The 72,089-nt window shown below is 43.1% G+C and overlaps 1 protein-coding gene across 2 annotated transcripts; it reads left to right on the top strand.

The window, feature by feature from the left end:
• Positions 1 to 34,423: 34,423 nt before the first annotated feature.
• On the top strand, positions 34,424 to 71,261 carry fam20ca (FAM20C golgi associated secretory pathway kinase a; the record flags this gene model as incomplete). Of its 2 annotated transcripts, none has more annotated exons than XM_079747175.1 (10): positions 34,424 to 35,001; positions 35,921 to 36,114; positions 40,056 to 40,134; positions 65,043 to 65,135; positions 68,018 to 68,133; positions 68,946 to 69,126; positions 69,746 to 69,855; positions 70,089 to 70,170; positions 70,440 to 70,499; positions 70,783 to 71,261. In XM_079747175.1, the coding sequence occupies 10 exons, from the start codon at positions 34,424 to 34,426 to the stop codon at positions 71,039 to 71,041; spliced, it is 1,752 nt and encodes a 583-aa protein (XP_079603301.1). In that variant the 3' UTR covers positions 71,042 to 71,261. The 2 variants fall into 2 exon arrangements, with proteins under 2 accessions (XP_079603301.1, XP_079603302.1); XM_079747176.1 differs by having other exon boundaries at positions 34,433 to 34,998.
• Between the last annotated feature and the right edge of the window lie 828 nt (positions 71,262 to 72,089).

The following is a 72,089-nucleotide window of genomic DNA, read 5'->3' as shown; positions in this document are numbered from 1 at the left end:
GCATTATGGCTTCACCTACAAAGTATCAATCTTTTTTAATGCTGATGTAAGTAATAAATACATATCTCAGTGTAATGGTGAGGCAGCATGGGGCATCAAAGGCCTACCACGTGGACACATTTGCAGGGCCGCTGCTGGCCGTTTCGGTGCCCTACGCGAGCGGGGGGGGGGGGGGAAGGGGCCTCTTTTTATATATTAGGTAAAAACATATAATTGCCGAAATTGAGTGATAGAAAAAACAACGGTGGGCCTCTTCATAACTAATTTATATATTTTTTTAATTCAATAATGTAGTAATTATTTTTTTAAAATTTTTTTTACAAACCATAATTTTTGGTGCCCCCCCAGGTACTTGGTGCCCTACGCACTCTGCGTATAGGGAGCGGCGGGCCTGCACATTTGCCCTGACAGCCATGTGGCAGAAAAGAAATCCAAAACTGAAGCTGTGCTGAAACATGGTGGTGCTGGCCACGGCTCTGAGATTGAAAGCAGAGGGTTTATTTGTTCGGTCTGCTCCAAAGTGAAGGCTGCAACCTTGCTAGAACACTTCCTTGCTTCTCACGTCCTATGAGGCTTGAGAACGGCACATGAGGAGGAAGAGGCGGAGAGTGAGATGGAACGGTACTTGAGGGAAATCTCCCCATCCCTTGAAAATAATCCCCTTCACTGGTGGAAAGAACACAAGAAAAGAATCCTGAGGCTCGCTATCCTAGCAAGGCACTATCTTGCCATCCCCGGGACATCGGTGCCCTCAGAGCGGGTGTTCTCCGCTGCAGGCCTCATGGTCAACAGAGTACGAACCAGACTAACCCAAGAGCATGTGGATATGTTGATCTTCCTCAACAAAAGTCTTTAGTTTGAATCAAAATGTTATTTTTTCTTTAAGATTAGGTGCAGTTGTAGGATACTTAATTTAAAGCAGCTCTTAAAAATCTGTTCCTTGTCCACATTAAATAAGATAATTCAAAAGTGTTGTGTTACATGCTGCAAAGTGATGTGCCAATTGCCAAATCAAAATGATAAATAATGTTGTTTAGATGAAGTGCAGTTGTACTTTTAATAAAGCTCTTAAAAATCAATTCCTTGTCCGCATTAACAGATACAAAAACAACACCTCCAATCCCCCCCAAGATCCTTTGTGCTGACAACTCCGAACTGGAGTTTGTCAAGTCCTATAAATATCTAAGGCTTTGGCTGGACTCTTCCCTTTCATTCCCCACCCATATTAATAATATTCAGATTAAAGTGAAAGCCAGATTGGCCTCTCATCCTTGACACGCTCTGCTAAATTTACACTTGTAAAAATGACCATCCTGCCCATCTTTGACTATGGTGATACAATCTGTAAAATAGCTCCAAAAACAGCGCTACACAAACTTGTAGTCTTCACCATTCAGCTATCCGCTTTGCCACCAATGCTCCCTTTAATACACACCACTGTGAACTTCTCAAACTGGTGGACTGGCCCTCCCTCCAAACCCGCCGACTCCGACATTGGCTCCAGTTCATTTATAAGACACTCCTGGGCAGGACTCCATCTTACCTTTCCTCCCTTCTCCATCTCTCTAGAAGCACTTACCGCACAAGATCATCTGAGATTATCAAACTCATCAACCCACTCACCAGGACTACCTTTGGCCGAAACGCTGTTAATTTTGCAGCAGCTTTTGACTGGAAAAACATTCAAGACATCCTCAAACTTACAGCTTTCATATCACAGTCTGCCTTCAAGCAGAAACTTAACTATGCCTTAGTAGACCCCCCCTGCTCCTGTTGATTCCACCGTTTCTCACTTGCATACACCCTTCACACACAATATAACATTGACACATCTTGGTTATTATTTATTTATTTTTCACCCAGACACACGCATCTGCTTGGATACACACACACACACACACACGCACGCATGCTCGCACAAGCACACGCTCGCACATGCACACACACACACACACACACACACACACACACACACACACACACACACACACAATGACGGATTACCGCATGGGCAAAGTGGGCACATGTCCAGGGCCCTGGCCAATGAGGAGGCCCTTGATATATATATATTTTTTATGATAAAAAAAAAAATCAAATGGCCAAGACTTTGGTCATAAAAGGATTAGAATGTTTTTGATTTGCAAAAATACATCACATTTAAAAAAATAAATAACGTGACGTGACGTCAATGTCGTAGTGCTTTGTCAACGGTCAATTTCACAGTGAAAATGGAGAAACGTGCAGCAGGTCTGCATAGCGTAAACGAAAGAAAGAAAAATACACTAAAGATACTGCCCTGGTACAACAAATACTGTCCATTTTTTCCAACTTGTTAAAGGAAGTCATTAGGTGCTTTTAAAGTCATGATATTAACCTGAAAGATTCCATGTTCTGCCGTTAAGACGAGCGGCTGGCACTATGCATGCCCGCAGCCGCGGGGTTAGATAATCTCTCTCTCTCTCTCTCTCTCTCTCTCTCTCTCTCTCTCTCTCTCTCTCTCTCTCTCTCTCTCTCTCTCTCTCTCTCTCTCTCTCTCTCTCTCTCTCTCTCTCTCTCTCTCTCTCTCTCTCTCTCCTGGCTGCGTGCTGCATTATAATGTGTGTGATTGTGGATTGCATGAGTTATAATATACGACCAAATTCGGTGTGCTAGTGTGTGTATTTGCGTGTTGGTAGGGGTCCATGGCTGGTGTGTGTCGAGGGCCCGTGGTCATGTTAATCCGTCCTTGCGCACACACACACACACACACTTTCATTTTTATGTTGTCTCTTATTTATTACACCCTGTCCAGACCTTTACGCCCGTCCCCTGACTACTTTTAGTGCATTTGTGTTTTTGTTACGTATTTTAAGCACATGGGCTACCATACATAGCCACTAGGAAGTAGGATCGAACACATAAGCTGTAATTACCATACATAGCCACTAGGAAGTAGGATCGAACACATAAATTGTAATTACCATACATGGCCACTAGGAAGTAGGATCAAACTAAACAAAAGTAGGATCTGCTGTTTGTCGCTCACACGCGTGTCCATACAATTCCCCTCCCTTTGCTTCATGTTACCATACCGAAATACTTTAACAAATAAAGTGAGTTCAAAGCGATCCTGATTAGACTACTTTCTTCAAGAACGCAACATTTTCTATTTTCTTTCTGTACATAGGCTGTGTATTTGTATGTCCGTTTTATATTTGTCATGCCTGTGTATTTGTTATTTGTACCTTTATTCCTGGTGGGGCCTCTTGGATCAGATCAATATTGTAAATAAGAAACTGTTCTTAATGTTTTATTTGGAAAAATAAAGGTTAAAAAAAATGGTCCTTGGTTAATTTTTTGCATATTATTTAACGAAATGACAATTCTATAGTTAATTTATAATTTATTTATTGACCTTTATTTTATCAGGTGGAATCAGCAACAAATTCTCTTTTGCAACAATGACCTGATCAGAATGTGGCAATAAACTTCAGTAAAGACAACCGAAAATAAAATAAAAGGCAAGACATCTACAACGAGAAACATCAAAATGTCTCAACCTCTAAATAGACAGCCCTTCGAAATGCAGCGCGAAAGCTCATTGAGTCAATGGGACTGTGAAAAGCGAGTGTCGCATTTCCCCAGATCCTACCATTTAGCCCCGTTTACCTGTGCATACATACATAGCACCACACTACAAACAACCACACAACACAATTTAATCCACTTCCATTTATTTACATGATACATAATTCACACAGTTAACCATACATAAATTTGTCTGTCACAACACAACTCTCACAATTCAACTACCCTTTTTCCTGTCCGTCCGGCAAACTGGTCTATGGGGAACGCGTGCCGCATGGGAACCAGGGCTTTATTTTTTGTTCCGTTCATTTGGCTTGCTAATGGCGGGGGTGGCGAGGTAGCGTTCGTGCGATTTATTTATCAAAGACTGTGTTGTGTGTGTGTGTATATACAGTGGGGCAAAAAAGTATTTAGTCAGCCACCAATTGTGCAAGTTCTCCCGCTTAAAAAGTTGAGAGAGGCCTGTAATTTTCATCATAGGTATAACTCAGCTGAGAGACAAAATGAAAAAAAAAAAAATCTAGAAAATCACATTGTCTGATTTTTAAAGAATTTATTTGCCAATTATGGTGGAAAATAAGTATTTGGTCAATAACAAAAGGTCATCTCAATACTTTGTTACATGCCCTTTGTTGGCAATGACAGAGGTCAAACGTTTTCTGTAAGTCTTTACAAGGTTTTCACACACTGCTGCTGGTATTTTGGCCCATTCCTCCATGCAGATCTCCTCTAGAGCAGTGATGTTTTTGGGCCACACAGACTTTCAACTCCCTCCAAAGATTTTCTATGGGGTTGAGATCTGGAGACTGGCTAGGCCACTCCAGGACCTTGAAATGCTTCTTACGAAGCCACTCCTTCGTTGCCCGGGCGGTGTGTTTGGGGTCATTGTCATGCTGAAAGACCCAGCCACGTTTCATCTTCAGTGCCCTTGCTGATGGAAGGAGGTTTTCACTCAAAATCTCACGATACATGGCCCCATTCATTCTTTCCGTCATACGGATCAGACGTCCTGGTCCCTTGGCAGAAAAACAGCCCCAAAGCATGATGTTTCCACCCCCATGCTTCACTGTAGGTATGGTGTTCTTTGGATGCAACTCAGCATTCTTTCTCCTCCAAACACGACGAGTTGAGTTTTTACCAAAAAGTTATATTTTGGTTTCATCTAACCATATGACATTCTCCCAATCCTGTTCTGGATCATCCAAATGCTCTCTAGCAAACTTCAAACGGGCCCGGACATGCACTGGCTTTAGCAGGGGGACACGTCTGGCACTGCAGGATTTGAGTCCCTGGCGGCGTAGTGTGTTAGTGATGGTAGCCTTTGTTACTTTGGTCCCAGCTCTCTGGAGGTCATTCACTAGGTCCCCCCGTGTGGTTCTGGGATTTTTGTTCACCGTTCTTGTGATCATTTTGACCCCACAGGGTGAGATCTTGCGTGGAGCCCCAGATCGAGGGAGATTATCAGTGGTCTTGTATGTATTCCATTTCCTAATAATTGCTCCCACAGTTGATTTCTTCACACCAAGCTGTTTACCTATTGCAGATTCAGACTTTCCAGCCTGGTGCAGGTCTACAATTGTGTTTCTGGTGTCCTTTGACAGCTCTTTGGTCTTGGCCATAGTGGAGTTTGGAGTGTGACTGTTTGAGGTTGTGGACAGGTGCCTTTTATACTGATAAGGAGTTCAAACAGGTGCCATTAATACAGGTAACGAGTGGAGGACAGAGGAGCCTCTTAAAGAAGAAGTTACAGGTCTGTGACAGCCAGAAATCTTGCTGGTTTGTAGGTGACCAAATACTTATTTTCCACCATAATTTGCAAATAAATTCTTAAAAAATCAAACAATGAGATTTTCTGGATTTGTTTTTTTCATTTTGTCTCTCATAGCTGAGGTTTACCTATGATGAAAATTACACGCCTCTCTCGTCTTTTTAAGTAGGAGAACTTGCACAATTGGTGGCTGACTAAATACTTTTTTGCCCCACTGTATATTTGTGTGCATCATTTAATGAATATATAGTGTTTGGGCTATTGTTCTGTGGCGTTTGATTGATCATGGGTGCATTGATTTCTCACATATCCCAGTGGGCTCTCCCAATCGGACTCTGATCGGTAGGCCTATTTAATGGGGAGACATGGTGTGAGTTGGGGGCGGGCATTTGAGATGCAACAGCTTGAAGCTGCTGGCACCCCACCCCACCCTGCGGCAACTCGCCGCCTCCATTCATTTCAATGAGGGAAGGGCGGCAGAGGGGAGGCGGTTACAAAAGCGGCTGTAAACCAGGAAGCGGTTGCCGCCCACGTGAACGCACACAGATCTTGCCCTACCGCTCAGCTCTCCCCGTGTTGAAACTTTCGGCGGCAGCAGGGGCAGCAGCAGCAACAGCCGCTTTTGAAAGCGCCTGGCCCTTCACACCGCCGCGCAGAACCCTCCGGCAGCGAGGTTGGTTATAAGGGCGGTTGCCGCGCGGCGGTGTGCAAGCACCTTGAGGAGAGGCTGTATTCTTTTGTTTGCCTTTTGCACGTTTTTGGAAGTATAATTAAACCGACAGCATTTTTCTTAAACTCTCAGCCTCCTCCTGTTTTTCTAAAAGTTCACTCCTTGGGTGCGTCCCATCCCGCATGTGAGTTGGGGGTTCAATACCTCTTTCTCACAGGGATGTTAAACTAAAAGTAAAGCGCTACTTTCTTGTATTTCACATCATTTTGTGTTTTTTCTGAAAAATGTACCGTTAGTTAGCGGTTAATGGGTGTCGGTCTATCAAAAGCAAAATGAACCAAAACTGACATCCCTAGTTTTGTGTATGTGACCCCAACATCCTGCACTTTGCCGGTCTGCCCTGTACTATAACTTGAGAAGTCAAATATGGTAGGAATTGCCTCAGGTTTCAGCCTGTTGGACAGCCCTAACCAGTGACCCTGTTGTACTGAAAGTAAAGGTCTCTTCATAGTCTGTAGCGTAGGAGCAGGTTGCCTTGCCAGTGACGTAGCTGATTGTTGAAATCCAACAACACTTTCACCGTACAAATTTTCTTTTTTTTCTTTTAACAAGTTCAGCCATTTTTTGTTATTGTACCAATGAGAAGGCAGACATACATCTGTTAGATCAACTAGACTTCAAATTTCAGTTCAGTTCATCTTTAAGTCTGTGGTAACCAAAAGCTGCAGCACAACACATTTCTTCCAACAGCTTATACCGAGGCACGCAGCAGAGCGGGAGATGTGTGTTATTTATTTTGCTTTCCTTCATTTATAAAAAATTAAAAAAATAAAATCAATATCTGGGTTTGGTTTGAAAAAATCGGAGATTTTATTTTTGGGCCAAATCGCCCAGCCCTAGTTTTAGCAGGTTTCTGGAGGAGCTAAAACAAGGGCCTCGCGAGCCGAGAGAAGTCTTGGATGAAGGAGAGAGGATACCCAAGAAATCCTAACAGGGATTGTTGCAATGTGTCTTCTTTCAGGACTAAGACAGCTTCCAAGTCCTGTGTGCTCAAGGTTGGCTCCTTCTGCAGACGCCAGACAGCCAAGATAGCGAAATTCCCTCTTAAATAACTTGCACTTCGCTGGTCGGAGTTTGATGCCGTTGTTTTTCATGTGGCAGAGCACTTGCCTGAAATGTTTCAGGTGGTCTTCAAATGTTATCAAATAACAGAGCACATCGTCAAGGTAAGGTACGCAGCATTCATCTCTGATGTCTTCTAGAACGCCCTCCATACATCGGTAGGCGGAGTATAGTCGGGTGTCACTGGTTGTGTTGCTTGATTGCTGGTGAGAACCGAGTTGTATTGGCTTGCTGTCAATTATTGTCTCTATACAGCCTAAGACAGATCTCTAAGGCACAACCCTTAATCACCATTACAGTCTCAAAGGGCTTAACAGGCCAAATATTTATGACACCCCCCTTTACCCAAGCCCCCACAAGGGCAAGAAAAAACTCCCTTGAAATTAGCAAGGAAGAAATCTTGAGAAGAAACGCATAGTAGGGGATCCCTTCTTCCAGGGATGGTCAGGAGTGCAATGGGTGCCATAATTGACATACAGGTAAATACATGCACATCATATTAAATTGGTGATGTGGTGCTGGCTGGTTAACCATGAGGAGAGTCCAGGCATCCAGTCAGGTCACCGCAACCCGCTAGAACAGACAGAATAATGAATTAGAAGACCGGAGGGACCGAGAAGGACTATAAGGAATGATCAGGTCCTTCTGGTAGGATGGAGATAATCCATGCAAGGCTTTAGAGGTTAGCAGTAGCACCTTAAAGTCCGATCTGAAGTTATTGGTAGCCAGTGCAAAGAGGCGAGAATAGGTCTGATGTGATCAAACCTTCTTGTTCTGGTCAGCAGTCTAGCTGCAGCATTCTGTTCAAGCTGTAGACTTTTCGTGGTAGAGTTTGGTAGTCCTGAGAAAAGCACATTACAATAATCCAGTCTTGATGAAACAAATGCATGAATCAGTGTCTCTGCATCCACTACAGATAACATTGGTCTGATTCATGCAATGTTTCTCAGATGGAAAAAGGCAATTCTAGTTATACTTCTAACATGTTGGTCAAAGCACAGTTGAGGGTCGAACAGGACACCAAGATTTTTGACAGATGCACTCTGTGGGATGGCGAGGCCATCCAACCACAGTGAGACATCCTCAAATTCTCTCTAGTCCCGCTTTGAGCCGATAATTATCAGCTCTGTCTTCCCAGTGTTAAGCTGTAGGAAGTTTTGTGACATCCAGCTCTTCACCGCAGCCAGACAGGACTCAACCCTCTGGATTTGGGCCGAGTCCCCTGAATCTACAGGAATGAAGAGCTGGGTGTCATCTGCGTAGCAGTGGAAACTAATTCCGAAGCTGCGGATAATGTCGCCCAAGGGAAGCATGTAGATTGCAAAAAATAATGGATCAAGGACCGACCCTTGTGGTACACCAAAGCGTAGTTTGAAGTGCTTCGATTCTGAACCCTTATGGAGCACAAATTGTGTTCTATCTGTGAGGTACAATTCAAGCCAACCAAGAGCCGTACCCCCGAAACCAACATAGTGCTCAAGACAGTGAAGAAGAGTGCTGCGGTCGATCGTGTCTAACGCAGCACTCAGGTCCAGCAGCACAAGCATTGAGCTTGTATTTTTATCCAAAGCAAGAAGGATATCATTATCCTTCTTGCTTTGGATAAAATATCATACAACTCAATAACAATAACAGCAGTATCAGTTGAGTGGAAATTCCTGAACCCCGACTGGAAAGGTTTGAAGAGATTGTTCCTTGTCAGATAATCGACGATTTGCTTTACTACAATCCTTTCCTGTACCTTTGACAGGAAGGGCAGGTTCGATACAGGCCGATAGTTCCTGACTAATTCAGGATCTAGGCCAGGCTTTTTGAGTAGCGGTTTTATCACCGCATTCTTGAAATTGGAGGGAACAATTCCTGTGGAGAGCGAGAGATTCATAAGTGAGAGGATTGCAGGCCCCACCGTGGGAAGAAGTTCTTTGAGAACCTTGGAAGGGAGAGGATCCAACATACAAGTTGTTGGTTTCGATGCCTTTATCACCCTTTCAAGTTCAACCAAAGGAATTGCCTTGAACTCCAGGAGAGTTGAATCAGAGTTCCCCATCCTACTGGGCAGGACACCATCCTGCCCCGCAGGATGTGTAGGACAAGTTGCACGGCAAGCAGCATGGCACACCTTCACCGTGTCAAAAAGAAACTTGGGATTGTTTCTATTCAAGTTGATGATACTGGAAAAGTAGGCGTTCCTGGCAGTAGTCAGCGCACCCTTATAGCTGAGCAGACTGTTGTGTCATGCAAGATGAAAGACCTCAAGTTTAGTCGAGCGCCATTTGCTTTCAAGGATTCTGCAGCTTCGCTTCAGGGTGCGCGTTTCTGCATTACACCAGGGAGTTGGTTTTTTCAATGATCGTTTTTTTTAATTACGAGCGGAGCAACTGAATCAATGGCAGCAGACAATGCAATGTTGAGGTCATCAGTAAGGCACTCCACAGAACCCCTATAGTTACAAAAAGGAGCAAGTGAACGGGGTAACTTATCTGCCATAGCTGTAATGGTTGCAGGGGTGATGCGGTGACAGATGAAAGTAGCCTGCTGATCGTCGCCGGGGCAAGATACCACCACCTGGAAAGTGAGAAAAAAATGGTCTGATAAAGCTGAGGTGTAGGGAGAGACCACTAGCTGTGAAATGTCTACACCGCGGGTTAAAACGAGGTCCAGCGTGTTTCCACCGATGTGGGTTGTGTGCTGGACGAGCTTTTATAAGCCAAGCGTATCTGTAATGGACAGAAAAGCCCAGATCAGATGGGTTATTCACATGAATGTTGAAATCCCCAATAAGCAAAACATTGTCTGAATATGTAGCCAGATCAGCTGCAAAATCAGAAAACTCATCAACAAAAAGTGAATACGGTCCGGGGGATGGTATACTACAGCTAAAACGAAAGAGTCTGGAACTCGTTTCGCTTGTAAGGGAGCTGAGGAGCAGAACGCGAGCACCTAAAAGGATCTGAATATATATCTATTATTTGGCTTTAAATTAAGCTTAGAATTAGATATCAGGGCTACTCCACCACCTTTCTTTACTTCTCTAGATACTTGGGCGCTAACGTTATTGGGGGGGAGTAGCTTCGTTTAGGGCTAGAAACTCATCTGGTTTTAACCAGGTTTCACAAAGGCCCAGTATGTCAATCTTATTATCAACAATTAGATCCTGGACCAAGAGTGCTTTAGATGAAAGCGACCTTATATTCATGAACCCTATTCTGAGTGCTTCCATTTTATTATTTTCGGAGGGAGTTCGGTTAACACTCAGGTCTGAAGGGGTCAAGGGGATGGCACGTTTTCGACATTCTGGTCGCGGCCTCCGCCTGCAGGTTTTACACCTTGAGACAGCGCGAGGCCGCACCACCGGTTCTGAATAAGTTGTTAACATGCGATTTGACATGCGGTTTAACATGCGGTTTGTCATGCGATTTGACATGCGATTTTTCATGCGATTTGACATGCAATTTTGCACCACCGTACATATAGGCACAGCGTTAATTTTAGGAGGGAGTCTGGTTAACACTGAGCTCTGAAAGGGTTGGTGCAATAGATACATCATCCTGATAAACTGGTTCAGCTAACCCCCCTTCTGTTCTAGACTCTGCAGCATAAACTATCATCTTGCTAGCTGGTTTGCTAAAGTCCTGCAACCCAGCGTGCTGTGAGTCGATGAGTCACGCCTGGCTAAGACATCTATCTATGTTGGACATAATTGAGGAGCGTAACCCATTAGGGGGAAGGCCGTCTCTCATGAGCACACCAGGGCGACCCCACAAGGAGGGCCAGTTATCTATGAAACCAAAGCCCTGCTCTGAACTATATCATGCCAGCCAGCGATTTAGAGACAATAATCTGCTATAACGCTCATCATTAGCCTTATCAGGTAGAGGGCCAGAGAGAATTAATCGATGCTGACACATCTTTCTGGCGAAGTCACAAAGCCTAGCTATGTTGCTTTTTGTGACCTCAGTTTGTCTCGTCCTAGCATCGTTGGTGCCGACATGAACTACAATGTTGTCGAAACTAGTGTCGATGTTTGATGCATCTAATCTAACTTCGTATGTGGTCTGACCGCATGCCAGAACCCTAATATTAGCTTCAATGTCGGGAGCCCTGGCCCCGGGTAGGCAAAAAACTTTCGCTGGCGAGTGTAGTCTAACTTCACGTGTAACAGAGTCGCCTATGATGCTGCCGACAGGATTGCCTTGACGGAGTCACTGCTAACGATAGCGTTAGCTCTACGAGTCCGCCTGGCGGGTCTCTTCTCTATACTTTCTGGAGTGTCTGTTTTCTTCATGCTCGCTACCCTTTCATCCTCCAACTGACATATATGTCTCCGAGACGTATGTGTCAGAGCTATCTTATCTATGAGAAAGGCGGAACAAGAGCAACCGGAGTCCATGCTTACCGTGGTTGATGCAGACGGAGCTCCAACGAGGAAACAGCGAATACAATATAGAGTATTCAGAACAGGTCGCAGATATACATAACGGAAAAATAGATACAAATCGAGATAGCAGGTCGACGCTAAGCGTCCTGCTAACCAAACCAAACAAACCCGGCCGGCTATCCGGAAATTGCGTCCGCCGCGTCCCACGGCAGCCTCGGGTCAGCCTGTGGAGAGAGAGCACAGGTTACACAGCACACACTGTATATTGTACTCAAATGTGAACCTCTGTTAGCTCTCCCAAAAACGAAACTAGCTGCCTAAACTATTAATAAAACTAGTCTAGTTGTAGCTCATTTGACGACTCGTCGTCTAACAACAGACAGGGTTAATCCAAAACTGATGACAAATCTTAGTCAATATTAAATTTAAATATGTAAGGCTTAATACTACTTATGCATTCAAAAGATCTGCGATTTTATTGCCAGGCAGCTTCCCTGTTTTTATTAATGGTTATGGTGTTCCCAACCCAGTTCAGCCAGCAATGCGTGGCTGAACTGGGTTGATGGAATGGCTTTAGCCTCAAGTGGAAGTTGGCGTTAGTTCTAACCGGGCTTAATCAACTGAGCAATGCTTTCGTTAGCGGCTTTGATGGAATACCCCCCAGGTTCTTGGAGGATAGTATAGCTAGTTAGCTTTAGACTAACCTAGTAATTGAAGATGGATGCACTTGTGGCTCTTCGATTTTTACCTGCAGTTCTCTTTGTTTGGGAAAGAGGGCCTAGGATTGGGTTGTTTTGGGTTTTTGCTGGGGTTTTTTTCACGTTTTACTTTTTTTGTAGCCCCTGGCTACTACTTTCATGGTTGTTTGCCCACAATTATTTTTTTTACCGCACTCCTTCCATGCCAGCCCACTCAGCTACGACCTAAATTATGACCACTATTAACTCTGGTAGTGTAAGGGACCACCCAGTAAGAATTATTTCATAGAAATAATTCTGTCAATTCTGTGATGTCAAATCTGTGAATGGTCAAGGGTTTTTACTCGCCTTAAGAATTTGAACGCTGATATTATGTTTTTACAGGAAACACACTTAAAAACAGCGGACCATGTAAGGCTACACAAACCTTGGATCAGTCAGGTGTTTAATTCTAATTTTAACGTTAGAGCCCGAGGGGTAGCAATACTGGTGAACAAAAGGATCAAGTTTACAGCATCAAACATTATTGCTGATTAAAATGGCAGATATATAATTGTCACAGGTACGTTATACCAGACCCCAGTTCTTTTAGTTAATGTTTATGCACCCAATTGGGACAATGTCAATTTCATGGACACACTCTTCTCCTCCCTCCCAAACTTGAATGCGCGTCGTCTTATTTTCGGTGGTGACCTAAACTGTGTTTTGAACCCTGCTCTAGACCGCTCTAGACCCAAATCTTTATCTCTTTCTAAAACGTCCACTTCCGTCTACTTCATGACTGAGAATGGGTGTGTGGACCCTTGGAGAAGCTTAAACCTAGTTTCAAAATCAATCATTATTTTTTTATTGACAGAACTATTATGCTATGGATACTATTACTATTATATATATATATATATATATATTATACTGAATGGACTATTAGTCCATTCAGTCGACTATTTGGCTAAAGTGATCATGTCTGAAATACTGGAGAAATGTCTAGCCTTATTAGTTATTTTTGAAAGAGGGATTTTAGTTCCGTTTTTGTGCTCAGATCTCTAAATGTTTCCCCACAGCTGCTCGATGTGGTTGAGGTGCTTTCAGTGAGACTTGCGCTTGGTGATCTTATACACTTTGCTCAACAGTTGGTGTGAGGGTTTGTTTTGGTGTTAGGTTAATGACTATTTACTATTGTATTTTATTCATTCAACCTAGATGAACTCAGAGAAATGTCTTTAGAGAGAATGTAGGAGGCCGGTGCCCTATGCCTACAGGGCGACTGAGGACATTGGGTATCAAACCCAGTCACTTTCCGCTGGGAGTTCCATCTTTACAAATGTTGTCCATCATAATGAGTAAAATTCACATTTTGTCACTTCTGCCTACACAGCAAACACTTCCAAAGGTCGATTGGTTTTATTAAAATGGAGAAAGATGTTTGAAATGCCGTGGCGCCATATTCTCTATGGAGAGATGAGGTTTACTATTCCCTACCATAAAAGCCATGTTTGTTTAGTGTTATTATCATCATACTACAGTTATGAAATGTTAAATATGTAAACAGAGGCTGTATATCACGATTGGGTACATGTATACATGCATATGTATTTTCCATTCTTGTGATTATACGATCAAATCATGAGCTTTTGAAGGTTGCCCACTCCTGAGTCTCCTGGCAACCTTCTTGAATGTTTGCCAGGGTTAAATACATTTTCTCTGCGTAGAGCAGTTACACATTTCTAGAAGATTTAGAAATTAAAATTTCTCCAACATATTTTCTCCAATAAAATGATGCTGAACAGGCGTTTCGTTAGACCTGGCCATTCGAGGCTATAGCCCCGGATCTTTTGGGAATAGCCCCGGATCGCTGTGCCGTCAAAAAAAACCTATACATCTTTGTGGTTGAATTAGCAGCAGCCACAAATGCAACATTGTAGCTAGTGAAAACCGCAAAATTCTGTCCATACATGGGCAGATTTAGAATAATTTGTTGCAAAATGTTGCAAATTCAACGTCGGTATTCTTTCTTCTCTATGCATAGCGCATCTCATCGATATTGCTGTTTGGTGCTGCTAGCCTTTTACTGAGATCGGAGAGTGTTGAGAAGGACAGTAATAAAATATCTTTGGTAAGATGGATATAAGAAGAGAGACCCGCAGTGAATTCAACCCGGTCCACTTGACATCGGGTAGGTGCATGACAGTGGTACCGTAAAACTTCAATAGTCCGGGCTTTTAATTGTTTCTATCACTGAACTTTCGAACAAAACTCTTGCTCAGCAACGATGGGAAATACTATCAAATGCATTATTTAAACCAGTAGGAATATTACCGTACATGTTTACCAGGCAATCGAATATCGCCTGCACACACACACACACACACACACACACACACACACACACACACACACACACACACACACACACAGGTAATCGGGAGAGTTGGGAGAATTCCCTGTGGGCCGTTAACGTTTCGGGGCCGCCGGGTCATGCTGTTGAGAGCTTAAATAAATGGACTATATAAATTGACTATGAACAATTATTGAAGTTTAACATTTTGTTCAGCAAATTTGACAACTGACAGATGCAATATTGTAGCCAGTGAAAACCACAAATTCTGACTTGTACATTTATGGGCAAATTTAGAATAATTTGTTGCAAAATATTGCAAATTTGATTCTCTATACATAGCGCATTACGTCGATATTGCTGTTTAGTGCTGCTCTAGTTTGCACAGATTCAGGAGACCTGCAGAGTGAATTCAACCCGGTCCACTAGACTTCGGGTAGGCGCATGACAGCGTTTATTTGGCTACAGGCTTTTCTAATGTCTCATTTTGGCTGCTGGTGTATGTGGTGCACTTTCCTATCCTTAACGTAAACATTAACCTACTGCCCAGACGTGAGTCTGACATGATGATTTGTCTTTCCTTTATTTCTCAAACTACGTTACAATTGCATGTTCATCAGCCCGATTTTCTAATTTTCTCCCCCGAACCCCCGTTTTAAAACTTCTTGGCTACAGCCCCGAATGTTTTAAATTGCTAGCGACGCTCCTGATCCTGAAGACTGAACTGTCAAAGGTTCTGCATTTATATATGCAATGTGTGGTTCTGGGAGTGTCAATGGTACGATCATTTTAGACAAAGAGAGAGGTACGTGCTCGCCATTTTTTATTTATATCAGTTCTAAGATGTGATATTTTTGCTCACATTATTAAAATCACGATTGACAAATTATATTGGTAATGGATGTTTTTGTGAAGCCAGGAGGGACATTTACTATGGTTGGATTCCCCAGACTAGTGTTTACACGTGCCATTCTGGATGTTTGCAGTGTGTTGAATAAACAATGATATGTTGGTCACCTGAGGTGAGATTTGCAAGCTGAAGTCAAGATCAGTATAACGGCTGTATTAATTTCCATGCTACTTTTTATTTATGGAGAATGAATTATATATGCAGATTAAAGTGGGGACAACTGAGAGAATAGCTACAGCACTTTACTATTGAGAAAAGACTGGTTGCTATTATATAAAAGATAACTGTGTAGGCCTGACCAAGAAAAGAAATGCATATAAGGGATGAAAAACAGATACTAATATGACTTTCAGCAGAATTGTAAATTAAAAGCCCTCACCCTATTGACCCCAGAAGGAACTCAAGAAGGTAACATAGAATAAATTATCAAGCATTATAAGTTTTAATAAGGAGAAGCTAGAGTCATTAGCACTCAGTTATGTCAGAAAGGTTCTGAATAATGTAGGGGATTGAATGTTGTCTTCTCAGTCTTATCTGAGAAGCATAAGACTACCACATATATGGTACATCCGACTACCTGCCAAAAGGTTCTGGGTTTGATTCCTAATACCAGGCATTCCAGGGCAAGTGCCTACGGCCTCCCATTTATTCGCTGTAAGTTGCCGTGGGTTAAGCGCCTAAAGACATATTCATCTTCCACTAAACAAATCACTATTCCTTATTTGATTCCTTTCTGTTATCTTTCATACTTCCACCTCCATCTCTTCTCTGCCAATAGAAAAACATTTAGCTGTCCAATAATTCGGAGCTGAGTTGTAACCCTATCAGAAAAATATAAGAAATCTGATTTTTTGGTGTTTGGTTTCATTTGATGTGTGATGCCGGGGAAAGAGCCCAGACCTTGTCATGGGATTGGACAGTTAGAGATGTGTTCGGTCCAGTGCAATTTCATGCGCATTAATATGCTAATTACATACATTGTGCAGCTAGACTCTACGCCTGGGCCCCACTTCACTGAGGACAGATGTGAAAAGACGCAATCATGGCCAACCACTGGCACACTGGACCCAATCCAAGCCTAGCAAGGGTTAGCATGGTATCTAATGAATAAGCCCATTTGTAGGATACATTTTCTACCAGTTAGCTTTTTAGCTTTTTTAGTCTGTGTCTGTGTATGTTTCACTACAATAATTTCATTAAAATATGTAGTTATCTCATGGTTATATATATATTTTTTTTTCAATGCAAGTAGTGCTCCATTCATTAAGGAATCGGGTCAGGTCACGGAAAAAGTGTCTCTATGCCGTCCGTCCTGACACTGGTGCAGCAGAAAACAACTGCAAGTCAGAGGTGTGTGTATGTGTGCGTTAGTGTCTGTGTCACTTATCATCCTTTGAGCCTAACTGCTGCTGCTATCAGCTGGCCCTGTACCACAGCAACCCTAACGTTAATAAATAACTCCTGACCTGGTGTGTGTTCTTGTGTGTGTGTGTGTGTACCTGCTGCTGCCATGACCAATGCTCTGGCACATAGCAGGGTGTTTGTTGTTTGTGTCAAACCCGAACATTGCACAGCAAGGGATCATGGGAACTCCTTCTGACATCCCAAATGTCAGAAGGAGGACATTTCACAGTTTCTGCCCAGTTCTTTTTTTTTTTACTTTCATGAAACATCACAGAGCGGTGAATGGTGGGTTATTTGAAAGCACACACACGCACGCAGACGCACGCAGGCACACATACACACACACACGCGCATACCAATGTGCATACACAGATGCAAACCCACACACACACACACACGCTCGCTCGCTCGCTCGCTCCCACACACACACACACACACACACACACACACACACACACACACACACACACACACACACACTGTGGGAGTGCTCAAAAACTCAACTAGTTGCACAGAAAGACAACCGCTATAATATAATATTCATGGAGGAATATCCTCAATGAATCTAGACATCAAAGTGAGAAGTTTTATGTTGATGTCAAAGGGAAAATGCTTGTTCTCAAAGTGATCTGAGAAGCACAGGCAGTGATTTAGCGACGGAGCTTTTCTGTAATTGCCTTTCCAACAGGATGCAAATATAACCTCTGAAAACTTTGTAAGTGCATTCACTCTCGCAGCTCATGACTCTGTCATCGGCTTCAAAATGAAGAAGGTGAAACTGTAAAGGGGTCCCTGGGTTTACATGCTATAGGGGACAGAGAGGGACTGGGGACTGCTGCAGGGCCCTCTGGAAGCAGCCTGGCTGGGAGGCCCTGTCACACAGCACCACGCACGGCAGTCGCTGTGGGCCGGGCGGGGGGATGGAGCAAGTGAACACTTGTAGCCCTTACAACTCGCATGCTGCACAAACAGCTCTGAGGCGTTTTAGTGTTGTTCGCGTCCAACAATAGATGCTTGTCCCGTAGAAGGGCATATTTGTGTGTGCTTTGGAATAATTTGTATGAAGGTATATAATTTTCTTTGTTTTTTTTATCATATCACATTATGTCTGTTCCAGATAGGGGTGTCCTCAATTACTGGGATGTTTTGATTGCATTATTTCTGTTTTCATGTGAACCCATTATGCTAATGACCCTATCCAAATTCCTGATGTTGGCACATGTCGTGGTTAAGCCGATTAGATCAACACCGATCTGTTTTCCTCACGTTAATTTGATGATATCAGGCTGATTTGGTCTGTTTGCATTGTGTTGCATGTGTGTTTGGAGAGAGCAGACGCTTTAACATCATCATGTTTCCCAAGGCACAATAATGGATGTCAGCTGGAAGGCCGAATGATGCTGTTGATGAGCTATGACTTATTTGTGCTGATGCCATCATAACCGATGACTACACCAATCTGTCACACATACAGATATACATAACAGACCAAATATACACATATAGACCTGACAATAAGACACATACAGAAGGTTGTCTCAAGTTTAATTATTCTTCCTGAATGTTTGAGTGCTGTTGGCGTTATCCAAACTTTCCTGACTTGAAGGCATGTTCCCACAACAAAAACACACACAAACACAAACACACAAACCCCCACACATACAAAAAGAAATACAAACATACAGAGACCAACATACTCCCTAAGCTGTCCTTCGTGTTCGATGAGGACGCTTGATACAGGGAAGGGATGGGGGGGGGGGGGGGTTGTTCAGCGATGTTGCCGCTGGTGCAACATCTCAAGGGCGTAGAGTCCGATCCTTGAGAAGCACACTCGTCCGCAGATAGAGCAAGGGGGGTACCAGCCGCTCGCTGGTGTCTCTGGATGGGCCTCTCGGATCTTCTGTCTTGGTTGGTTTGGTGTATTTGAGAAACTGCATTGGTACAAGTTATCTTGCCAGGCTGATATGTTGAGTGCCAGAGTTTAGAGCTGTGTGAGTGGGATTTTCACTCAATTTAGGAGTTCCTTGGTGTAGTCCTTAAATTGTGCATCTTGACAAAGCAAAAAGTTATGCCAGGGCTCTTTTTCTTGATTTTTCACCTGCGTTAACACCATTCAGCTAGCCATACTTATGTCTAAAATGATTAAGTTTTAGATTAACCCCTATCTTACTCACTGGTATCTTTCCTTTCTCACAGAAAGGGTTCAGCTAATCAAGGTAAGTGACACACTATCCTCTCCAAATACCACCATTGTTGTAGTACCCCAGGGCTGTATTAGCTCCCCTGTGCTGCTTACCCTGTACACTTCAGAGTGCACCACTAGGTTGCCAAATCAATATTTTTTTAAATACTCTGACGAATCCACTCTAGTGGCCATATTCAACCAATCCGAGGACCTTACACTGTACCAGGGAAATGTGGATTGGTTAGTCAAATGGTGTGATAAAAGAGCGGAGACTATGATCCTTTGGAGAAAGTAGCCAAATCATTTATTTTTTCTTTACTTTACTACAGTGATTCAGAGTGTAATGCTGTAGTGTAGTGCAGTAGCCTTTCAGTCAAAGATGAGGCAAAATTTTATCATCAAATTAAAAATTGTTCCAAGAACATTGGACTACCTGTAGCACACCTCTTCCAGGAAGCCAACAATATGAGCATGCTCAGGCTGGCCAGATACATTTCAGCAGGCGCTTTAGAATTCCTTCTTTCAAACGGAACAGACTTAAATACTCTTTTATACAGCAATCAATCGTTTTGTTAAACATTAAGATCTAGTGCAACATTTATTTGAAGTGATGACATTTTGGATAGATTTATGCAGCCTCTTTGTAATATATGAATGCTTTGTCTTCTGTCATGCTTGATACTGTCATTTGTGGCTATGTTTCAGGTTTGTCAACCAATGCTTCCGGTCTCACATGCATGTCTACATGTTTGTCTATTCATGCAACATGTCTTATGTATTGTGGCAACCCGGCCCTTACCAATCAATTTGATGCAGAGCACCTAAGGGCCAGTGGGAGAGCAGACCTTAAATAGCCTGCTCGAAGGCGCATTCAGGGCTCTCTTGGCTGGGGTGTGAGGAGAGACCAGCCGTTGTGGCTGTGGCTGTTCCACCCAGTGGCACCAGGCAGTGGACCCCGCCAATTATCTTTTTGTTCAAGTAAGAGATTCTTGTTTTTGTATTATTAAAAGTGCCTTTGTGGCTTAAGAAATAAAGAGAATCGTATGCTGTTTGAGGAGGCGGTTCATCATGCACTGGAAGGTGGCCGGAGCGCCATGTACGCCGAAGGGGAGCACGGTGTACTGATATAGTCCCCCAGGGGTTGCGAACGCAGTTTTCTCCCGGGGGGTTTCGGTGAGGGGGACCTGCCAATATCTCTTGTTGAGGTCTAGGGTGGTGAGGTAGCGAGTGGTGCCGAGCCGCTCTATTAGTTCATCGACCCGGGGCATTGGGTAAGCGGCGAATTCCGAGACCTCGTTCAGTCTCCTGAAGTCATTACAGAATCAAAAAGTGCCTTTGGGGCTTAAGAACTAAAGAGAATCGTGTGCTGTTTGAGGAGGCGGTTCACTCCCCGAGCCGGGTTGCCACATATGCTGGAGGATGAGGGCAACTCGACCGAGTTACGGACAATCATTGGGAGTGAACCAGGACGCAACTAGAGACGCCGCTGGAGACGACAATGCTTTATCAAAGGGTGGAGGAGTGTGGCAACCCGACCCTTGCCAATCAACTTGATGCAGAGCACCTGAGGGCCAATGGGAGAGCAGACCTTAAACAGCCTGCTCGAAGGCGCATTGTTTTGTTTCACCCAACGTTTACCGCAAAAAACTCTGGAGATCTCTGGCTTGCATCCCGTAATGGGTGGTACTGACTTGGATAAAACCACGGTCTAATACTTGGTCAAAATAAAAGAGGTCGAGAAGGACTAGGGTTGAATGATCAAGGCTTTATTGTCACTGAACAGAGTAACATCACCACCTGAGTTTATTTGCAAAGAACTCGCGAACAGTCTTCAGGATGCGATTTATATCCCCCATTGTGTTGCTCTCCGAACATGTACTTCGGCCAATCAGAATGCTGTAAACTTTGGGCCGTATTCTCGTTCCCCATTAACATTTATCTTCCTGCCTACGATGCCCAAAATACATTCCATGCTGTAATTCAAGCATTACGTACGAAAGGGTTACATAGTAAAGTTTAGTTTAGTTTTAGTTTATTTTAGCACAAATGACAACATCTGTGCAAGGCGGGAGCGAAGCCCATGTAGGCTTGTACAGAGTTTCGCGCCTATTGCCATTTCATGAGACGCTTAACATGCAGGCTAAACATAAAAATTGGATCCACTATAAAGAAACATTGAAAGCAAGGTTATAAGGTTATAATCCAAAGCAAAACGTAAAAAAAATACAATTTCTTTTTCTTTTCTTTTTTTTTTTTTCCCTGAGGAGGAGATTCAGGTAGACAGTAGATGTTTTTTTCGGTTGCTTTTTAAATGCATTGTATGTTGAAATAGATCTTAGCTTTGGGCTTAATTTACTCCATAGCTTCGGGCCTCTGAAGGAGATACTAAACCGGTGCCCAGATGCCCACGTGCCTGGTAGGAGTAGGTTGTGGTTTCTGTTTCTCGTATTGTATGTCTATATATCTGAGTGACTGGAAGATCTAGTTTTCTATATATGAACTTATGGGCAAGCAAACATGTTTGATATGCATTCACTTTATCAATAGGTAGTAAATTATATTGTTTAATGTATTAAACATTATAGTTACATGAGGTTACATATCATACATTACAGTTATATGAAGTGAGGTCTTTCATTAAAATCCATACATCGCCTTGTTTATTAACCTGATCTTAAATCACCATGACTTGCTTGTCTGATTTTAACCGGGGTATGGATAAACTAACTTAAACTTCTAAATTGAAGCCTACAGAATAAACATTCTAAAGCCACGGACAAGGAACCACAGGGGTGGGGCAGATGTCTCTGTAAGGGACCATTTGTACCTAAATGAGGGGTTCATCGGAATGCATTTGTTTGACAAAGGAAAGCCAGGTAGTATCAATAGTGTTTAGCATTTGGCTCCATTGTAACAATATTTACATTTTATATTCTTGTATAATTTATACTTAAAGGTCCCATGGCATGAAAATCTCACTTTATTAGGTTTGCTAACATTAATATAAGTTCCCCTAGCTTGCCTATCATCCCCAAGTGGCTAAAACTTGCGTTCGGTGTAAAACGAGCACTAGGTACCCTGCTCGCCTTTGAAAAAAAGGAAGCTCAGGCGCGCTGACTTAGAATGTGGCCCCATATGTCGTCATAAGAGGCCAAGTTACCTCCCATTTCTCTGCCTAGCCCGCCCAGAGAATTTGGCCCGCCAATGAGACAATGAGCTACAACCGTGCGAGCTCCACGTGTGTGTGTGTGATTACACGCACTGTAACTTTTGTGCACTTCTTTGTTATTTGAACCGTTCTGCTATTGGTGTTATGGCGCATAACACGCCGGTTCTTTGACGTCTCTGGTATTTCCACAACGAGACTGTAGTTGGTGTTATCTCAGCCATGGTTGAGAAGGAATTGGGGGAAAGGAACTTTTGCTTTGATACCCTGAAGTATACATGAACTGCGACATAGAGGAGAAAGGGATTGTTGCCCGCGATTAACCCCCGCCGGAACCCTGCTGTACCACCGCCCGGCAGCGGGCAACCGGCAGTAGCGTGCGGTTCAGTCTCCTCCAGAGACGTCGGAGAACCCAACGCAGTCATTTGTAATTCATAATGTCGTCTGGAGGCGCACACAGCTTTTGGCCGTGATAATTTGTATTATATGAAATAGATATCTATATATTATATGATATTATTTATATATAGTGCTCAAGAACTGTAACGCAAGTATTGTACACTTATTCGTTATTTGGATAACCGTTCTGCGGGTGGTGTTATGGCGCATAACACGTCAGACTCTCGTCTCTGGTATTTCCACGAGAATCGAAGCAGAGGTTATCTCAGCCGTGGTTGAGAAGGAATTGGGGGAAAGGAACTTTGGCTTTGACTCCCTGAAGTACATGAACCACGACATGGAGGAGAAAGGGATTGTTGCGTGTGATTGTCTCCCGCTTGAGCCCCGCTTCCCGCTGCCTGATGCCCGCTGCTGAGGGACCATCGCATCGGCGCTGCCCGCTGCAGGAGGCGGTGGTGCCTAAGCGCTGCCGAGGAGCGGAGGCCCACTGCCGCAGCGAGGCTCCGGCGGGAGACAATCGGGGTCAAAAATCGCGGGCAACAATCGCTTTCTCCTCCATGTCTTTGTTCAGTCTACTTCAGATTGATGTGGACGTGGAAGAACCAGAGGCGTCGGAGAACCCGACGCAGTCGTTTGAATTTCATAGTATCGTCTGGAGGCTCACACAGCTTTTGGCTGTGATGATATATATATTATATGATATAGATATCTATGTATAATATGATGTAATTTAGATGTAGAGCTCCAGGACTCCCCCCGGAGCACCAAGAGTGTTCTAGAATATTTACAGATCACGGCCAAAGGCTGTGTGCGCCTCGCCATTGCGATACATCCACTGTATGTATCGCAATGGCGACCCGCCTCTCTCCTCCTCATTTGCATTAAAGCTACAGACACCAAAACGGCGCGTTTGGGGAAAGCTCAATGTGAGACTGGCTCGTAGTGGCTGTAATTTTTTGCACCACGGCTGAATTTCGGGAACGTCTTCAAATACTGTGTTAGGGGCCCACTAATATCTATATATCTATATATTAAGCATCCATAAAGTAGCATGCCATGGGACCTTTAAAGTTAACCTTACTTATATGTATTCTTATTATCTAAGTGAACTGAGAAATAGACTGGGGGATGTCTGTCTGAGTGTTCGCCGGTCAACCCAGGACCCTCTGAGGTATTATGAATAACAAAAGGACAGGGCCCGGAGCATGCCCCTCCCCCCCTGCTGATCCGTGTCTTTCTCTACCAATATTCCAACAGTTTGGCTGAGAAGCCTCCAATATTTTCCACCATAGTACCCCGAGTTTGGAGAGGTTTTTCCAGAGAAAATCACAGTTGATGGTGACGAAAGATTTGCTGAGGTGGATGAAGGCAATGTCAAGGTCTTTGTGATGTTCTCGGCTCTTCTCCAGCAGCTCCCTCAAGACAAAAACCATGTCTGCCGTGGATCTGGTCTTCCGGAAATCACATTGTGTTTCCAGAAGCACAGCTTCTGAGATTTGCTCAAACAATCTGTCGAGCATGATTTTGGCCAGGACTTTCCCTGCAATGGAGAGGAGAGATATTCCGCATAGGGCTGTACGATATGGACTAAAATGTATATCACGATCTGATTTGAGACATAGACGGTAACGGTATTATATCACGGTATGTTAATTTTATCTTCTAATTTCTATATCAATTCTTCTGAAGGGGTAAAATACTGGTTAGGCAGAAAAACTGCATAGAAAAAAGGCTAAATCTTTTCTCAAGTTACTTCCATCTCTGAAAAACACAAATATTTAATAGTATGGATTTCTTTCTCCACTTGCTCGCGGTCCTTGCTGTATAATTTTGGCATCTCAATTTGGCTGAAGTGTGTGCGGGCAGGTAACGCGTACCTGGGATTGAGTGTTTTGACCATCTCTCTTTGCATCCTCAAAGTGTCCTCCATAGTCCGGAGGGCTTGCGGGGTTGCTGTTCTTGCAGCAGTAAAGGTGGTTTTAAGGGTGGAAGATCCAGCGCAGGACAGGAGAGCTTTGTGGTCCTCATGCTCGGTTTTTAGGAGTGACTGTATCTCAGCTGAGTTAGTCAAACTGGTCCTGGTGACGTTTCCTTGACAAACCGAGCGCCTCTGAGGCTGCGCTATGAATAGCCTGGCGCAGAGCTGGCCAGTCGGCTGATTCCGCCAGGATCTTATCGAGGTTTCAGCAAGGAGCCTTCGAAGGTTGTATTTGGTGGTGGGGCTGTTTGTGAGGTGACCATGAGGTGGTCAGTCCAGCACTCTGACACGGGTGGTGAGGAAATCTTTTCTGTCCTTTTGACGGGCATTCACGTAGTCAAGGAGATGCCAATGTTTTGAGCGGGGGTGCTGCCAAGTGGTCTTAAGCCAGTTCTGACTGGCCAATGACTTTATTCCATACCAGGTGCTCCGTGCTCACTCCAGCAGTGAAATCTTCCTTGAGTATGAGCCTGTCCGTCCCCGGGGTTTTCTGTAAGATGGCATCAAGAGCTCTGTAGGAATCCTCTTTGATGTTATGCTCGGCATAAAGAGTTGGTGCATATGCACTGATGAGGGTGGCAAGGTGTTCCTTTGCCAGGGGAATGCACCATGTCATCAGTCGTTCATTGATGTCGATGGGGGATTCCGGAATGAGCTGCAGCAGTTTAGACTTCACAGCAAAGCCAACTCCATGATTACGGCGAGTGCCTTCGGGGACCCCCTTCCAGAAGAAGGTGTACCCAGCACCAACCTCTGACAGGAAGTCCTCTCCATGTAGTCTTGTCTCGCTGAGAGCTGCTATGTCAATGTTATATCTTGCGAGCTCCAGGGCCACCAGTGCTGTCCTGCGGTGGGGCCTGTCAGGAGTTTCGGCCAGGTCCAGCGGTGTGCGACCGCTCCACGAAGCAAACATAGCTTATATTCACTTCGATTTTTCGACCGCAAGGGGGGATGCTCCGAAGGTTGCGGCTTACCGTACCCCGAGTATGGGGAGCAGACAATTTTTGGACCACCTTTTCTAGGTCCTTTCCCATCTCAGGGGTGAGCAGTCTTGGGCTACTCGGTCGCAATGGAAGACACAAACATACACATACACTCACACATACACAAATTACACAGACATACGCAAAGTACATATTATCACGCGCGCAAGCGCACACACGCACACACACACATACACACATACACACAAAAACTAAAACTAACAAACAAAAAAAATACACTTACGCACAAGCCCACACATGCACACAAAAACGAATATCTGAATATATACACACACTAACAAAAATACTCATATGATACACACCCACACACAGACTCACACATGGTCTCTAACACACACACACACACGCACGCACGCACACGCACATGCACACACACAATGGTACAACCACCATCAGCCTGGACCTGGCCTACTTCCAATGCCCTGAACCATAAACTAGAAGCAGTTGTTTACCCCGCGGTGTCATGCCGCTCTCCAGACCACAGTGACCCAGGGGCAGGGCAACATAGAGGGGCCTGTTCCCGTCTCATGGCTATGTCCCAGGCTAGAGATTAGGGTTGTGTGGGCTACCGACAAACAGACAGCTAGGGTGGGAGTCACCATGAGTAAGGACATGGAGGAAGGGTGGAAGGGTGCCATGGCTGACAGTAAGGGTGCTGGACTGTTATAGTCTTGCAGAACTATACAGCGTTGATAAACTGTGTTAGGGACTGGCTATTCAACAGGAAGAAATCTTGATATAATATGCAGGTGCGACCAATCCCGGACCATATGCCAGGAAAAGCATACGGATATGCTTTGATATAAGAGGTGAATAATTGCTTAGCGGTCTCCTGAAGCACAGACTGTGCGAAAACGCTGACAGCCAATGGGAATCTTGTCTTGAGTTCCTTCAAGAAGATTCATGGCTTGTCTTGCTGCATGTATCAGACTTTCTGGACTTGTCACATTGTGACAATGTGCTACTGGACAGAATAGGCGAGCTTGCTAGTAAAGAGACTGGCCAAAGTGAGGAACAGGGGCAGAAAAAGTCTCTAACAGTAAAAATATGGCATTATTACTCATGAATGACACACCTGGGTTATTCAAAGATTGTCCTATATGGAACGGTGCCTTTTAATTTGTACATAATTTTTCATTGTTTTCTTATTTTCTGTTTTTTAAATTCCGTTCAAGGTGAGATTCAGTGGGTCACAGCTCAACTGATTTGAGCTGTGGAGTGAATTATAAGGTATACTGTTGAGTATTTGCCAATTCAGCAGAGACAGCTATATATAAATACTAGTCAGTGTTTGTCTGTGTGTGTGTGTGGGTGTGTGTGTGTGTGTGTGTGTGTGTGTGTGTGTGTGTGTGTGTGTGTGTGTGTGTGTGTGTGTGTGTGTGTGTGTGTATGTGAGATGGTCAATCAATGGGCCAGTGGTGCATGGGGGGAAAGTGCAGAGCCGATGGCTGGCTCTGACATCACAAACCACAAATGCTCATTGGCAGTTGCCCAGTGACCCAGAGGTCATCAGGAAGCACATCGATCAGCCCACACTCCTGTGCCTAATTGGGCACTATTGGAAATCCCCAAGGAGCTGGATTCTGACCACGGTAAAAAGACAAGGAAAGAAAGGATGCAAGAGGACGAATACAAGACATGGTTGAGATAAAAAATGTAGTCTGATGAATTAGTTAATCAGCACTTGCTGAGCAGGAGCAAAAAAAGCTCTGGATTGGCTGCTGCTGTTATACATACAATATATATAATTATATATGTTTGCCTGTCATAGTCCACACTGGTTACTTTGTTCCCTGAGGGTTGGTTACCTCAATGGTCAGAATAGGGTCAAGGTTATAGATCATAGGTCAATGTCATTAAAGAGGTCACTTCACACCCTCAGCATGTTCCATACACACGTGCAGTTTTCACCACCTAGCCTTCCTAGCATTCCTATAGCCTTATCCTTCCTTGGCGGTGCTATCTAATGATAGCAATTCAAGAGTGGACATGCCAAGCTAAACTCAACACATACCATAAAACAAGAGCCACTGCTGGGTAAGAGGAGCTGTACATTTCACTGCTCCACAACTGTGCTCCACAGCACAGTTGTTCATTCTGCAGACTGATAGGTTAGCAGAATGTAAATGTGTGTCTATGTGCATGCCTGTAGGTGTGTGTGTGCATCCATGTCTGCTGCGCCCACTTGCCTACAACTGAACATGTGGCCGTGGGTGTGTTTATGCTTTCACGTTTGTGTGGGTGTGTTTTGACTGGGTTCTGTGATCACATGCCATTTCGACCACCCTTTCCACCACTGCTAGTCCCTCTGCTCCGTCGCCACCACCACCAGCGCCCCCTGTCCTGTCCTTCCCTGACGCAACCGCCCGCTGGGGCTGAGCAGGGGACAGTGCTGGCTGCACTTGCTTGCCCTGCCCCAGGAGGCGGGACCAGCAGGAAGGAGAGGGTGGGGGCAGAGCTGCCGCTCCAACAGGACGTGGTCCAGACACAACAGCATCACCGCCTCGTGGTTTCTGTCTGGAGGTGTAACAAGCACTCAATGCCGGAAACGGGAAGAGGAGGAAGAGTGTGGATAAACAACAACATCAACGGCGGAACAGGCATAGACAGGACTATTAGAGGGAGGAAGTCGTCTGCCCAAATGACAACATGTAAACAGAAGAATAGGAAGATGAAGAAATAAGCGATATGTTCTTAGTAGTAGGGTTAGGGTTAGTTAAATGGTAACTATATGGCAAACCCTGACTCTATTACCGGCTAGAGTCTACACTATTTCAACAGAGTGAACCTGGGAAATCATATATCTGATTTGAATGAGAAATACCTAAGCACACACACACACACACACACACACACACACACACACACACACACACACCCTTGAATATAATCCTTGGACCAGGCAGAACATCTGAACGGGATCTGAACCATGCCACAAAAAGTCCCTCATAAACGCTATCCAACACAAACCCACTTACACGCATTCATAGGGCTCACACACTGAGACACTCACACACAAACACACACCCTACACACAAACACCGACTTATCTCAAACCATCCCTCGCATCCTTGTCATGACTGTAATATTTGAAGGGAACAAATCCTGCTGTGTCAAAGCGATCACAGTCGCTATGACCCCCTTCCCCGTCGACTGACAATGGCCTTTGATAAATCAAGACCCCAGTCCCCCTCCCCCTGCCCTCTTCCATCTTTCCCCCATGCCGACATGTTTGCGTAGTGGTGTCTGGCTTTAGCGGGATAAAGGGCAGCAGCTTGGATATGTTCTGGCCAGGATTGTTAGAAGCACTATTGAAGGAGCATCTGCTCCCTGGCAGGTGTCAGGTGGAGAATCAGGAGCTCTGGAGTACAGAGACTGAAGATGAATACGGAGAGGAGAAGAAGAAATAGAAAAATAGTGGAACAACGAAAGAAGAAGAAGAAAAATACCTCATTCCAGACAGAGGTCTTCAACGCGAAAGACCTTTTAATGCTCTTTTGGAGTTATGAGTGTTAAGGTTGTTGTTGTTGTTGTTGTTGTTGTTCAACTACAGCCCCTTCGGGTTTAGTGTAGTATTGCATATTTATTACACAAGTCTAATTAAGAATGAAATAGCATTTATTAACGTTAAAAACAGGAAAGGTACGACTGTATTGCACATTGTCTGAAGGCATTTTATCCTTACCTCCTCTTTGATACCGTGGCCAGGCGGAGGGGTAGATGGGTGGTGGGAGGATAAAGGAAGGACCTTGGGGTATGTCAGCTGAAACGGATGTGTCAGGGGTATTAACATCTGATAACTCAGCCCTTATGACAGACTCGAGGCCAATAGGTGATGTATCGCCACCATTTTGTTTAGCATGTGTCTCTTTGAGGAGGGCAACGCATGTCCTCTCCACACATTGACTGGCTCTCTCTCTCTCTCTCTCTCTCTCTCTCTCTCTCTGCGAAATGTGCATGAAGAATTACACACATTCACACAACCACACACATACACGCACCCGCACCTCTTTCTGGAATCCCAAGGTCATACACAATATGTCCCTGTCATTTTCTGGGCGGGGGGGCAGGGGGGTTGTGTTGTATGTGTATGAAAAGATTGCGGTAATTCGCCTCACCATTACTCTCTACCTTCTTGGCAAGGGAGTTCAAATGCATCTGACAGTTTATTTTTCTGACATAACAGAACCATGATCAACAGACAGATTATGGGCCTTTCATATTGGACATGAATAGCATTGCTAATACTTTTCAGGTGGAAGGGTTGTTACTCACGGACGCATAGAGGTAGATTGCCTCCAGTCTACTTGTAGTCATTGTGATTGACCTACTAAAATTGCAATGTATATGAATTCCCTGTTGGTTGTATTGAATCAAAGCATCTGCTCAATTAGTAAATTATTTTCATATTCTGCAATGAATGTGCTACATTGTAACACAATGCTGTTCGGTGAGTAAACAAAGCTTCAAGAAGATGACAAATAAAAAATATAGAAATTAATTTAGAAAAGGGAAAATATAAGATTTGTAATTTGTTAGGAATGTTGTTTACATGTCTAAAGTGAAAGCATGATTTCTTGTACCACATTTGTCGACCATGATGGTGAGAGAATGTCCCTACGACGTCCATTCTCAGCTTTAGGGGCTGGATGTGACACGTTTCAACACCCTGGACCTCGGCCCTCAAAAAAAACACACACCTACGTTACACACTATGGTGGAGTGCGAGTACTATTGTCCACAGAACAGCTAATAGGTTTTCCGATTGTAGATTCAAAAGGTTTTCTCAATGACTGACAAGTGTCTGTGTAGTGGCAGTTTGAATTGATATATACATATATTATTTTTTGGTTTGGCTACGTCTGCTCCAGCCAGTGAACCAGTCAACCCTCAGGTCAAACATCCAGACACTCTGCCAGACACATGCTCCTCTGTGGGTTCCAGCGGGCCGGGCTTGGCCAGAACCTTTGCTGTGGATTGATTTTCATGACCACGATTCTGGCTTCTGAGATTTTCTGATCCCATCTCTCTCTCAAACCCTTTTACATCTACTCTTCTTCACATGGATACACTTCATACTGCTTCATGTTTATTAATTCCTATCTTTTTTTGTTATCTGCCTTTGGTACAGGTTTAGTTATTTTCTCTCTGTAAATCATGAAGATTAGATTAGATTAGATTCAACTTTATTGCATTGCACAGAAAGAGGCTATTTACAACGAATGATAGTTATTATCCAACAGAATGCAAAGTGAAGCCTCAGTTATGGTTGGACGTTGACGCAACCCAAGGGGGTTTACGGACCCATTACATCCTTGTGGACCCTACTTTCGTCCACCGCAAAGTTCTGACATGCGCCTCTGGAAAAATTGTAATCTTGCGTCGAGGCGACGGAGCAGCAAGGTCTTTGATTGTAAATAATCAAAGGCAAAAAGTGATGCCTCACTTTCTACTGCCTACAAGATTTTTATATTTAATGTTTGAACGAGAACTGATTGATTGGAATGACCACTAAGGTTGTCAATGCATAAACTATCAGTCTTATGTTTACGGCTAGAATGTGCTGAATCTCTGAACAAGCATAGCATAGCTGCCAGGACTTTAAGCTGTCTGAAGCTCTCTCTGTTTTCTTTTCATCAAAAGTCAAATGAAATTGAAAACACAATGTAATGAATTGTATGCAAATGCAACAATCATCCTCCAAGGTATATATGTAAACACAAATTGGATATGAAATACCTTACATTGTTGCCTACTTGAAATTGATTGTGATTTGACACAATAGCATAATTGCACACTCAGGGTATCGGACTCTTTACCGCGGCACAACAATTTCCATACAATTTGCGTTCAATTGTAGAAGCTATTTTCCCCTGAAGCAGGCTACATTGTCAAAGGCCAGAAAAACATTTGTTTTGCTTCCAGAAAAGAACAGAAATGCCTAAACCTTTCAGATTCGGGCAGCCAGTGAGGAAAATTGCCTAATCAGACCTCATTGCTCTCAGAACTCCTGTCTCTCTCCTCATTTGTATTGCAGGCAGACAAGAAGTGTAAAACGAATTGTTCCATCTTGGCAGAATCTGAACTCTTGTTGCTGTTACTATGACAAACGTCATTTGTTAAGACAACTGTGCTTTTTAAAACTTTAAAGTATGGTTGATTTTGTGTTTCCATGCAAACTTTGTTATTTAGAGAGCGATGAATTGGTCTGTTAGTCTTGTTAGCAATGAGACGCCGTTTTACTTAGATGCACAAATCTGGCAGTGTGAACGTCAAGTCAGAGCCTCTGGGAGAAGGGACCCGCAGCCAATGGGAGCTGCATCTTGGCCCACTTGGAAACACAGACTCACACACATACATACTCACATGCATGCTTACACACACACACACGCACGCACACCCACACACACACACACACACACACACACACACACACACACACACACACACACACACACACACAAAAGCATGCATACACACACAAACACACATGTAAACACATACTAGGGCTGAACGATTAATCCAATTCAAACCGACATCACATGTAATAGAAAGTGATGTTCAAATCGAAAAGGCTGCGATAAAAAAAATATATATTTTTGGTGATTTGATAATGTTACTGACTTGAGTTCAGTAAGATTTGTATTTCTTTTTCTTTTTCAATTCAATAGTTAAATAAAGATGTTATATCAATTCATCCATTAATCTCAACACATAGGCCTGGCCTAAAGGAAAGAGCATTTAATACGTTGACTACTTCCAATGTTGTGTAGGTCATACTAAAGAATGATTTATTGCTTGTTTAGTGAATAAAGCAGAACATAAGGAACTTTTAAAAAAGCCTATTCAGCCTTACATACACATGCAAACACAGAGATACACAAACACAAAGTGCATTACACTATACATTCAAACAGATGTATACAAACAGATGTATACACACACACACACACAAGCGCACACACCGAGACACACACACATGCATACATTCTCAAGGATGAACATAATGCACACAGATACACACACACACACACACACACACCTCACACACACACAAACATACACACACATACACACACACAAACACAAACAAGCAATAAACAGATCCATACATAAATGGAGGGGACACACTTATTAAATGAACAGCACATACATTTGGCTTATATCGTTGCATTATATACCGAACACACTAAAAGCACATGGGATTCATGTCATGAAATAAGTGAAGACATTTCATCTATATGGTGCCCCCCATTCGCCACATTGCAAGTTGTCTCCTTGACAAATGGACTAAAGATATTTGATGCATATTCGTATATTTAGCTGAACCGTTAAAGGCCAGTTCTTGGCCTTGAAAGCAATCAAAACCATTATTTGCTTAATCATGAATGACGGGATGTTTCAGATTTGACAGTTGTAATTGATTGGGCCTTGTTTGCTGTAAATGAAAGTTTGACATGCTTCATCACCAAACCGAGATTAAATGGCCTCTGACAAGGCCCATAAATATAGTTATATAGTGTTGTTTTTACTGCAACACATCAGCAAATAATTAAATGGTATCATGGTTGTAATTGTTTACATTTGGCAAGTCAAATGTGAACAACAGCTCAAATACATGCAATAAATCAAAAAACATTTTACTTTTACATAGGCCTACATCGGAGGTGCCAAAGAAGGGGCCAGGTGATTTAGATTTTTCCTGTCAGGTAGTCGCTTCAGCGTTGATTAAATGACCAGTAAATTGTAATTGCTTACATTGAATCAAGGTCTGGGTCGATTAAGCACTTCAATTTTGGCAATATCCCGGGCAGTACACCTTGCCTACTATCGCACCTGCGCTGCCCACCAGCACGCCTCGTCACAGCACCCTCTGCCTGCGCACCGGAAAGTTGCAGGCGTGTTAGGGGTGAACCATTTCAAAGCTGCTTTCTCGCTGGTGCTCGCCTTTTTCTCATATCACTCCTGCGACTTGTCTGCTCTGTGTAGCCTACACGCAGCCAATCTCTGTCGGATGACGCCGGAACAAGGCTGGGCTCACGAGGGGTTTGATCAAAATATTTAACACGCCCACCCCTGGAAATAACACTTCGAGGGAAAGTGAAGTATTTGGGAAAGCAAGGCGATCGCGGGACAACTGATACCGGGAATCCTTGCACCTGTCAATCAGTCTCTTGTGATTTTTCGTGTACCTCGGCCGAATGAAGGTGGTGGACAGGGACGACATCCAGGAATATTGTGTGTTTCTTTGTTATTAAACTACGAAGTCGAATACTTTTTGGGGGGATATGATTAAACAAATCTTTAAAAGACTGTGGTTAGCACAGTGGGTTAAAATTTGTGCGCTTTTTGTATCGAGATTCTTATCTTGCCCATGATTCGTCACAACGTGTCTCAAGTTATGGCAGTCTTTTTTTAAACAGATTTTCAAGGATAACCACATTTTTTAGATATTATTCGCCGCATGCTCCATGGCTATTGGGTTTATATTCAATAGCGCATTGAATGAAGAGCGTTCCATGTCGCCTGCGAAGGGACCACTGATCGCAATGTGTCATGTTATAGTCTACCTCGTCGCAAGAGATGAGGATTCCGTGCGAATATAACTGTTTCGTTGTGTTTTATGCGGACGGAGTGGCCGACATACCATGGATTACGTGTGGAAGGATAACAGACAATAATAAATCGAGCAACGTCGTTGCCTTTTGCCTCGCGTAACAGTATTAAGAAATCGATGTCGTTGATGTAAAGCGTGTGTCTCTGTGTTCTTGTGTGTGGACAGGCTCTTTTGAAGAGGGAACAATACGTATTCATTGTTGTGTGTAAAAAGCACAAAACAATGATCAAAATGATATTGTTTCGTAAATTCCGGGTGTTTATACTGATGGTGTTTCTGGTGGCGTGCACCATGCACATCATGATAGACCTGCTGCCCAAGCTGGAGAAGCGTGCGGTTGGAGCTGGGAGCGCTGACGGCGGCTGCCAATGCCCACACAGCGGCAACCCAAGCGAGGACACGCAGAACTGGGCGAAGCAGCGCGCCCGGTCGATGGCCGAGGCGGGCTGGCCTAACAAGCACACGCTGAGGATCCTGCAAGACTTCAGCAGCGAGCCCAACTCCAACCTCTCCTCACGCTCCCTCGAGAAGGCGACGGTGGCCGCGGAGAGAGCGGAATATGCTCTTCAGCGGAAGAAACCTTTGAACATACGAGGCGACACCGCAGGAGACCGCAAGTCTCTCATTGGCAGCGGGAGCCGGACGGTGGTCCCTGTGACCGTTGGGTCGTCTCGTCTCCTTGCGCTGTTCGAGCACCCTTTGTATCGGATTGACCTTCCACCACTCACGGATGATGACACCCTGTTCAACGTCAACAAGGACATACGGTTCTACCCCCGAGCCGCCGGGAACCAAGGGTGGTAAGCCACACCACCACACATAATATAAGCACTTAAAGTTAAATGTGATAGATGCACAAGCGCCATTGTGCGGTATTTATATAGACTACAGATACCACCCGGACACTATTTGTTTTGTATCACTCCCTGCACTACACAATCGAAAAATCAATAATCATTGTTGTTATTATTATTGTTATTGTTTTTATTACTATTATTATTATAACATTATTATAATAATATTAATTATTATATAATAGGCGCTTGGAGCATTATTATTATCAGAAGATAGTGAAAGTGGTAGTATTTGTGGGTTAATGATGACAATGATAATTCTATTTTTAAGGTTTTTTTAGGAGCAAACTCCATCTCCTTCCTAATAACCAATCACATGAATGGCGTTCAGTTTAGTCCAACGCTATCTATCCCACTGGAATCAGTCCACTCCCTTAATATCTGTCATTCATCTTTATCTCATCCCTTTCGTTATCAGCCGCTACTGCGATATAAGATTCCCTTAGGCCTTCTCTCTGTCAATTCAGGTCAATGTCTCTTGTCAATGTTGTCGACTGTTCATGTATAATGAGGTACATCCATATTTTATTGAATGAATTATCCTTATCCGTTCGTTACTTTGTTCTTCTGCTTCCTGAGGAAGTTTATTGTGTCGTCTTGTTGCCTTTTAATGCACATTCTAATTGGATTTCCGTATATTTCCCTAATGTTACAGTCACAATATTTCCTATTAGGCTGTTCGACAATGAACTGACTATTTTGTGCGACATCCCTATCGAGTGAATATATGGTTCTGACTTGATGGACCCCGACAGAATCAGTCGAGCCACTGAAACAGCAGAAGGTACCACCGACATGACGAGACACACCCAGTAACCGACCCTGGAACTGACCACGACCACCTGTACCCCCGCCCCCCTGCCAGGCACTACGACGGCAACGAGGAGGGTGTGGCGGAGGAGGATGAGTACCGGCCAACGGAGGAGGGGGCTGCCGAGTCCTACCCCAACTGGCTGCGCTTTCACATCGGGATCAACCGCTACCAGCTGTTCCCCAGGCACAGCCTCGCCCTGGACGCCCTGCTCAGGGACCTGGCCAGCCTCAAGATCACCAGCGTGGGTGAGTCAAGTCAGCCAGTCAATCACATAAGGCTGTCTAGTCCGTCAGTCAGTCAGACTGTCTGATGATGGTGTTTTTTATGAGAACATATGTTATGTGTGTGTGTGTGTGTGTGTGTGTGTGTGTGTGTGTGTGTGTGTGTGTGTGTGTGTGTGTGTATGTGTGTGTGTGCGCGTGAGTGCATGCGTGATGATGTTGCTTTTTATGAGAACATATGTTGTGGATTGTGTGTGTACGTGTGTGTGTGTGTGTGCGCATGAGTGCATGCATGCATAAGTGTGTGTGCTTGTGTGTATCTTCAATGAGATGAAAGGAATTGGCCTGCATATGATACCTTAGCGGTGTGTTGGTGGATGGCTAACCATTCGGAATTGAATCAACCTTGTCAGGCTTGTTTGCCTTGTTAGACTGGAAGTCTTGATTTTGTTTCCTCAATTTTGTTGGAGTAGCACACCTTCACTTTTATGTTCACAACCCTGTGTAATTACCTTTGTTTTGGTCACCAGAAGGATTTTCTTGGTATTGGGTCTGGGAGGTATGAATATACATCCAAAGGAATATGAAATGAATGTGCCTTGTTCTCATATCTACCATGTTCTTAAATCTACTGAGTACTGACTTTGTCTCCACACAAATTAACCATCTTTAACATAAGTATCATGTTCCATTGTAAGAGAAATCAGGACCTTGATAACAAATTGAGGTTATCACCATGGACTTTGTACTCCATACAAATTATAGTGTGTGTATGTAGAGGTGCTTGTGTGTTTTCGTTCAAATTGTACATCCAGTATTTCCCATTAGCGTTGCATTTACTTCTGTGCGAAATGTAAGTTAATTTGTAACCAGAGTTGTGTGAGTTTTTTTGCATTGGAGTGTGTCTGTGGGTATGAGTGTGCATGTGTGTGTGTCTGTGTGTGCGTGTCTGCTGATGTGAGTTCCTCGTATATGCTCCGTCACCACATCCGCCCGCTTACTGCTGCCTCATCGCTAATTCGTCGCCGTGTTCCCGATCTGAAGGAGGGTTAGCAGGTCCCATCCATTAGCCCTTCCTTTCCCAGCTAGTATCCTCTCCATCACCACTCCCTGGCTCCTCACGCCTGTGTCCCCGCCGGTCCCCAGGTGTGGTCGATAGGCTGCTCATGACCTGTCTAGCCATGTGCCGTCTATCAATCAGCCATCCGTCTTTGTGCAGGGAGGGCCTTTGAAGCGCTGTCAATCTGCACAGGCAAATTGAAACCCAGGGTGAATCCGTAAGGGGGAATGGATGTTGTACAAAGTATGGTACAAATCGTAATTTGTTTTGCCGCCATCAACAATCTCACCATTTATTTCTTATTCGCTATCTATCTATCCATCCAAATTTCTGTCTGTCTGTCTGTCTGTCTGTCTGTCGATGTATAGTGTTGTGGGAATGTAAGTGTCCATTGCACGTTAATTATTGACCTTGAACACTCTGGAAAACGCTCTGAGATGTTATCTTTTAATGCAAGTATAAAAATATGTATTCAGCAGAACAAAACAAGAGCCTTACCTAAACAATGCTGCATCATTCTTCCTGAGCAACTCTATCTATCCTATCTATCTATCCATCCATCAATGCATCCATACCCCACCCATACATATATCTATCTGTCTGTCTTTTTATGTTTTATGTCCATCTGTTTTCTTCCTCTGTGTCTGTCTGTCTGCATGCCTTTTTGTGTTGCTCTAGATCTGTCTGTCAGTCTGTTTATTTTTCTCTGGTGTATGTCTGTTCAGTTTTCATGCTTGGTGTTTGCTGAGACTCATAAATTATGAATCATAAGTCATACGTATGGTAGAGCGAAGCAGTACAGGTGAGGGGAGGGGTATAGGAGGAGGGTAAGCAGGGAGGAGTGTCCATCCTTAAGGAGAGCTGGGTGCTGACGCTGAAGATGAAGAAGAAAAAGCCTGGAGCTTTTTCAAACCCAATGAAGTTGAAATATTTAACATTACATTCATTTATTCATTTATCGAGGTATGTTAGTCTTTTGCCCCGCGTGAAATCGTAGACAGTTAAACAGACAGACAATTTGATTGAATTGTGGAGTGCTGATTCAAAATAATGATGCCAGCCAACTGAGAGGTTTTGATTGCCTCGTACTAATCTGTTGTTCCTAACCCGAACCATTTGTGCCTATTATTGGAGAGATAGATAAATACATAAATGCATTGATGGACAGAAAGTAGCAGGATATTGTAACAACACTAATGTCCATAAGTGCAAAACAAGTGGCTTTATCTACTCCTAGGTTTAAGGTACTTTTTCTTGTGCCATTTTTTGTGTATTGATACTTTTTTGGTCATCTTGTTCCATATTCTTTGTATTGATGACAATCAAACAAGTCTAGAAACAAAATGGAGTGTTCTGCATGAAGTTTTGAGAAGCTTACCAAAAGCTTACATTCAGGAGCACCCCCCCCCCCCATTCACACACACACACACACACACACACACACACACACACACACACACACACACACACACACACACACACACACACACACACAGATGTTACTCACACATGTTACTCACACACACACACACACACACAGATGTTACTCACACATGTTACTCACACACACACACACACACACACACACACACACACACACAGATGTTACTCACACATGTTACTCACACACACACACACGCGCGCACACACACACAAAGGCTTTCTTTGACATAAGTGCACCTCCCCCATAACAGACTGTGTGTGTATCAAATGGAATCTTGATCGGTGTAACTATGTACATGGAAGCTTTGAGACAAGCAAAAACCGGCAGACAAGCGGCCTGCTTGCCAGTTGACTAGAAAATCTAGCCAATCAGCCAGCCTAGCCTCCAGTCTGTCAGTCAATAAGTAAGTCAGTCAGCCAAACAGTAAGTCAGTCAGTCAGTTAGTTTGATCCAGCCGGTCAGTCAGTCAAACAGTAAGCCAGTCAGACTCAATCAGCCAAACAGTCATCTTTTGAGCCAGTCAGTAAGTGAGTAAGTGTGCTACAAGGGAGGCTTATGTTGATATTGGGGTTAGGCAGCAAAGCAGTGCTGTGTAATCTGTCCAAGTTAATGCGCTGTAATAAAGGGGAAAATCCCCTGAAAGCCTGTCCCTGATGACAGGAACACTAGGCATTGAGACAGGGACCGCCGGCCCTATTGTCTGAGTGGTAGGCAAGCTGGACCGCTAGGCTTGTCGCCACAGAGATGAGTGATGGAATCACATGAGCCCTGTAGATATGATGAACCAGGCGGCAGAATCAGAGGCCCTCAATACAGAGTACAGAGCTCAATACAGAGTACAGAGTTCAATACAGAGTACAGAGTGAGGGGGGGGGGGCATTGGTCATCTTGTGCCATGTGACATGGATGTGGTTCCTGTAAGTTCTTAGTCAGTTTGATCTACATTGAGACCCGAACAGACAAACAAACATGATGATTATACAAGCTCTGAGCAGATGCGACATTTTCACATCTCCGGTGAACATTATTTAATCATGATGAATGATTTGGTACAACCGGAAGGTTAACTCAAAATCATATTGTCATTATTGTTATTATTATATCCGAACAAAAGGACCCTCCCTGTTTCCAACCCTCTCGCAGTACAGGTATGCCAAGAGGCGGTTTTTCTGACCCATTTCTCTTTGATTACACCAAATGGTGGACAAATTTGTCCGCATTTTAGATCACGCTACCATCCGTTTGTGTAAAACAATGGTCATACTGCCAAAGAAAGGATTTGAGCTGGCGTGCAAGTGTGTGGGTTTGTGATTTGTGTGCGTGTGTGTGTGTGTGTGTTTGTTTGTGTGTGCGTGTGCATGTGTGTGTGTGTTTGTGTTTGGCTATTGGGCTTTGTGTGCTCTGACCTAAATTTACGTTTGTCATTTTCCTGTGTTTTTTTGTCTTATGAATTTTCGTCAGCCATGAAGTCGGGAGGCACTCAGCTGAAGTTGATAATGACCTTTCAGAACTACGGACAAGCCCTGTTCAAGCCCATGAAGTAAGTGGAACCACCATCTGATATTTTGACCATTCATTGTTTTGACACCTAGCTCTACGCCTCGGTACAACTCTCCCGATTACTACATGATGTATTTTAATTTATCTTTTTTAATTTTCTATAATTAATTCAAGCTGAAAAACTTTCATGTTTGTTTTAGTAATTTAACTGACTTTTTTGGTTTGGGCATCTTGCTCAAGGCTCCTTGAGCTGTAGATATATATTAGTGGGCATGCTCTCATCTCATTTACCTGGAGGTCGGTGCTGTTTCCATCCCCCAAGCCCCTCCTTTGGTCTTGATCTTCTTCAGTAAGTGACATTGTGTGTCTGTGTGTGTTGTCAGGCTGCCTTTTAAAGGTCCCATGGCACAAAAATTTCACTTTCTGAGGTTTTCTAAACTTAATATGAGTTCGCCTAGCCTGCCTATGGTCCCCCAGTAGCTAAAATTGGCGTTAAGTGTAAAACGAGCACTTGCTATCCTGCTCTGCCTTTGAAAAAACAAAGCTAAGACTCGCAGATTTGGATTTTTTTTTACACACAGTAACGCAAGTGTTGTACACTTCTTTGTTATTTGGATAACCGTTCTGCTGTTGGTGTTATGGCGCATAACACGTCGGGTTCTCTGACGTCTCTGGTATTTCCACAACGAGACTCGTAGTGGGGGTTATCTCAGCCATGGTTGAGAAGGAATTGGGGGAAATGAACTTTGGCTTTGACTCCCTGAAGTACATGAATCCAGCGACACCGCTGGAGCCCCGCTGCCCGCTGCCGAGGCGGTGGAGCCTCGGCAGCGGGCAGCGAGGCTCCGGCGGGAGACAATGGCGGTCAACAATGGTGGGCAACAATCCCTTTCTCCTCCATGTCGGGGATCAGTCAACTACAGATTGATGTGGAAGTGGAAGAACCAGAGACGACGGAGAACCCGACGCAGTCGTTTAAGATTCATAATATCGTTTGGAGGCTCACACAGCTTTTGGCTGCGATAATATATATTATATGATATACATATCTATGTATAATATGATATTATTTAAATATAGAGCTCCAGGACTCCCGCCGGAGCACCCGGAGTGTTCTAGAATATTTACAGAACACGGAGTGCTTCTCTCCATTGCGATACATCCACTGTAAACACAGCGCATGGTACCGCTGCCTCAAGCTGCTCAGGGCCACACCCCCACCCTCCTCCTTGACCCGCCTCTCCTCCTCATTTTCATTAAAGCTACAGACACCGAAACGGCGCATTTGGGCAAAGTTCAATGTGCGACTGGCTGGTAGTGGCTGTAATTCTGCACCACGGCTGATTCCGGGAATGTCTTCAAAGACTGTGATAGGGGTCCACTAATATCTATATTAAAGATTCCATAAAGTAGCATGCCATGGGACCTTTAATTAACATGAAGAGGCTGATGTTTTAATTAAAAAGGAAGTCTAGCAGGGCCCAGAGAATTGGGTCTACTGGGAGCTACAATGGCAGCAAGCTCAGTGTGAAAAAAACGAAAGAAAAATAAGATTCACATTCAGACACGCACACAAAAACTGTTCCACCTGGATGATGCATTTCTGTCGGCTGGTTGTTTCACCATCATGGACACACAGATAAACAGTAGCCAACTGGGCCTGGATCAGAAGTAATCCTGCTGTGTGTGTGTGTGTGTGTGTGTGTGTGTGTGTGTGTGTGTGTGTGTGTGTGTGTGTGTGTGTGTGTGTGTGTGTGTGTGTGTGTGTGTGTGCGTGCTTTGATTGCTGGGAAGTTTTTCGTGCAGCAGAGACCTTGTCTCAGTAGGATTGTATTGGAGAAAGAAAATGTGTGTGTGTGCGTATTTGTTTCAGAGAGAGAGTGTGTGTGTGTGTGTGTGTGTGTGTGTGTGTGTGTGTAGGTGTGTGTGTGTGTCTGTCTGTGTGTTCCACATGTGCATATGTGTCTATGCATTTTTGTGTACATCCCAATGTGCCATGTGTGCATAGGTGGGCAATTACGTGCATATACATGCATGCTTGTGCTAGTTCATGTACTAACCGATGATTGTGAATAACCGATGAAGGCCGATAATTGCCGTTGTCCTGGCCTGCAGTGGCATTCAACATGAAACCACTCAACGTATTACCGTATCCTTCTAAACGCACATTATCATAACCTTCCTATAAAGAGTCATTATGAGCCTGGGGCCAGAGAATGCTTGATGTTGGAGCGCTTTTACTTTGAAAATGATTGATGACTCATCGTTGCTTGTCATCAATCACTTTCGATTCAATTACACTTTCATTACACATCCAAGGCTATCTTTTGGGCTTGCAGCTTTTAAGCAGCTCCATCCAAAGGTTGGACTTACATTTTAGTAGAGCTAAAGTTTGTTATGTTGGTTTGATGGTGAATCACTGACTTAACTTCTTGAAGATAAAGCAGAATAATTATTCATTATCTCACATGAAAAACACACACTGGTGCTTCTGTGTGTTTGTGTGTGTGTGTGTGTCTGTGTGTGTCGATGTCTGCAAGGATTACTCACATTGATTTTTATATTTCAGTATGAGGCTATAATACTCCACAGTTTTTTGTTCTTATTTGACCCTGCACTATGATGTGAATATGCAACTATTAAATCAAATATATGCACAAAAAATAAAAAATACAGAATGTAGTTTGATGTCATCTGCACATAATAATCCATAGATTCACTCTGCAGTCCACAGTCTAATAATAAAGGGAGAATTTGGGATATGTAGATTCATCAGGATGAGATTCTCCAATATATTACCTTTACTACAGAAGTAGATTTGATTTAAATTGCATTGAAGGAAATGTGAAACTCTAACATGGTAATGTCATAAAAACTCCCCTGCAACGTATAATTTCAAGCAGAAAGAATGTTATCCCTCGAAGCCATCCGAAATCTGCTATGACTTTAATTATGCGGCAGCTTCCAAATTACATGTTAGCCATTGCCATAGTACCACATTTAGCCTGTCAAAATCCTTTGTAACTTATTATTTGGTCCATATTATTTGGTCTGTCGCGATCTCCTCTCATTAGTGCTTACAGACTCTGTGCTAAAGTCCTTGATTTGGCGATGACAACCAACCATCATCTCAATGTTTTCAGTGAGAGTACAGTGTATGAACAAAATACATGCTTTATATATCAGAGTGCAAGACACAGGCCTGCTGTTCCAATCATTGAACAAATGTTCTCCTCCATTCTGGTTGTTGTAGTTCTGCTCTGTTCAGACTTTTGGGGTGATTCCACAGATTCTATTGAAAATGTTAGATAATTGCGCAGACAAGTCTACTTCATAAGCTAACAGCTTACCAGAACCATCACTTTCTCTGTTTTTCCAGGTGTGATGGACAAGTGTCTGACAAGATTTTGTTTGTCTGACTGACTTTCTGTTGTTTTCAGGACTCTAAACTCACCTCAGACTAATGGATACTTTTGACTCATTGTATATTTAGTGTTGCAACCACAACAATGCAACAAAACAATCTATTCTATTTTGGATAAACCAGCAATGGTGAAAACATTTAAGTAGTAAATGTTAGCAAATGTTAACTACTACTTTTCCCGCAGATTGCTCAGTCTTATAATTTGAACATGCAATGGTTGGTATTAATAAATGTCACTTCCCTGAAAAGTAGGGCCAATGATAATGGTGCTCAAACTGAGAGACAGGGAGACAGAGAGTGAGAGTTAGAGAAAGAGAGACAGAGACAGAGGATTAGGATTAACAAGCACAGGCAGAATGAAGATGGAGTAGGATTTTGATCACAAGAGAGAGAGAGCTGGTTAAGAAGATCATATGAACTAGAGTGAGAAGTCAAAGGGCAGGGGGGTGGGTGGTCATGCCAACCTGACTAACTGCCAGCGACCATCCTGGCTCAGTCTTAATCTTGCCAAGCATCTGACGGCATCATTTGGAACCAACATGAACGCCTCACTAATTACATTCCCCCAGTCGGGGTCTGAAAAGAGAAGTGAATGATTAGAAAGGTCCCTATATTTGCACACAAAGAAATATGATTCCCTTCCATTACTGGTAAATCTTTCTAATTTATAATATTAATATATTTTATATTTCACATATCAACTAGATAAAAATATATAGTTTTTAAATTCGTAAATTAATTATTTATTATATTTCTTTACCCAAACTAGTGGGCTTGCACCGGGACTGTGTGTGTGTGTGTGTGTGTGTGTGTAGATGCCGTGGGTATAACCAGGAGAAGCGGGGCCCGCCTCACGTCTTATCTGCATGAACTGAATCCGATCTGACAGGGCTATGCAGCGCTAGCTAGCGAGTGCTGGGTGTGCTACGTTTTCCTGTGTTTGAAGGCTACGCCCGGGAGGCCTGTAGGTTCATTGGCTAGGCTGAAGGCTGTTTCATAACCACAAATACAATACATTTCAGGGGATGGATTAGGGTGGTAGATGGCTATATACTTGTTGGTTAGGGAAAAGATGCTAACTAATGGTAGATAATTAATGTGATTAGAGATAAAAAATAAATCTAAAGCGGTGGTTCTCAACTGGGCTGGCCTTGGGACCCATATTCGCCCATTTTCATTAAGTCGCGACCCACTTTTATACAATTCAAATCAAGCAATTTATTTCTCAAAAATGGGAGAAATAAATTAAAGTGAACACACATGCACAATGTCATCATGACCTTTTCTAAACATAAATAAACAAACATTTTAATCCCTGCATTCAAATCACAGTACTCTAGCAATAATGAAAAAAGTATTTGACCACACTCCGTGACCCATTAAGAACAAGATCAGGACCGTCTTTTGGGTCGTAACCCACCATTTGAGAACACTGCTCTAGAACACTTACCTCTCTCTATCAGCATGGGTTTTTGCAGAGGCATAGAGAAAGAGAGTTGCATCATCCGTAAGGCCAATTATTTTTGAGAAATGTCTGACAATGGAGACCCTCAATAAGTCCAAACCTTGGGAACGAAAAGCAGGAAAAATGTTTTTACAGCTCGATGTTAAGTTAAATGGCAGCAATGGCAGATTAATGGGCATAAACCAAGACATTGAAACAGTATAGGTGAATGAGTTTTTTAAGGCCTCAATCTTAAAGTCAATTGGTCTACTTATTTGCTTACAGACTAAGAATATCAACGGATTTACTGAATGTTTAATGCCTAAAAACCCACAATTAACTTGTGTGTGGTTATGCTATGTCCTATTGTGTGCATTACAATCCGATTTAACATTCAAGAAAAAATTACGAGTTTCAGCCAAATTTGGAATAATGTTGTTTTAGAATAGAATGGGATAGAATAACATGAGTGGGCAGAACCCCTATTTGAATCAGAGCATTGATTGCATGCATGATCATTTTTAATGCTTGATTTCTGAATGTAGGTATGGATAGGCCGGTATATAAAGATATATAAGGGCAACTTTGTCTTTGTTAAGTAAATTGTATATATGCTAAAGAATTAATTTGGTCAACAGAAGGTGGCAGAATTGTCTCTGTCACCTTTTGTTTGCCAAATAGATAGCTATTTTTACACGCACTTCTTTTGCCATTGAGTTAACTCAGCCTTTAGATAGTTTGAGTGACACCGCTTTTATATGTTAGGAATCTATATATATATATATATATATACTATAATAAAGAGTTACTTTCATAGTCAATATAATGTATCTGCAGGCCAGTAACGAATAGGAAGTAACTTACTTAATGCTTACTTTAAGAGATCAAAACAATAGTAATCTGCCCAACGGAAGCGGTTAATAATACATCTACTGATGCCTCCAGATTGGCTCTGGTTGAAGAGGGGAGAGCAGTGGGGGCAGTAGAATGCCGCTTGGACACATCATCAGTGTTTCCTGGAGTCACTGGGTGTTACGGGTCTTACAACAGACACCCTCCTCCAGGCGACCCGACCGAGGCTGATCAGACCCCGGCCTGTGTCCAAGCGGCATTCTACTGCCCCCACTGCTCTCCCCTCTTCAACCAGAGCCAATCTGGAGGCTTTTTCCACTGCCTCCACCTTGTTTCCTATGGCTCTTCTTCGGTTTGCACCTGTAAGCCAATACTACACTCGGCAAAGTTGCCCTGTACCGTACTTAAGTACGATTCCCCCCCCTCCCCCCTCGCTAACTGCCCTGTGCTCACACTAGACATTCTCAATTGGGCCTGATGCCGCCTTCAAAACAGCTCGGTGGTTCGGAAGCTCTTACGTGACTATACGTAAACCTTTCCTTCTTCCGAAATAAGAGTACTCGTAGGGTATGACATAAAACCGGAAAACAGATCGTTTTGGAGGCTAGACTTCATAATAACTACAAGTATGGATGCCCGCAGGGACTTCTTTGCGCTTCTTTGCTGAATAGGATGAATTAGTTATTAGAACTGCTTGCGATGGTGGATCATGAGCAAGAGTTTATCAGGTAATGTTTATAATTGTAAGCTATAATGTATCGTAATACAAATTTTAGAATGGGTGTTAAGTTCGCCTCTAGTGCTTGCTGCAAGTTCACTTTAGTCTATCAATGAAATGGGCAGCCATTGTTGTGACGTGATCTCGGAGGACTTGGGTAGCTTTACATCCGCACGAAACTCTGAACGAAAACTACATGGAGCTACACAAGCCGTTATTCTGAAATCACTTTCAAATATTTTGGTACGACCAGGTCACAGATATCTTTGCAACAAAAACAGGAGGATTTACTTGAATTGGGCAAGTCAATCCTCCTTCTGAAGGAGGATTGACTTGATCTATAAATGAAGTCCCTCAATCTTAATTGGCTTAACACCATGACCAACATTCTGAAACATCCATTAACATCAACATTTGCCTCAAACAATGTTAGGCTTACAGCCAATGTAAATATTTTTGAAATAATGTTCTTGTTCTTTTAATTGTTTGTTACTCTGACCGTTCTGTTTGATTTTGTTGAAAGGTTTGATATTGTTTGATATTGTTCATTGAGGGCAAAAATAGGTCCAATGCTAGGCCAAGATTTTTTTATTTAGTTTTACAAATCAAGAGTAGGCCAGCTTTCAAAGTACAATGCTGCCACTGATTTGGATTTGTATCAATTTTATTAACATAATTATCCCTCCCTGCTATTTTGTAGTACACCAAAACACCCTGAAACAACTTGAGTCTCACATACTTATGCCACCATACGCCACTAACAGTGCAAGCAGGACAATGGCAACCAAGCGTGCGCTTTCAAAACCACCAGCCGTCCCTGGCACGCATGCATAAAAAACATAGGACACAGCGGATTAGGGCTGAAGACATCATGTTTAATCATCATACGATACAGAGATCAGGGGGCTGATGACTTTGTATGTGCTTGTGGTGGCGTAGTTCTCAAAGCCTCATGGTTGCTGTGGTAATTGAGTAACTAACTATTTCAATGGGTCCAACTCTTATATTTTTCCATTTTGGCGACCGACTGAGTCAGTTCAAGCCTTGACATTTTATTGTGACTGAGATGTCCCACATAAAAGCCTTCCCCTGCGTCACACTGGACTATTACTGTCTTTCACACTTCAGTGCTTTGTGTGGGACCATTTCACCCCCTCGCAATTTTGTTAATTCATCAAGCGAGACACTTCCTGAATGGGTCACCTGACAGGACCGTTGTCTGATGAGGTTCACTCACTCGTACCCTGAAGACAAACTCATTTGCACCAGCTACCCCTACCCTGCCCACAACCCCTGGAGAGACAGGGAAGCGATTCAACCAGAGAGGTATGCCAGAGCCTAGGGATCATCAAGCATCGATTAGTCAGGCCTGGCTCTGAAAACCAATGGCATGGAACGTCCTGAAGAGCCCTCATTGTTTTAACCGAACAAAGCAGCGAAAAAGAAAAATGGTCCAAAATTAAACATGCGTTCATTTTTCCTGGCCAGATCTGTGTCCAAGTGTGGCCGATCGCTGTTTTGTACGCTCATTCAAACTGTACACATGGATCCATTTCTATGTGTGTGTACTTGTTTGTCTGTATCTAATGCAAGCGTTGATGTGTACATACACGGAAGTGGCATGAGGGATTTTCACCTATTTATATATGATTCTCGGTTCTTTGCTGGTGGGGTTGTTTTATCCTCAAAGTATTTAGTCTTCCTTCGTTGATGGCTACAAAACCAATTAGGCCTCAGAAGGAGTGATGGAGACAGATGGAGCGAGAGCAAAATATTGACATAGGGTGAAGAAAAACGAATGGAACGAATCCGAGATTGCCGCAGAGAGACTGAGCATCGTGAGGAATTAAGGACAGAGTTTACGATTAAGTTGGAGAAGAAGGTACAGCCGCTTGAAATTAAAAAAAGATCAACGTGGGGAAAAGTTGGGGGAGGGGCTAAACTGAACTGAAAGAAAGGGGAAAGAAGTGCATCGCAATAGAAACAGGATGAGAGAGAGCAGTTGACAGACTCACAAAGGGATCATACTCAGGAAAACTTAAAAATCAATGCTGGGTTCTTTTTGTAGATGTATACGTACAAATAAGTAAATGCAAGAGACTTCCTTGGTGCCTTATGAGTGTGACACTGGCCGTGTTTTATTGCACATTCAACCCACTGAGAGATGACCGTGTTGCACGAGTGGTTGATTGTGTATTTAATTTATTCCAAGCTCTCGACAGCATAACAATCCAGCATCGCCACAATGGCTGGAAACAACGTGGCGCTCCCACGTAAATGTCTACCGTAAATAATATAGTGAGGCACCACATTTTTTACCTCTCTTGTTACTTGGCTGTTTGTGACAATATCTAGCGAGTGTTGACACGCAAATGAAAGGAGTTGCATATGTAAGTTTCAAGTTAAATTTGTTGGCGCCTCTATTATATTAATTACGGTAGCCATTTACGCGGGAGCGTGCAGTGGTTAGTTCCAGCTGTTGTGGCGATGCTGGATTGTTATGCTGTCGAGAGCTCGGAATAAATGGAATAAACAAGTTGTGTAAGAACAATTATTGGAGTTTAACATGCATTTCCATGGAATGATACATTCCAAAATGTTCCTCCTTGAATGGAACTCTGGTGCATTCGGTAATCGACTTTTATGGACTTCCTGTAAAAATGGACCTACCAGTAAGGGACAGACTTGTAAAACAGTCTTTTTTAATCCCGGTACGCTAGCTAAATTGTTGATGCTTTGTTTTATGCCTAGGGTCCCTAGTCATGCTACTGCAGAGAATTGGTGTTATTTTGAGCAATATTAAAATGCAGATTTGGAATCGTTCACACTGCCCCTAGCCAATGCAATGTAAGCCATTTGGGCTGTTAGCGTTGCTCTGGGCAAGCTCTATACTGGATGGTCAACGAAAGAAATTGTCTGGAGGGCTTATTTTATCTGTTTTAATTTCGAAAAAGACCCTGGGTAAAATTTTTGCCGGAATTACACTTTAACCTTGATCTCGGCCTGTTGGGTAGTGTTAGACGGAAGACTAGCGAGTAAGCCACTATTTTCTACCTCCCCTTCTCTGTCCTTCCTCCTGCTATCTCGTTGTTCCCTTCCTCCCCTAATCTGTCCTTTCTCCCCCTAGCTCAATTGGTCTCTTCCTTCCACTCTAGTCTATTTTGCTGTCAGTCTTTCTCTTGTTCTGTCTGTACAGAATGAGACCAGCTCTGTGTTCCCCATGTCATGTCATGTGCTTCTGAAGTCAGCAGATAGACAGTCAACAGACAGACAGACAGGCAAAATGACAGGTCATGCAGAACGACAAAAAGACAGACAGACAGAACAATGGACCGGAGGACAGGCAGATAGACAGAAAGGCATACAGACAGAAGGACGAGGTCACCGGCTCAAAGTTTCTGGGACCTTTTCACCAGAACACACTTTAGTTGGATTTGGTTCCTAAGCTGATTTCTAATGCAGTCAAGGATTTCACTTCTAAAGCTGCTTCTTCATCTCTCCCATGCTCTCTCTCCATCTATCTCTATCTCTCTCTCTCTCTCTCTCCTCTCTCGCCCTCCCTCCTTTCTATCTCTCTAAGGCGTAGCAGTCTCATCAGCTTGTATTTATGCTTAGTATTTAGTTGCCCCGCTAAGCTTGTTTCCCCAACAGATCACGCTGCTCCACTTTGATGTTGCATATCAAACAAGTCGTCTAGTGATTTTGGAGTTTGTTTATGTGTATGTTTATTTGTTTTGTGTGTAATATTTTTATTTAGTATAGCTTTTAAGGGAAAGGGCTTGATTTGAACACAGAGTCAACTGCACTCAATATACACAAACTTTAAACCTCATAGGCTACTAACCAGTGTTGGGCAAGCTACGTGGAAAGTGTAGTGAGCTAAGCTACCAGTTCCCCTAAATTAAATTAAGCTTCAGTATGCTGAAGCTACCCCCCAAAGACATGTAGCAAGCTCTGATACAGCAACATGGCAAAAGTGGTTAGCAAAATCCAAGCTATATCTTTATGTGCTCCACATAACAAAAAGTAGGTGTCTCGATATGAGTTCATCTTTACGTGTGTGTGTGTGTCACACAGGAAACTCCTATGCTCGCATTTCTGCGACAAGTCACCGGATTGATGGGCGACGTTGCCCTCGTAAGGCCTTCATACGGCCCAATATACAGGTCCTTGTTTTTTCAGTGGCAACCTGCTACCTTGTTACAATTGCAAACACTGCAACTCAACTGGGCTAATCTATACATATTAAAATATATATGTACAGTGGGTCAAAAAAGCATTTAGTCAGCCACCAATTGTGCAAGTTCTCCCACTTAAAAAGATGAGAGAGGCCTGTAATTTTCATCATAGGTATACCTCAGCTATGAGAGACAAAATGAAGAAAAAAAAATCTAGAAAATCACATTGTCTGATTTTTAAAGAATTTATTTGCAAATTATGGTGGAAAATAAGTATTTGGTCAATAACAAAAGGTCATCTCAATACTTTGTTACATGCCCTTTGTTGGCAATGACAGAGGTCAAACGTTTTCTGTAAGTCTTTACAAGGTTTTCACACACTGCTGCTGGTATTTTGGCCCATTCCTCCATGCAGATCTCCTCTAGAGCAGTGATGTTTTTGGGCCTTCGCTGGGCAACACGGACTCTTTCTCTTTCACGCATTCTTTCTCCTCCAAACACGAGTTGAGTATTTACCAAAAAGTTCTATTTTGGTTTCATCTGACCATATGACATTCTCCCAATCCTGTTCTGGATCATCCAAATGCTCTCTAGCAAACTTCAAACGGGCCCGGACATACACTGGCTTTAGCAGGGGGACACGTCTGGCACTGCAGGATTTTAGTCCCTGGCGGCGTAGTGTGTTAGTGATGGTAGCCTTTGTTACTTTGGTCCCAGCTCTCTAGAGGTCATTCACTAGGTCCCCCCGTGTGGTTCTGGGATTTTTGTTCACCGTTCTTGTGATCATTTTGACCCCACAGGGTGAGATCTTGCGTGGAGCCCCAGATCGAGGGAGATTATCAGTGGTCTTGTATGTATTCCATTTCCTAATAATTGTTCCCACAGTTGATTTCTTCACACCAAGCTGCTTACCTATTGCAGATTTAGACTTCCCAGCCTGGTGCAGGTCTACAATTGTGTTTCTGGTGTCCTTTGACAGCTCTTTGGTCTTGGCCATAGTGGAGTTTGGAGTGTGACTGTTTGAGGTTGTGGACAGGTGTCTTTTATACTGATAAGGAGTTCAAACAGGTGCCATTAATACAGGTAACGAGTGGAGGACAGAGGAGCCTCTTAAAGAAGAAGTTACAGGTCTGTGACAGCCAGAAATCTTGCGGGTTTGTAGGTGACCAAATACTTATTTTCCACCATAATTTGCAAATAAATTCTTAAAAAATCAGACAATGTGATTTTCTGGATTTTTTTTTCACTTTGTCTCTCATAGCTGAGGTTTACCTATGATGAAAATTACAGGCCTCTCTCGTCTTTTTAGGTGGGAGAACTTGCACAATTGGTGGCTGACTAAATACTTTTTTGCCCCACTGTATGTATATAGATAACAATACATAGATATAGTTCAGTCTCAATCAGAGCAGTTTTCACTTTTCTGTCTACCTTGTGTTTGCGCTAGTTTAGTGTCTTGCTGTCAACAGTGCAAAATTGTAGCCTAATCTTTCTTCTAGGAGTTGTGTGAGCTTCCTCTTCTATCTCTGAGAATTATGACAAGCAGTCAAACACACACACACACAAACAAACACACACACACACACAAACACACCTGGAGACAGTCTCTTGTGTCTATGTTATTAGGTCATTTCAAACGGGTCATATTTATCATTCTCTCTGTCATTCACCCTGTATCCCACTCGCCCCTTTATCTGCCATCAATTCCCTGTTTTCCCTGTATGTTTGTCACCCTGAATCTTTCTTTCTCTTTTTTTCTCAAGCACCACCACCCCACAACCAACAATATAGCACCTCTTTCCTTATTTCCATGCTTTCTTTCAGTTTGTTGGATGCAGTGAGCCAGTAATAATCGTAAGCTTGTCCCTCTGTTTAGTCGGAGCCGTCGCTGTGCTTCTGTATTTTTAGATCCTCTCTCTCGCCACCCTCACTGCAAAGTCTTAACCCGCCCTCAGAAGACGGTGGCTGAGCCACGGGTATCCCACAACCCACAGGATACACACATACCAAAGGTCCCCCACACACATTGTCCTCACATTGCACAAGTCTCCACGTCGCACGGGTCCGCGTTTTACACGAGTCCCCGCTTTGTACAAGTCCCCACATCGCACATGTCCCTACAATGCAAAAAGTGTTTCTGAAAGACTAAAAAGATTGGTTTGCCCATTTTAATATTATACGTTAACAATGCAGCATATATCACATTAGTTATTCAGAAAGACATTTGGCGGGGTGTAACAGAGATGTGTGTGTGTGTGTGTGTGTGTTTTTGTGTGTGCGTGTGTGTGTTTGTTTGTTCATGTGTGTGTAAGAGTGTGTTTGTGTATTTGTGTGTGCACAATTGTGTGTTTATGCTTGTGTGTATCTGTTTAAGAAGGTTTGCTTAAGAAGTTGTTATGTAACTCAGATATGAGAGGTCACTAGTGTGTATCAGTCTTGAGCGCCCGGTGGGATCTGGAGTCTGAACTGAGCGGAAAATAACAGAAAAGAATTAGAACAATCAAAGTGAACTACAGTGTTCTACGTTTGCAGATTTTCTATATTCCTTTCCTCTTAACTTTGTAAAGTTAAAAGAAAATGCAGCTCTCGAAATCCTGTGTGTCTCTCACTCTTTTCTCTCTGTCTTAATTTGATCATTTTGTCTGGTATGTAGTTTAGGTGTACTATCCAACCACTTGAGTACATCCTCACATGGGGAATTCCCCTACTTTCCGTGCGTGTCTGATGCATGTGTCTCGCGATGAGACAAAAATGTAGACATTCCAAGGGAGCAATTAATTTTTATGGAGATACGAGCCCTGCCACGCTGTGCTGAAGTGCCGTGGAGCGCTATGTGTGTGGTCACAGGTGGTTCATCTCCAACTCAGAGTGTTCTCTTAATCACAGCATTTGAACAGGGGGGAGGATCCTAAATGTTGATGCCAACCGCTTCATTTAATATCTGTGATCACGGCTTATACTTAGCAACAGTAACTCAAGCTCTGTACGATGGAGGAAAGGAACTAAATACTATATTGTCTTTGTCGGAACATAATAATGTTGACTAGTTTTAATAATGGAACGACGAAAGCAGAACCAACAATAGAGGCTCTCGTAATAAGTTTGACAAGCAAACCAAAACCAGGAGAATAAACAACAGGTTGAGTAAACAAACTCCTGCATCCCAAAATAATACATTCATAGAACATACTTGTGATTCTATGTGGCCTGGATGTTCTTGTTGTGTTCTGTTTTTTGTAAGGAGTTGGGAGAGATGGCTCATTGAACGGTCAATGTTGCATCGTTAAGGAGGGGAATGGGAGGTTACATTGACAGATGACGTTTCAGGCTACTCCTCTGGGCTAAGATGGGCTCTTTAGAAAATACCAAATAAATTCAAATAAATAATTCGGACTGAGACCACTATGCTGAGACCACTAAGTGCTTTGGGGAATTCAAAATGTCGCAGGTTATCACTTTACCCGCCACGTCAAGGTCCTTTAAACACAAGACATGCGAGTGCAACTTGCTGCCCTTCGTGGCTATTCTGGTGTCATTAAATATGACCTTTCCCAGGTAGATTAATCACAGTTCACCCGGGGGACCCCTCGCAAGCCGAATAAAGACACAACAGTTCCCGGCATCGAACACGAAGAGAAAGAGAGAGAGACCCCTTTGTTAGGGTACACGCAAGGGGTGATTACGATCCCTGTGGTCCCCCAGACCTTCGACTGACCCGGCCTCTCCCACGCAGGGTGGCAATTAGGCTTCTTGTGACCCCCTCCTTACTCCTCACCCGCCCGCCATGAATCCCTTCAGCTTGCTTCCCACCTCAGCTGTGGGCAGGTAGACATGGACGGGCGAGGAAGGATGAGAGGGTCAGAGGCGCTGCATGAGGAGAATGTAACCATTGTGTATCAATACGGACTGAAAAACCTTAGCTTATTGTCAGGGGGCGGTAGGGTGGAGACAGGGCTGAAAGTAGCCAGGTCTTGTATCATGAAACCCGATCAAGGGAGACCAATACCCTCACTCACACCCACCACTCCCCACCTCCCAGGCTATGGTGCCGGGACAGTAACGGAGGTGCAAGACAGAGGAGGTACTGTACTGAACCATGCACTGAGGCCCCTTCCTTGTGGTCAAATGATAAACAAGTGAATGATTGAATGTGATGGAGTGGATATGAATCTGGTTAAGCTGGCCCAGGTTCCAATTAATCAGTTAGTCCCCAATGTGTTTAAAATATGGCCCAATATGTCTTGGGGAAAAATAATAAACCTGTGGAGAATTTCAGGTCTCTCAGTATACGCTAAGCTTTGTGTCTTTTTGAAAGGAGAGTAAACAGAAGCAACCAAACATCTCGAGCAGATTTTTTTCCCTTTGCCACCACTTTCCTCTGTATTGTTGGCACATATTCACAGACCTCAATGACATATTTGAGTCAACATTTAGCGCCTTGATGTATGGCTATCTATTTGGGACATGAGCCACCTAACCACAAAGCTCCGAGCACAACAAGGTCATTGACAGAGCTAAATAGGAAAGCTCAACCCCGTTGGAAAACAATAACCAGCGTTGCTTTGCTGGATCCTTGACCACAAAATAGCTTCTTATCAAGAAAAATCTTGTCGATTTTGTGGTCGGATGATACTATCCTTCTGTTATTGTTGTTTTTGTTTTTTCTATATCATTTAAGTTGATTTTTTTCCCTTGATATCTGCCTCAATTTGACGTGGAAACAGTACCCTGGTACTCAAAACCAATTCGGTTTGCAGTTGTAATTGAGCGCTTGGGTTCAGCCCTAGCAAAATATTGTGCGGAATGATCATGATGCTTTCATGTAACGTGTTCCTCTGAATCCTCAGCAACGAAGAAGGTGGAGAAAACAACGTTAAACCAAAACACCCGCACAATCAGACAATCTTCTTAGGGTAATTAATTAACAAATTAAAAAATAAAAGACAATCAAGTACTCTTCGCCATCAGTCAGGAACCCACAAGTGGCGCTTGAATGAGCCTTGTGTTCTACCAATTAAGAGGAACAGGAAAAATATATACAGTACCAAGCCACTTGTAGTTAAGCACATGTGGCCAGATTGTATGTTTTATTTTAAGTTGATCAAGCCAGAAATAGCGTCTGCCATATTTGATCACTTTATACATGTGACATTTTAACATAATGATGACACTGTAGCAGAGGCTGATTTCTTGGTGCTTATGAGTTGGAGCAGACTTAGCAAGCTGAAATTGCCTTGCCTGTTAACAACACAAACAACACGGTGTGATTTGAGAGAAAAACAAGGCAGTCACGATTTTTTATTTTATATTTCTGCAATTGATTTCCTGTCTCCTTGGATACCCAACTGGTCCTCACAAATGGAACATTCAGTGACCAAACTAAAAACACATTCAGTATAGAGTTTCTCTGCAAAGAACTTCTTCAGCCTAGGCCAGCCGAAATTATCCAATTATTTTGAGGTGTGCTGCCCGCTTGAGACACACAAAGTAAGAACACACACACATAGACACATAAAGAATTATTGGTTTGTCTGATCCATCATTTTCATCCATCTTGTCAATAGCTGTAGGACTCAGGACATTTTACTGAAAATGTTTCCATTTTTTGTAGTGAAGGTTGGAGGGCTCTTAAAAAGATTTTCCTCTAAGGCTATTTTTTGTGGAACCTGTCAGCGAAGACATTTTTCAAATAAAGCTCTGTGAGAATCGTTTTTTAAGCATGTTTCACAACCCTCTCTGCTGCCAATTTGTGCTGATTCTGCCAGCAGAGCTGAACTTTTACCCTGTAAAAGGGAATTTTTTTCTCATTGTTCATTTTAACTCTGTTCAACCGTTATTCCTGGATCTGATGCATGCTTTGAGAGACAAAAATGAAGAAAAGACCCATACTGAATTAAAACAATTATTAATTTAGGAGTGAGCTTATGATGTAGCCCAAGGAATATTTGGTCATGTTTTTCTGTCTTTGCAATTGACCTGTTTATGGCGCATTTCCACCGGAGGGTTCGGGTCGGTTCAGTCTGCAAATGTGCGCGTTTCCACCGCCAAAAGTGGGTGTGACCGGACGGAGCCATACTGATCCGTACTCGTCTTGCAGTACTCCTTTGGGGTACTGAGACGCCTGATAGGGTGCCGATGTTACCCCGAATTCTGCGACCCACCGAAAAGTGTGACCCCAGCGGGCGCTGTTGCACATTCTCGTTTGCATTATAACGAAAACATAAATAAAACATAAGATCTCCCCCCACCGGTGGGTCTTTCTCTTCTTGATACTAACATTGTTTCTAAACAGCGTTTTACACAGTAGCCTATAATAGGAAATGCTCAAAGGTAAATCAGCGTAATTTAACACTGACTAGATTTGTATGGGTAAAGAAGCAACGGCGAAGGACTGTACTAAACGCCCTAGCATTGTATAGGTCAGTAAAATGCTAACAAATCAAAACAAATGCATTTATTAAGCACCTTTAATAAAAAGGTAATTGGTTGGGGGGAGATCTTATGTTTTATTTGTTTTTGTCATGCCTGTCTACACTTCAAACTCGTGCATATTGCAAAAAATATGCAACAGCGCCCCCTGGGGTCACACTTTTCGGTGGGTTGCAGAATTCGGTGTAACACCGGCAAGTTCGAACTACACACATTCGGCGATTGGTCGACAGAATCGTTCTTCCGTGCGACAGGGGGATAATAACAAACAAAGAAATGACCCGCAAGGTATTTCTGGACAATGGCGAAAACTTCGTTTATTGAAGAAAATGTCGCGCAAAAGTTTGCCGTCCTTCTTGGACGTACTTCATTGTTGCTCTTTGTTCATTGTGTGCGTTCTTCTTTTTCTTTGGATTTATTAGCAGGCTACACTGTGTGGGGCTGCTATGAGGTCACAATGTTTACGTAGCTCCCGTGGCTATCGCCTTACGGCTTAAACCCCGCCCTACCATAAGGGTACTGTCGGCGGTGGAAACTCGAGCCGTAACTGACCTGTGCTATACCGCACCCTCACTACTGGGCTGAGGCGTGCTGGGTCCGAAGCGTACCCGCCGGTGGAAAAGGGACATTAGTCATCATCTTTCATGTGGTTCTGAATAATGGGGGTAGGTGTGGGGTAGATAGTGTTGTTAAGTGAGACAGTGAGGGCTCGGTGGGAGGATTTGTGCATGTGAGAGAGACGGAGAGACACAAAAAGCGAGCGAGAGACTCTGTACTTAATACCCATCGATTTTCTGTATGGACAGAAAGACAGGTTCGACATAGCACAAGACTATTAACACACATAATGTTAGGGTTAGTCATAGTCAGAAACAAGGATGGGGGGCAGGCCCGCCGCTCCCTATACGCAGAGTACGCAGAGTGCGTAGGGCACCAAGTACCTTTGGGGGGGCACCAAAAATTATGGTTTGTAAAAAAAATATAAATAATTATAACATTATTGAATTAAAAATATATATTAATTAGTTATGAAGAGGCCCACCGTTGTTTTTTCTTAATTGCATAACCTATCACTCAATTTCGGCAATTATATGTTTTTACCTAATATATAAAAAGAGGCTCCCCTCCCCCCCCCCGAAACGGCCAGCAGTGACCCTGATGGGGGGGGGGGGGGAGAAGTGTTTCAGATCCTTATTAAAGGTAAAGGGCTGAAAGCTACCATGACTTTTTCAGGGCTGGTCGACACAGTTCTCTGCAGACAAACTTGTTTTATACTCAAAGCTGTTTGGATTTGTAAACAGAATTTTCCATTTGTTAAGACTAGTGGGGTCTCCATGCGGTGAATATCCATATAAATCAGGCATGCCTTGATTATTGGACTAATCCCATACATTGTTCACATTGCTGTCAGCTGCAGAGATTTCGACAAGTTAAAATATCTTTAATGTGCAAGAAGGTATGGAAGCATACATGTAGCAAAATTCAAATGGCAAAGCAATTTGCAATTCAATAAGTCATTGCATTATGCAATTGACAATTCATTATGCAATTTTTATAATTTCATTTGAAAATGCGTTATTCAAAGTGTATAACACTTTGAATATACAACCATACCTAATATAATAATAATAATAATAATAATAATATAATGATAATTTTTATTGTGATAACTTTATCAAATTGAATTGAGGATTTCATTGTCACTTTGCATATTAAAATACACTTTGAATAACATTTTGAAATGACATTATTAAATTGCATAATGAATTGTCAATTGCATAATGCAATGACTTATTGAATTGCAAATTGCATTGCCATTAGAATTTTGCTACATTTATGCTTCCATAAAGAAGTGCCAGAAAAATAATTAAAGAGCTTAAACAGCTAGACATATGCTGTCTGCTTAAGCCTTGTGCCATGGCATACAACATACAAATGCAATGCATCAACATTAAAAAATTTCACTTACGACGATGACAGGAAAGGGATTTGTGATTATAGTTGCCATGTTATTCACATTTCAACTAATATAATCCAAGTGGTTACCTAGCAACCATAAACGTTTCATCACTTTTGCAGGAATTTAATTATATCATAAAAGATATAATTAGATTCCTTCAACTGACTGATGCTCTGTGTTAATATAGTTGTTTTCTTACTAGTGTCAGTACTTCATATAGCATATCTCGGAATACAAAAAATGCTATGGGAAAGCCATTTGCACATCTTTCGGTTTTCAGTGTGTGTGTATGCATGACGGACAGGGACAGCTGGTCAGGGAAAAAATCCTGGGAATCCTCATTCCTGTTGGTGTACAGTATATGTATTTCTTCCGAATAATATGTATTTCTTCTGAATAAACTGCCTGTAAAGTATATGTTCGGTATTAACTTTCCCTCAGGTATTTTGATCTTGAAAATGGATTCATAGGACATATAGGATTCCCATATTTCCCACTAAAAACTCCAATTGTTTATGATTGCCACAAATATTGTTGAAGAAGTTTGAAGAAATTAACTGAAATGTTTCCATGTACTAGCTATACAATTGTAAGACAAATTCAAACATTTAATAAATATCGGCTATCGTCTTTAATCACCCTCACGGTTGTGGCATGTTCATTGACATACATATTGACTGAACAGTTAGATGCTTTGATTTAGATTAGATAGCCATCATCATGCCATCAGTTTTAGTTGATCACTTAACCATCCTTAAATGTGGTGATGTGAGCATAGTGAGACACATACTCTTCAACGAGGCCAACTCTGTTGCAAGTTCCTCAGGACATCTAATACCTCTTGACTGAAAATGAATAGGAATCAGAACACAACACTTAAAAGTGTTGAAAGAGCCATTATTGACTCGCAATACCACTACGACGCTGTGGGTATCTGTGCTGCTCTATATATGTCAGAGCCGTACAGATACAGGTACAGGACAGAGAAAAATACAGAGTGCTTCTTATAAATACATGACAACTTCTTCCTGGTCAAAACCCTATTTTCCACTAGGCAGACAGACAATCAGAGCCCATTTAGTCATGTCATCACTTTATGATTTTTACATTGAGAGCATCAAGCAACTGTATACAATTCAGCAAAAGCGGACGAAAAAGGACACGGTGCAAAAGATACAGGTAGAAACATGACTTGAATAAAGAGCAGCAAATACTTGCTGACGTTCACAATTAACACAATTTCTCCACATGTGTATTTAACACTGGGGTTACACGTTATTTCTGCCAAATCCCATTGAGTTTTCCGCCGCATATGTTTTCTGCATAAATCATCCCTTAACACTGACGGAGTGTTTCCACCTGGGTAGGATTGTAGCCTGCGATCACATTGAAGGTATAATCCACCATGAGATGGACACAAAAAATGTAAATGTGGCGGAGAAGCTTGGCTAGAGGAAGAGCTGTTGTCGATGATGAAAGGGGACAAGAGAGAGAGACGACAACAGGAGGATAGCAATTGAGGAAGAATGGGTGGGGAGGGAGGAAGGTGAATTGGGAAACAGTATGGGGGATGAAGAATTACAACAGATTCAAGAAGTTGGTATTATACATGGTCATGAGGTGTTTTTTAGTCACACGCAAAAGACCAGTGCATTGATGCTATAGCTTAAAATAGTGTAAAATAATTCTGCAAATCACTATCCATCAGGATGATAGATTTTGAACCATGTACAGAAAGAGTTGTTTACTTTTATCCTGCTTTTCCAAAGCACCGTTCAGTGAATTCAGATACATGTCATTTAAGAACAGGTGTAGGGGTTAAGGCGTCTTGCCGAAGGACGCAGGTAGACTGGTTACATTGGGGTTTGAACCCAGAACCTTTCAGCAGGGAGTCAAAATATAATCAATGTAACCTCCACCTAAAAACCTTTCAGCTGGTACCCTCTCCCTAGACTGCGTGTCTCTCTAGCAGTCAGCATAGTACTTATCAGACCATCAAAGGGTTTATTTACAAATCACAGTAGACCAGGGGGAATTTTGTCCACTCAGGCTTATTCTATTACATATGAATTGTGCTGATGATTGTTTTTTCCATGTTATTCTTTAATTAAGTAATTATTCTGTTTTGTAATTATTTAAATAATTAATGATGCACAAAGTGGAAGGACAGCAGGAGTGACTGCAGTCATTTGGTTGTTGGATTTATCAGAGATTACACAATCAATATGTAAAATTGTCCCCCCACAGATTAAATTTGACATCTGTCATTAATGGATTTTGTTAAGCGTTTATTCAGTTTGATGTATTTAACCTAATCAAATTATGCGGTTTGACTGTGAGAATATTGCTGTGGGGAACTGCAAAACATGCAGCATGTAATGTAATGCGATGAAATGCAATGTAGTGTAACAAAGTGCTCTTTCAAACACAGACTTGGTCCCTTGATGGACATGTATCCAAAATATTTTTCACAACTTCCAGAGGCCCTCTCTCACACAGAGATTGACCATTGTCAACGAAGAGTGAGAATCCACTAACAGGATTCTTATACCTTTCTCATACGCATGCTGAGAGCGAGCAGGTGAGCCACGGTTCACTCACACAAGATTGTGTGTGGAAAAACGCTCCCATAACGCCGGCTGTAATTCCATTGCTCCTCTATGGTACTTTCTGTGACTTTCAGGTGCTACAATGGAAGTAGAGGCCCAGCCGACAACCCCACCAAGCAGTTGCCCAAGTGCTTCATCAACCAGTATAATTGCCAGTCAATTATGGAGGAGGAGCAGGAAAATCAGGGACGAGGCACTTGGGGAAAGAAATAACACCAACTGTGGGTAAATATCAAGAAGGGAAAATTGCAGAGTAGAGTAGAGTTAGATAGCCATTCACTCCAGAGTAGTGGCGACGTCATCTTGCCATGCAGAAACAATGTCCATATGTATAAACATATGAGCAATCTTACGTGCACTTTGGCCCACCGACAGGGGAGGTGAGGAAGGGATTTATTTTTTCTGAAAAATGTAAGCCGCTGTTAGTTCTGTTGGCCGCTTGTTCTATTTCGGTATTCAGTGGTCAAACAGTCCGTCGCTGTGGACACTATTTCAAACTGTTGAATCTGAGGGACTATATTTTATTAGTGGAAGCAATATATATTTTCTATTGTTGTTATTATATTTATGTGATATACATAATAATTCAAGACCCCTCCGCTTACTATGGGGTTCTGCGTCACCCTGTCTGGGTTTATTTTGTGATAATTCCCGGCTTGTCGTACATTATCCCTTAAATAGTGGTAGAGGTTTTATTGCGATGTTTGACTGAAATAGAGGTTCCGTAATGCATGTGAATATTTTATTTAGAATAAAACAAAATCAGGTTTGAGAGTGTTCTCCCACCGCCGGTCTTTACCCGGTCCACCTACCCCTATGTGAGGCACTGCAACTCCACCTTTTTGGGAAGGTGGAGGTTTTCTGGATGTAGCATGCTAATCGTTAACAATTCGGTGTCTAATTTTTTTGAAGAAGGAAACAATGCATTGAACAGGTTGTCTCTACGCCGGTTATAAGGGATGACTCTGCCGTCCGGAGCTCAAAAAAGTAAAATAATCTTGAAGATTTGAAGATCAAATTGAAGATTTATTTATTAAGAGAGTTATGTAACGGAACTATTTGAAGAGCCGGGTATGTTTGTGTGTGGGGGGGGGTGTGTGTGTGTGGGAGATGAGTTTGTTGCGTTCTTCCTATTAACCACACTCAAGTCACTCAGAAACTCTCTAGCTTGTGTTCTTCCTGTTGCGTTTGTGTGTGTGTGTGTGTGTGTGTGTGTGTGTGTGTGTGTGTGTGTGTGTGTGTGTGTGTGTGTGTTTATGCCTGTATCTATAAATCTTTGCATGTCTTTGTATTGAATATTTGACACACCTTGCAGACACACGTTCAGTTAGCCATAGAGCAAGAGACAGACAACAGAGGAGCCTGCCGATATGGATCCATTGTTAGCACCACTGTTAAGAACAAGGATAGACTGCTTTGGCAGAAGAGCCTTAACCCAAGGGAAGCACAAAACAGTAAGAACATGTACTTACAGATAGCTCTTGTTTTTGCTACACTATGTGCGCATGTGTGAATGTTTGTGTGTGGGTGTATTTGTGTGTGTATGTTGATGTTATGCGTGTTTGTGTTCGGCGTGTGTGTGTGTGGATGTGGGTGTGTGGTTGTGTGGTTGTGTGGGTGTGTGTGTATTATACTGCATGGCCTATGTATGTGTTTGTGTGTTTGTCAGTGTGGGAGTTACCTTGCCCTCCATTTTCACATCAGTAGATGTTCACGAATATCAAAGTCAAAACTCTTTTCATGGTATCTTCAATACATCTCTCCTTGGTATCAAAGTAGTTTTTAGAATAACTAAATCTATAGAAAGATCAAACATAGCAGTTGTCAGTTGAAAAAGAGATGATAAGGTGGAAAAAAGAGTCGGAGAGAGAGAAAGAAAGAGTGAGAAGAAAGGAATGTGCTAATGGTTATTGAACCATTGAAACTGAGTTTAGCTTGCCTCTACTGCCCCCTCCCTGTCATCATCAATATGAAAACAACCATGCCCTATTCGTTTGTGTGTGTGTGCGTGTGTGTGTGTGTGTGTCTCTGTGTGCATAACTGAATGTATGTGTATGTGTGTGTGCTCTGGAGTGCGTGCAGGTATGTCCCTGCAGGTGTCTGTGTCCCTGCATTCATGTGTGTGTGTTTGTGGAGATCATGAACAGAACTTGAAGCCTTCAATTTCACTCTTAACCACCTTCAAAGTACTTTTTACACACCCACATGCCTACGACTCAAAGCAGATCTTCGGCAGTTGTGAAACCAACTGTTTTGGTTGCTATCTTGGGATTGATTGTGTTGCTATGTAACAGGGATCACCACCACCTCGCCAAACTGTAAAATGATCCCTCCAGCGTTTGTCTGGTTGGTTGGGAACAACTGAATGGTTCTGAGTCTCAGAAGAACCCGAGCGCCTGCCAAAGAAAAAGAGACGAGAGAGGAAAGAGAAGAAAAGGAGATCTCACATATTCTGTTTATGTGTGTTTGTGTTTGTGTAAAAGCAATAGATTTAGTTCGAGGTTTATAGTCAGATCCTATACAGAAAATGCGAGAGAGAGAGAGAGGGGTAGAGAGAGATAGAGAGTGAGAGAGAGAGTAGACACAGACAGACAGCGAGACACAAAGACATGTCTAGTCTTTTAGACAGCTAACCCCGGTCTTTGGCCAACTTGGCAGACTGTGACGGTGTGTGTGTGTGTGTGTGTGTCTGTGTGTGTGTGTGTTTGTGTGTGTGTGTGTGTGTGTGTGTGCGATGCATCAACCTGCCCACGCTTGCACGCAGGGCTCCCAGGGGTGACATGGGATAGCTCGCTCAGCAGCCTAAGCGCGGCCATAGTAGTGACTATCACACATCTCAATCTTGTGCTCGGAAAGACTCATAAAGGGCCTTGAGAAACCTCCCATAGACTACGGGATGAAAGGGCCCCAAACCAATCAAATTACATCACTAACACACTCCAAAAGAAAAGCTTTTTGGAGTATGTGGAAAAAGGGGAAAGGAGGAGATGCTGTTCGCAGGACAGAAACTGACTATAATTGATATTCTATATCACTGTTGTTGTTGTTTTTGCCGATCATCATTCAGTCCTAAATATTGGAAACAGATGAGAAAAAGTTTGAAAATATCTCATAAATAAGGATTATTCATTAATTGAATAATCGTATACTGCAAGGCATGAGCAAGATTTAGAAATTGTTTGCATGTTTTGCAAATCAATGATTCAATCATTATATTCCATTACTTTCCTGTCATCAACAAATCTGTGAATGAAGCCATCATGTGTTCTGCAGACCCTAACTCTACTCCCGCAGACATTGGCTCACCCACTGCGTTTGTGCGCTCGTATTCCAGGCAGACTCGGGAACAGGAAACTCCTCCAGACTTCTTCTACTTCTCCGACTTTGAAAGACACAACGCAGAGATCGCTGCCTTCCATCTGGACAGGTACGCTTTTACCGTGACGACCGTTTACTCAATCTCCATCCTCAACCTTCTTTGTAAGGAATAACCCAAGACTGGCTGTCCCGTTTCTTCAGCAGTGGTAGGAAACCTTGGATTTGCCTTGGCGTGTGCCCCATGTCCTATGTCATGTTCCATAATTCAGAACTGTTAAAAGGCAGTCCCGTTGTTGAAAATGAACGCACACCTTTACAATATTGAACAATCAGACTCAAGAATCCATGCTACAACGCTGTGGTATAATCCAATTTATTGACCAGCCACTCCACCAAAAATGTATCCATGACATTATTTCCTTGACATTATGCACACGAAACGTCACCACAAAGTCAGACGGATGCACTTTTATTAAGCTGTACGGTGTTAAAGGTTAACAGGGGGTGACATTATTGTTTTTTTATTTTTACTAAGAAGGAGGTAAGCCTTGTAAGGGCGCTAAGCAGAGGAGGAGAATGAATGAGGGATGCATCGCATCAAGGATTAGACAACCAGCCTAGCAGGTGAACATTATCCTACCGGCTTCCCCTTCTAATACATTGTGTACGAAACAGATTTACACATCCTTTTCCCTGGATATGACCTCCTCCTCCAAATAATAATTTCACACCTATTGCTGCCAACACACGTTGCTGAGGACACAGTCGCATCCCTCTTGGCATTTGGAATCCTAACATGAAGCTCCTTCTTGCAGTGTGGCAGACACGCCTGCGGATGCTTGTTGCTGCTGGCAAGGTCGAAGCATAACTTTATGTCTTGTTGCCCAAGCAAAACTTACATATTGACATACCCAGGGCCCATGTGCCACATTCCTACAGAACTCCCTGAAAACATTACACACGGCCCAGCAGAGGGCACATGCATGTCTGGTGTGTGTTTGTATTCGTACGTATATTGCCTATATTGTGTGAGTATGTGTGCATGATTGTGTGTGTGTGTGTGTGCGTGCGTGTGTGCGTGTGTGTGAACGTGTGTTTTCTTTTCTCCCTGGCACTTACACTTGGTCAGAGCCAAACAGGCAAGCGCAGGCGAGACGTTGCCAACCACACAACCAGACAAATCACAGAGGCGTGGCCCCTGGTTTGTTTTGTCCAGGCTGTACCAAAAGGCCTGTGATTTAAGGGCCCCTTGTCGGCCACATCGCCGGCCTTCCGGATGCGGTTGCGAGCTCTCGTCTGGAGCACAGGTTACGACTTCATGGCTGCTTCGCTCCGGAATGTGGAATGAGGATAAGGAGGAGGAGGAGGAGGAGGGGTGTTTGGTGCAATCTTCCTTCCAATGTGTTTTCTCTGGTATCCTAGCACTCCACAGGCATTCGTAGTTTCCCAGAGGGGGATAAACTAAAATGAAAGGAGGAAAACATCTCTTTAGTAACCAGGGCGGTACCAATTTTGGTTTCCCTGGTCATTTTTTTTTTTGTTGAGGTTTGTTTGTTCATGTGAATGTATCGACAAAGAAACAAACTTTAGGACTGTACGTCTCTGCATTTCATTATCAGAAATCAAGTGATTAGGAATGAGAAATATTCATGCATGTTAGTTTTTTTTGTTAGTGAGCTAGCTAGTTAGTTGGATAGCAAAATAACTTGCTTCCTGACGTTCTGACTGTATAAAGTTCCGGAGCGGTTGCGATACCAAATGCATCCCACACACACACCTTCACACACGCTATCACCGACCCACATGCAAACACATACAGATAACCCTTTGTAATTCGGAACACTACATGACAGTGCCGTTTTCTTTAGCAGCTCTTGAATGCCTTCCTCTTTGGTCTTGGGTTTCAGCAATCTGAAACAACTCTGTTCGTCTTTCCATCCGTCTGTCCACCCCCCAGCTCCCAGGATGCTTAGCCTGAGACGGTACAGGGACCCGGGTCGCTGGGCCACTGATATTCTAGTCGGAATGAGAGTGGGTGTCCCTGAATGGAGCCGGTGTTGGGTTAGGGGCCGTGTTGTCTGGGGTGCTTTCAATAGGCAGGTGTTGGTCTGCAGAGGAGCTGTGTTGGGCAGCTTCTGAGACGGTACAGGCAACAAAAGAGAGGAGGAAATTGATAGAGAAATCAAGAAGGGATCCTGATTAACTTAAGATGGAGGGAATGTTCGCTTGTATGTGAGGGTGTGTGCGTGTGTGTGTGTGTGTGTGTGTGTGTCTGTGTGTGTGTGTGTGTGTGTGTGTGTGTGTGTGTGAGTGTAGTGTGTGCATGTTTGTTGAAATGTTTTTTTTTTCCCTACTGAAATTTTGACATGGATGGCAAAACAGACATGAGATCAAATGTGTCTTTGTGTTTTTCTTGACAATGCAAACTAAATGAAAAGGGATTTCTCTATTGTTTTTGTATAAAAAAAAAAAAAGATTAAGATGTCAATAATCCAAACATGTATTCATCCATGTTAATGGATGAATACTAAATACACCTGACTAAAAGTAACCTTGCTACTTCAGCGCCGTTTTCAGCTTTTCCTGCCGTTCTAAACCTTATATTAGCGTTAGCAAACCTCTTAGCCTGTGTGTCTGGTAGACACAGTACTAATGAGAACAACTTGTGCAGTTACAGTGGCCAAGAAAATACTGAGGTCATGGCGATACATAACTCAAAAATAGAACATCTGCCTTTCTTTAGTCATGCAACGTTCTGTATTATTATACAGAAAGCCAAGTAATACATAATAATCCATGTGAAATTTGCACAATGCTTTCTCCAATCTAATGTTTTCTTCTTATGTTCTTAATTTCTTACTTTATTTATTTATTTATTTTGGCGAACTTACGAACTTATCTTCGTCTCTCTCTCCCTACCTCTCAACATCAATATCACTCTATCCCTCTCTCTATATCTCTCTCTGACACAATCGCTCTCTGTCCCTACAGGATCCTGGACTTCCGTAGAGTGCCCCCGGTGGCTGGGAGGCTAGTCAATATGACGCGGGAGATCAGAGACGTGACGAGGGACAAGAAGCTCTGGAGAACCTTCTTTATCTCGCCAGGTAGGTCCCACAATAGTTGGTGATGAAGGGGCCAGAATGCAATTCTGGGTGTAACTATCTGTTGCTGGGAGAGTTTATGTAGACAGTAAAAGCATTCATTTGTACTATCAGTGTAACGACAGCAGGAAAATGTTGCTTTTGGCATATTATATTAAATGCAGCTACCATGGTTTGCCACTGGGTGGCAGTATAGCACCGTGTATTCTTTAGAGCAGTGGTTCTGTGGGAAGGGTCAGGGCATGTAGACCTGAATCCCATATAAAATATATTCTTCATGAAACTGACATTTTGGTTTCTGGATGCAGTTTATTTTTCACAGATTCTCCTTTCAACCACTTTTCCATTTCCTGTCTAGCTTTCAGAATTCAAACTTGCTCAGGACGGAAAAGAAAGAGACTGTTTTCTGTTTTTATTACCCCCTGGGGTACTCCCTGCATTGCTCCAAAATACCCCTATGGGTACTCCACTGCTTTAGAGGCCTTAGAGTTAGCAAACCAAAGAAACTTAAGTTAAAAACAATCCGAGAATACATATAACACCGTAACTGGCTAGGATTTAACTCAATATCACTTATTCCGTTTAAGTACAGCACCTCACCTAAATGTCACAAACACGTACATTAGTTAAAAAAAATTCAATTGAGACAATGGCTAAATGCACTACACCATTTTGTGCCAAATATCTTCCAAGAACCTACCAAACCCTATTTTTGTCAAGTTGAGTAGGGAATATTTGATTGTGTACTAATGTGATAACATACTAGATGATATCTAATTATGATACCTTCCTCCTTCCACCCGTCCCACATGCAGCCAACAACATCTGTTTCTATGGCGAGTGCTCCTACTACTGCTCCACGGAGCACGCTCTGTGCGGGAAGCCCGACCAGATAGAGGGCTCCCTGGCCGCCTTCCTGCCCGACCTGGCCCTGGCCAAGAGGAAGACCTGGAGGAACCCCTGGAGGAGGTCCTACCACAAGCGCAAGAAAGCAGAGTGAGTTCTGACACAACGCAAACACAACGGATCGCAGGGATTTCTACCTCTTGTTTAATCGTACTTTTCAAGACTTTTTTGTGTTTGAATGTTGAATCTTAGCTAGCATTTCAAGCCACTCTTCTTTTTCTGTGTGTGTGTGTGTGTGTGTGTGTGTGTGTGTGTGTATGTGTGTGTGTGTGTGTGTGTCCATGTGTCCGTGTGTGTGTGTGTGTCCATGTGTCTGTGTGTGTGTGTGTGTGTCCGTGTGTCCGTGTGTGTGTGTGTGTGTGTGTGTGTGTGTGTGTGTGTCCGTGTGTGTGTGTCTGTGTTCGTTTGTGTGTCCGTGTGTGTGCGTGTGTCCGTGTGTCCGTGTGTGTGTGTGTGTGTGTGTGCGTGTGTGTGTGTGTGTGTTGATCCGTGTCCGTGTGTCCGTGTGTGTGTGTGTGTGTGTGTTTCCGTGTGTGTGTGTGTGTGTCTGTGTGTGTGTGTGTGTGTGTGTGTCCGTGTGTGTCCGTGTGTCCGTGTGTGTGTGTGTGTGTGTCCGTGTCCGTGTGTGTCCGTGTGTGTGTGTGTGTGCGTGTGTGTGTGTGTGTGTGTGTCCGTGTGTGTGTGTGTGTGTGTGTGTGTGTGTGGACAGGTGGGAGGTGGACCCAGACTACTGTGACGTGGTGAAGCAGACACCTCCTTACGACAGGGGAACACGACTCCTGGACGTGATGGACATGACCGTCTTTGACTTCCTCATGGGTGAGCAGAGAAGGACACCATCAACTGTCTCTTTCAACGCACAATATTACAGCTTAAAACTAATGACCAAATCAAAATTCAACTCATAGGCAATCTAATTAAGGGTCTGACTTCAAGGGAAACGGTATCAGTTAAATAAAAGATGGGGGTTTAGATGATAATAATAGACAATGAAGGCGGAAGCGTACACAAATGTGTTACTTTCTCAAAGCATCCACTCTTTGTCGAAACAGGTAACATGGATCGTCACCACTATGAAACGTTTGAGAAGTTTGGCAACGACACCTTTATAATTCACCTGGACAATGGGAGAGGGTAAGGAAAAGGGGAACAGAAACAGAGCTGTTCCTAACATTAGAGTTTGTTCTCTCTTGGATCATAGGTCTCTATGGTTAGAGACAGCCTTCCGGTTTAATGGTAAGCAGCGTGTAGCTTAGTGTCTCTTTGTGGCGTGTAAATGTTCAACGCTTGTACTTAGCGTTTATGATGGATTTTGGACGAATTTAGTGAATTTGTCAACGCAGGCATAGATATTAAAAGGAGGATGTTAAGTGCCTGTGTGATCTGTCGGATTTCCCCAATAGGTTTGGAAAGCACTCCCACGATGAAGTGTCCATCCTTGTACCTCTCAGCCAGTGCTGCAGGTAAGTCTGATTTACATTTCAACATTCTGCTGCGCCCTCCGGCATACATGTGTACTGTAAAATATTAACAATAGAAAGCTTATAACCCAATAAGTTGTTACAATTACTGACTTAAAACAGTTTCTGTTTCTTTTAAAGAGCAATACTGTTCTTGGTTATCCAACCAGCTCATTGTCTCTATGGTCTTTGAACAGATGTTACATTGCTACGCTCATTTTAGCGCCGATAGTAGACCAAACAATACAGGGTAACCAACAAACTCAACCTCTCGTTTTGGTCGCAGGTTGAGGAAGTCCACCTACCTGCGCCTCCAGCTGCTAGCCAAGGAGGAGTACAAGCTGAGCTCCCTGATGGAGGAGTCCCTGCTCCGCGACCGCCTGGTTACCGTTCTCACCCGGCCCCACCTGAGGGCCATGGACCGCAGGCTGCGTCTGGTGCTGCAGGTCCTGGCCAGCTGCGTGGAGAAGGAGGGCTACGGCAACGTGGTGGAGGAGGACCTGACCGGGGACACGACCACCCTCCGGAGCCCGGGCCACAGGTAGTGGGGTCTTGGGATAGGAAGAGGACTCAGCCCAGCCCCCTCCTACCTCGGATATTTTGACTTTCAAAATTGGAAGGTGAACCACGGATGGGTTTTGGGTTTTGGCTGCCATTGGTGAAGCCAAAATATTGCCACCTTCCCCACCGCCCCATTCCCCAATGACATTCAAACTGAATTCAGTGAATTCTGAGGCTGAACTAGCAAGGCCTCTAGTGACCATGGGTTGATGCGGAGCATATATATGGATTATATGTATCGTCCAGGGAGCACAATGGAAGACTGGGAGATGGAAATGGAGGAGGCTTTTGGTTGAAGTTGGTTGTTTTATTAGACTGTGCAGCATACACATAGGTACAGCTAAATTGTGTTATGGCTTTATCCTTTATCATGTTTGTTATGAACACTGAAATTATCATTATTATTAATATGATTGATTAAGCTTTTCAATTGTTGTGTATGTATTCTGTGTTTTACTGCTGGACCAAAGGAATTAATAAGGGAAGCTTACGGTAATGCCGTATCAATGTATCGTAAAACAAGGGAAAGATGGAACAGATTTGATTGAGTTATGGAAATAATTAAGCTTTATCACGTTGACCAGTATTCATAAATAGGGCTGGAGTTACTGAGATGTCATCGTGTTGTTTTGTTTCAAATTGTAATTGCAAATTTACTTCTGGGGTGCTTGTGTAGTCTTAATGACAAACATACACAAATCCTCAAACTTTTTCACAAAAGGAGAAAGCATATTTCCAGGTGAATCCAACATTTTAAAGACCATTGTGGGAATGTTAATTTTTTCCATTACATTAAAATATATGCTGGTGTCTGATTAATTCACAACATTTTGTAGAAAGCAGATGTTGTATTTAACGTCACATAGGAAAAACATATTCAGTATGCGTTTTATTTGAAAGTTGTCCATAACTCGTTTACAATTGTGCCCACCTAGAAACATTGCCGGCAATGTTACTAGCTCTGGTTCTCGAAAAATAACCAGATAGCTGTTTGATTTTAGCTCCAGCTTGTATTCAGTATCCAAGATATGA

This window comes from Pollachius pollachius, assembly GCF_949987615.1.
Source record: "Pollachius pollachius genome assembly, chromosome: 11".
NCBI lineage: Eukaryota > Metazoa > Chordata > Actinopteri > Gadiformes > Gadidae > Pollachius > Pollachius pollachius.
This window is presented reverse-complemented; position numbering and strand designations above follow the sequence as displayed.